Source organism: Rosa chinensis, chromosome 3 (assembly GCF_002994745.2).
Source record: "Rosa chinensis cultivar Old Blush chromosome 3, RchiOBHm-V2, whole genome shotgun sequence".
NCBI lineage: Eukaryota > Viridiplantae > Streptophyta > Magnoliopsida > Rosales > Rosaceae > Rosa > Rosa chinensis.
Window position 1 is genome coordinate 27,254,464 of NC_037090.1, and position 71,488 is coordinate 27,325,951.

The following is a 71,488-nucleotide window of genomic DNA, read 5'->3' on the forward strand; positions in this document are numbered from 1 at the left end:
TCTAAACTTTCCAAGGAGTTACAAGAAAGATTTAGTTTTTGAAGAGAATCCAAAATCCAAATCCAATTGGGTATCTGTCCTTGAATCTGGTTGTCTGAGAGGTCCAAGTCGGTTAAATGGGATTGATTTCTCAAGAAGTCTGGGAATGTTGTCAACTTGTTAGAAGCTAATCCCAAATAATCAAGCTGAAGGAAGGAATATGAGGAATGGATATCTTGAAGCTTGTTGGAACGAAGGTCCAGAGAAGATAAAGCAGAAGTGGAATTTGGAAGAGGAGCTTCAAGACTTGCCAAGGAGTTGCCAGAAAGATCAAGGGAGAGAGGAGATTTGAGACTCAATATCCAATTAGGTATCTCGCCTTGAATCTGATTGTTTGAAAGGTCCAAGAAGTAGAATAATATGGACTGATTTCTCAAGAAAGGGAAGCCATTGAAGTTGTTTGAAGAAAGTTGGAGAGACGTAAGCCCTTGAAGATTGAAGATAGATGTTGGTATTTGTCCTTCCAAATTGTTGTTTTCCAAATCAAGGGTGTCAAGCAAGTGTGAAGAGGTATTGGAAAATTCAGGGACTTGACCCGAGAACCGATTGTGGGATAGTGTTAATCTTTCCAGTTTGGGAAGAGAAACAACAGATGAAGGAATAGTCCCATAGAGTTGATTATTGCTCAAATCGAGGGTTTCTAGATTAACAAGGGTTTCCCAGTGAATAGAACTAATGGGACTATTAAATATGTTCCCTGACATGTCCAGGTAAGCCAATTGTGTGAGGTTTTCAATCGACTTGGGAACTGATCCAGTGAAATTGCATTTTGAAATATCTATGCTTGACAACATTTTAAGATTTCCAATAGAGTTGGGTAGGTCACCTGAAAAACTTACCCCATCTACAATTAAGGATCGAAGAGACCCATTGTTTGGAAATTCTGGAAATGAACCATTAAGATCAAAATTTTCAAAAAGGTGAATGGTTTGCAGGGAAGGTATCTGAAAGATCTCTTTAGGGAATGTTCCGAGCAAGTTAGAATTATAAAGACTCAAGTAAGTCAAGTTTGAAAAATTGGCAAAGACTCTTGGAACCGGAGCATAGAAGGAGTTGGATGACAAGTCAATCTCATACAGAGATTGAAGCTTTGCAAGGGACTCACAAATAGGGCCTGAAAGATCACCTTCAGAAAAGCTCAACACCCTCAGCTTCGGAAGTGAAGATGATATGGCTTCGCACCAGTCACTCCCCAGTCCTCGCATCCATACTAAATCAAGATATAACTCTGTAAGCTCTGTGAGATTTTGAATTAGCATGCTTAAATTTGGGTTCTCAACTTCTAAAGAGTGGTAGCCATTTCTAGAGAGATCAAGAGTTATCAGCCTAGTTAAGCGTGAAATCTCAATGGGAATAACCCCAGAAAAAGAAGCATCACGTAAATTCAGATACCTCAACTCTGTAAGCTTTCCGATTGCAGGTGGAATTGAGGAGCTTCTGAAGTCATTATCAGCCAAATTGAGGCTCTGAAGATGTTGAAGTTGAAAGAGACTGCTTGAATTGTCAATGTAGCATGAGATAGACTCGTTGCTGATATCAAGACCAACAACACTCCCATTAGTGCTGCAAGTTACACCGAGCCAAGAACAGCATTCGGTACTCGAATTCCATGTGATAAGCTTGGAGGATTTGGAGGAATCAAATAGTACAAGACTTTGTTTGAAATGGAGCAATGATTGTCTATGGGCTTCAATACAGTTGCTGTGAACTGTGGGGATGAGTTTAGTAACAGTGGTAGTGAATAAGAAAAGGAAGAAATAGAGGAACAAAGTTGGCATGTTTTAAGCAAAATTTTAGACGCAGGCACAAATGTACTGTGGGAAAGTGATAATTGGGAACTGGTAATGGTTGTGGACTGGTGGTTGCTTTATAAGGTCATGAAATTGGAAAATGAGTCCATAATCTCTGTGACCAGCTTGACTTTCAAGTCCTCTCCTTTCTATCCATTGGCAACTTCCAAGAAAAATGAAACGGTAGGAAAGTGGAACTATTGTTGTTCCGTGACTATAACTTTCAAGTCGTCTCTTTAAAATTGACGACAAGAAAACACGTCCTATATATTGCTTTCAAAAAGATATGGAACGGACCGCAATGACTTTTAAAAGCTGGAATTGGAAAGATAGAGATCTATACTAATTGGCTTGACTTCAAGTCTCTTGCTTTCTATTCATACTGATGGATCTATTATTTTACCCTATACTTTTGGAATGGAAGATGATTGGAAGGTGATATGACAAGGTAACAGTGTTGTTTTTGAGGAAAAGAAAAAGAAAAAGTGTTCTTGTGATCACACGACAAAGTCTAGTAACAGTGTTGTTTTTGAGGAAAAAAAGAAAAGAAAAAGTGTTCTCGTGATCACACGATGAAGTGTATATATGAGTGCTGAACTTTAATTGCTTAATTCATATCGATAACTTTAATTTGCTTTAACACAATAGAGTAGGTCAATAGAAAACTTTTGTATTTAAATACTGTTTCTTTAATTTGGTTGATTTCTTGTTGGCTTGACTGGACTTGGAAGTTTCTTCACTGGAATGCATTGCACATTTGCACATAGGAAAGTGAGGATTGCTTTGTTTTGTTCACTAATAACAAAATTTATTAGTGAAGTGAGGCGGCCGCCTTAGACCACAGTCCTCCTTAGGTCTTTGAGGAGGACCTAATGTTTCTCTGTATATAATTGACCTAAGGAGGACCTAATGTTTCTCTGTATATAATTTTATTTATTTATTGAATTCACAATTTTTGTGAAATTTAGTATTATGTTGCATTCCACGTTAGCTAGCCGTACAACCACACTTTTCTTTTCCCAGCAGCTAAGGTACTCACACATGGGTGTTTCACCCCCATTCACTACTGGATTTTTTCTTTGCTATTGGCTTCTGTCCCATTTCAGTGGCTTTGTTCCCTTCCCGGTTTGAGTCTCTCTGGTGGAGAAGAGAGAGTCAATGTGTAGTATTGGTTCATTTCTCTCATTCCCTTTAACTTTGGTTTTGACTGGATCTGCCTTTTAGGATTGTTCTGGAAACGGTTATTCGGTACTCATCACCTCGATTTAGCACTTCTCGCATCCTCTTGGCTTTTGGAAGCGGCGGTGGCGGCGACTGCAGCGGTTGTTCGGAAGAGTGTGGGTGGCGGCGGCTGTGTTAGTATTGTAGGAGTTGATGTTTTATTTAAGGATTAAATACTTGTTACTCGTCAAACTTTTCCCTGAAAAACAGTTTAGTCCCTCGCCTTTCAAATTAAACTGGATAGTCCTTATTCTTTCTAATTCTCACACAATAGGTCCAAAACAGGTCTAAAATGACTACTCTGCCCCCAAGATCCTTTTTTTATTTTTGTCTCTCTCTTTTTCTAATTTTTCTCTCTTTTTTATTTATTTTTTTCTGCTTCTCTCTCTCTCTCTCCCCTCCTCCTCCTTTCTTCGTTCTTCTCTGCTATTTTTTTTTTCACGAGCCCAACTAGTTTAGCTTCTTTCTTCGTTCTTCTCTGCTCTTCCACGAGCCCAACAACTTTCATACCTGCAAGAATGTCCAATTCCAAACAAAAAGGCCGGAAAACAGCCCAAGTTAAAGGATTTCCGGCGAGCTACTGTTCACCTTCGAATTTCTCCTCTACCGGTCGATTCAAGCTGCAATAAGCATACCCACAAGATCAGTGTTCTTCCAACAACAAGATTCACCAAGGTTTCCAGCCGAAAAATTACCGGAAACTAAAAACCCAACCAAGAAATCGAAAATTTTCGGTTTTTCTCTCCTTTTCGATTTGCTTCAATCCAAGCCTAATCACCTAAAATCCTTACCAGAGATGGAGGAGGAGGAAGAGAGGAAGCTTCGATGGCCGGCGACGAGTCCAACTGCGGTGATTTCGCCGGAATTTGGGTCCAGTTCGAGGAGAAGAGAAAAGAAAGGGGGAGGGGGCTGGAGGTGAATTTGGGTATGGGGTTACTCTTGGATTTGGGAGTGTGAAGTTGGAGAGGTGGAGGAATTTTGTGGGGAGGATTGGCTCTAGATTAAATTAAATTGGAATATGGAGTAGAGTAAGAAGGGGAAAAAAAATAGCAGAGAAGAACGAAGAACGAAGAAAGAAGGAGGAGAGAGAGAGAGACAAGCAGAAAAAAATAAATAAAAAAAGAGAGAAAAATTAGAAAAAGAGAGAGAAAAAAAATAAAAAAAGGATATTGGGGGTAGAATAGTCATTTTAAACCTGTTTTGGACCTGTTTTGTGAGAATTAGAAAGAATAAGGACTATCCAGTTTAATTTGAAAGGCGAAGGACTAAACTGTTTTTCAAGAAAAAGTTTGAGGAGTAACAAGTATTTAATCCTTTATTTAATTTTTGGGGTTATACTCTCTTGCCCTATCCATGTGAATTATGGTTGAGTTGTAATTTTCCTTATTGGGTTTATTTATACTTAGGCCTTGTTTTGGGCACCTTCCATTGAGTTTACTCCCATTAGTAATTATTAATGAAGCTTCACTAATATCCAAAAAAAAAAAAGGTACACACCATCTCTATCCATCATTTATTTCACTTTTTTGCTTTCCTCACAAATCTCATGAGATTTGTCCTTTGACCAACTTGACTTGAAGTCTTTCCCCTCTATCTGCAACGAGCTGGAAAACTAGGTGGAAGGAAAGGGAAAAGGGGACTCCAAATAAAAGTTGAGCACTATTGGTCAATTTCTAGGAAATAACCATGAATGTAGTTTTTGCTCGCTCTTTTTTTTTTTTTTTGAAGATAATAGGTCAGCCATTTCATTAATATTCAGCAAGTAGTACAAAAACGAAACACTCCTATGAGGTCGACAGAAAGAATCGTTCCTTAGAACCTCCTGAAATCCTATTCTACAGGAATAAAACCCCAACAAATCCCGAGTACACCCACCTTTTAGGAAGTCCACGCACTTTTATTCTTACAAAAACCTAGAAACCTCGAAGCAGACATAAAATGGTTTCAACTAAGGCTCCGGTTTTTGCAACCCAGAACAAAATTAAATTAAACTAATCCTAGAAGGTGACACGTCACCTTCCAGCTCTCCCTCCATAACAGGGAGCTCCTTCACAACCTCATCTTCCCCCATCTGCATAGTCCCCAGCTCCTCCCCAGTGGCAGTATCCAACGCTTCACTGGAGGAATCAAAATTCAAAACTTTCCCTCTACGCTTATACTTACGTATCTTCTTCACTTCTTGTTCATCTGCATTCTTAATCTTATTTTTGCTTCCCTTAGGACGTCCACCTTTCTTCTTCTTTGGTGAGACCAGAAGCTTGCCATTCTTGTGTTGGACAATCAAAGAGACATTCTCCCCAACCTCCAGCTTCGACTCTGGGAAAGTTAAGTACTTCTTCCCAAGGTGATCCAAATAAAATGCAGCCTTTCTCTTTCTCCCAGCCGGGATCAATTGCATGGATGAAAATTCCATTCTTAAACCCTCGTTACCTGTCGCAGATAACCTAGGGATCAAAGTTGCAGACTCCGAGGCGATCTCCTGCGAAGCAACCAGCATTGGAGCCCTCAGCTGCAAGTTCCCCATGGTATGGATCACCGGTTCCAAAACCCTGGGTATTCCAGACAACATGGAGGGCATGAACTCGACAGTTGTCGACGATGCATGGTCGTCCTTCCCACCAGCTACCACCATGGCACCTTGTCCAACAGACCCCGACCCAACCTCCAGATCGGCGTTGCTCAAACTCAGAGACTTGTCCTTCAAGAAAAGACCAGTCTCTGTCCCCGAGGTCAATGATAACCCGACCATGGCTACTACAGACGGCCCAGCGTGGATTTCCTCCTTCTCTCGGATTAAGAGCTTGTCACAACCAGTGGCATCATGAATGAAAAGTCCACAGTCCCGGCAAAAACCCTTAACCTTCTCGAAGATAAAAGTTAACTCCGGTTTCACCACCGGTGAGAACTCAAACACCTTCCAGACCCGGATCCGACGCCGAACATCAAACACCACCTTGATGCGCTATTCTTCTTCTTTCCTCCTCAAAGCATTTTGATCCACTCGAACCATCATCCCCAAAGAGGCACCCACCATGGCCAGCGCCGTCTTGTTCCTCAGAGCAAAAGGAAGCCCCTTCACAGCCACCCAGGCCTCCAACAGAGTTAGAGGCACCTCCTCCACCCGACTGAGGCCATCATATTCTCCCACCACCAGCATAGTATTCCGATAAAACCAGGGACCTCCACGCAAGATCCGGTTGCGCACACCCTCATTCTCAAATTGGAACACAAAGGGCTCCCCTGCATCCTGAATGGTCAGCCCTGATCTGATATTCCAGATCGTGGAAATAGTACCCTTGAAGCCGGGCAACCTTGCTTTCGGTGCCAACAAACGGCCCACCATGTACCAGTTCCCATCCTGAAACGCTGCAGCCCCTGCAACCCCTAACGCCACGAGGCTCGAATCCATCTGTAGCCCTGCTTCCTCAGCCTCAACACGGATGTCAGCCATCGAACAAAGATGAGATCGAAAGGAGAGAAGTGAGATTTGGAATTTTTATCAGTGAAGAAGCCTACACCGAGAAACCCTAGCAGAGACGGCTAGGTCTTTTTAGTTTTAACCACTAGTCTTGCTAAGGTCACTTGCGATTTTAAAAACCAAAATCTTCTTTAGCTTTTTTGCTCGCTCTCTGTGCTACCATCTCCAATCACTTTCATCATTCTTACTCTCTTAGATATTACATGTTTTGTCTTATATGCCAAGTTGTAACCTCATCTGAGGCCAACTTCATATCACAACAACCATGAGAATACCTCTTCGGTGTTATTAACCAAAAGTTAACATCTATGTAGTTTCAATCGCCTCAATTATTATATTAATTATCTTTTTTTTTTTTTGGAACACAGAATCATTTCACTTTGCCATCTCTGAGGAATTCGGAATTACAAGCTTTCAACTCTAAACAGCCTGTTTGGAAAGTGTGTTGATTTACTTTTCGAGTATGAATACAGTTCCCCTACTTAGATACTCGCTAAGTTGAATCATCACAATACTAGAAGAAATTATCACATTTCTTCTAAAATGTATACTTCCTCTAATTTCCGGACACACAAGTAGCATATGGAGTACAAGTCACCAAGTTTTATAGATCATCCACAAGCAGAAAATAACTGTAATCAGGATTGATAAAATTTTTGCCCTAGTGAAGCTAACCTTGTATACAGTAAAAACAAGAGAGCATTGACAGTGAACATAACAGAGTAGAACGGTAAAGTGCGTAAAACACCAATATTTATGTCCACAGTAACCCACTTAGAACAAGTTTTCTGCCATGTAATGCAACTCAAATGTTTTACAGTATCAAGGCTCGATAAAGCCTTCACAAAGACTTTGCCTGAACTGATCAATTGATACAACACTACAGTACAATTTATAGACTACCACCACGTAGTGCAAGCACTAAATGAAGGATAGAGCCACCCTCAATGTTGTAGTCTTTTGCAGTTTTGTTTCTCTAAGCTGCTTGCCAGCATAAATCAGCCTGTGGACATTTCAAAATCATTAGATGCTGATCTGTTGAAAATTGGCCAGTAGCATAAACACGTGAAGCTATTAACAAAGACAAGAATAATAATGCAGCAATAGTGCTGATTAATTAATAAGACTTTATTCTAGCAAGTCTTCTGAAGCTATTAAACACAAAATGCAGGTAATATCCCAAAACAGTTGTCAAGGTAATGTGCATATACACCAATTTGGCAATTTCATGGTACCCAAGATTCAAATCATACGGAGCACCTAATAGTCCCAAACAGGAACAGAATCAAAGTCAACCATAACTCGACCAACCTTCAGTGGACAAGATAATCTTGGCCACTGAACAAATCCAAGTTCTATGGAAAACCAAACACTAAATGCAGTCAATGCTGATACAACTTCCAATACTGGTGAAAGACAACCAAACACTAACCATTGCATTACTCACTGCCTCATTTGAAACAAAAGCTCAAAGTATGGAACAGATCAATCATTTTTCTTCCTTTTCAATTCATCGAAATTCCACAGTCCATGAAAAGGAAACCCACTCAAGTTGTTTGAAGAAAGTATAAGTTTAAAGAAATCAAGCATTGGAAGAGTAAATATAGACACGGGTATTGATCCTTCCAAATTGTTGCTACTCAAATCAAGATCTCTTGAAAATTGGCCAGTACCATAATCACGTGAAGCTATTAACTAGGACAAGAATAATAATGCAGCAATCATGCTGCTTAATAAGACTTTATTCTAGCAAGTCTTCTTAAGCTATTAAAATCAAAATGCAGGTGATATCCCAAAACAGTGGTCAAGTTAATGTGCATACACATCGATGATATAAGGCATGAAAATTAACTAAACTAAGAGTTCAATTTAAAAAGATCTAATGCATACTGAAACCAGATAAAAGTACAAAACTAGACATAACTCAAGTTCAAGTTACTTACTACTTTAGATAGATTGAATATAAGAAGAAAGAGAAACAAGTACCTTTGTTGCACTGGAGGAATTCCCTCTTTCTCCTCAACCATTTCCTTGATTCAGTCACTGACGATGGATTAGTAGTACCTAGGTCTGTGTTACAATGTTACAATGGATGCAAAATGGACAACACCAAGTCACCCCACCATATTAAGGTGGACTCCAATTAATGTCAATAGTCTATCAAACATACCAAAAACCAACATGTATTGCGTTATCACAAAATGATAACATTTTTGTAGTAGGGTTGTGTGTAAATAATCTCTTGAGTTTGTCAGAATACACTGCAATTGATATTAGATGAGTAAAAGTTACAGAGTGATAGAACAGAATACTATTATGCCACTTGAAATGAATCTATGATCTATCCTCCGTCTATCCATGCCATCTGAATTAATGCTTGGATACCATCATTCAATAATAGCTAGATGGACTACTTTACTCTTGACACTAGAATAGAAAGGTAAAACCAGAAGTTTCTGATATAAAAGCATGAAGGTAGAGGTACTAGATGCAACTGTCTGTCCGAGAAACTTCGACCAGTGGGAATCCATGACCCTCCCTAAAGGTATTAGTGAAACTGTCTGAGGCGCTCTGATCATTGAGTAGGAACATACATGGAAGTCCCTATTTCAACATAAGAGATGCACCAGTGTCCTCCAACGATTCAAGGGACTCCTCCAGAAGTGCCTGTGCTTCTTCTCTCCTCCTAAACAAGAGAGCCAAACAATGGTCATAAAATATTTGTGACATTAATCCACAAGGCAGTTTAATTGTTAACAGCACAGTCCCAGTCACAGTCCCAGTCGTTTAAAATATTTTATAATCACTTCCCAAACAACAGGAAAACATTCAAATCAATATTGCAACAAAAAAAATTTCAATCTGTCAGTGGCTCCATATCTTGACAGGAAAACTTTCAAGAAAAAAGTTTGTTAAAGAAACATGTGACCTGTTGGCACCAACTCAAATGACACCTTGAGATCAATAAGCAAAGTTCTGAAGTAAGGCAGGTTGAAACAGACTCTGGGGAACAAAAATAAGTCTTTGCAAAGAGGATTTATCACACCACCAGCTACAAGTAAACCTTAAAGCAAACAAGAAACAAATAGGCATATTTGAATACCTCTCAGCCTCGTAAAGGCTAGAAAAACTAGGTTAATAAGTTGGAGATGTGGATAAACATTTCCTAAATATTGCTACTTCTCTTCCCTTTACATTGAATAGTTCCTGCCAAGAATTTTCTATATATGTTACATATTTGTATTCAAATCAGCCTCGTAACACAAGTGAAGATTCCCAACATAGTATCAGTATCCTAGCTTACCAGAGAATAGTCTTATTAGCTTTTGTATTAAAAATACTAATTACCTAATTCCACTAACCCTAAGGAGAAACTGCTATGTAGGTGATTGAATCAAGATGTTCAAATCAGTTCCTACGTATCAAAGGTGGTTTTTAACAAACACTAAACTTGTCCACTGCATGTACAGTAAAGCTTTTGTCTTAATAAAGATTCTTTCTTCTCAAACAAAACAATAAAACAAAGTAAAGAATGAAAGAAAAAGAGAACGATTAAACTAGCCTGGAGGTAGACGTAGAGTTTGGACCAAACACAAATAGAGATATCCTTAAACAGATTTTACTTTATTTTATATATTTTTAATTTTTTTACTTACACCTCGAATTTTGTGAAAATGTATGTTACAAAAATTTATGATCCGAATCCAAAGCGTGACACCTCAACGTAAGCTTTTGAATGAATTTTAGATCCTTAATGTGAGTCCATTGTTAGGCACCTTCAATGATTGTTTCGCTGTTGACCATTGAAAGACGTTGTTTAGCAAGTTGGGGTGATCAAGTTTTTAGAATTTAGTTTGTTGACACCTTTTTATTTTTCTTTAAATAACTAATGAGGGGATATTATGCAATATTGTTAGGCACCTCTTTAAATACTGGAAATTATTCTATGCACCGACGATGCAAGTGACCCAACCCTTATAAAATAATCTCAACCCTTGATATTTATTATCAACTTTATTTTTAATAAACAAAAAGTGTATTTAATGCAATCTAACTATTTATTTGTGTTGGTGCAAGTGCACGGCGGTGGTCTGAATAGTCCCTCCTTTAAATACTGGTCTAGTATTTTGTGATGAATTTACACAAGAAGGTTTGGCCGTCAAATGTCACTTTGGCCTCTGTAATCGAGGTTAAGCTTGATTAAAGATAAGCAAATTATTTTTCTAGAATATGGAGCGTCTCTGTATATCGTGCCTCCGTGATGCGAGCTGGTTTGGCGAGGAGTTGATGCCGCACGAGCACTTGGACTTGGCCAGTCACATATTGACAGTGTTAAATCAGGGGATAATAAAGGTTCGTGTTCTTTCATTTCTTTTGATGCTTGGTCTTGGTTCCAAGTTGGCCTTAATTAGGAGAAGAGCCATCTACTATCTATTCTCTGTTTTTTTTTTTTGGCAATGAGTGACAGCAGAGGAGCAATCTCTACTATCTATAGATATTACTAAGCTTGATGACAACATGCTAATTTCTCCAAAGCTAAGCTCGGTTGCGCAATTCTCAGCACCACTTCCTTCACTATCTACCTCTCTGTGGAGTGAAGTAGCAGAGACACTATAGCACTGACCAGCACCCCAGGTGTCGGAGGAAGAAACAACACGCACGGAGCAACAGTCCCGGTGTCGAAGCAAGAAACAGCACGCAGGGGCAAAATCGACTTTTCATCCATGCCGGCTCGGCTAGAGCCATCACTGTTCATAAGCCGATGAACAGTGCGTTGAGAATTAGTATATAGTAAATAAATGTGAGTCCATTGTTAGGCAGCTTCAATGATCGTTTCGTTGTTGGCCATTGAAAGTCGTTGTTTAGCTAGTTGGGGTGATCAAGTTTTCAGAATTTAGTTTGTTGACAACTTTTTATTTTTCTTTAAATAACTAACGAGGGGATATTATGCAATATTGATTTCTCTGAAGCAGTCTGAGAGGAGTTTCAGTGTTATGTAGATGGGTATTTCTTATTGGTCTAGTATTTTGTGATAAGTTTACAAGGGAAGGTTTGGCCGACAAATGTCACTTTCACCTCTGTAATCGAGGTTAAGCTTGATTAAAGATAAGCAAATTATTTTTCTAGAAAATGGAGCTTGTCTTTATATCGTGCCACGGTGAATCGGTGATGCGAGCTGGTTTGGCTAGGAGTTGATGCCGCACGAGCACTTGGACTTGGCCGGTCACATATTGACAGTGTTAAATCAGGCTAGGGGATAAGAAAGGAAGAGGGATTGACGTGTTCTTTCATTTCTTTTGATGCTTTGTCTTGGTTCTAGGTTGGTGTTACTTAGGAGAAGAGCCATCTACTGTCCATTCTCTCATTTCTTTAATTCTCTTTGTAATACTGATTTGAATCTGACTATCTGAGTAGTTTTTCTCTCCATTTGATTTGAATATACAAATGAATTCATAAGCAGAAGGGCACAAGACTATTGATAACAAGACAGAATCCATGGAGGTAGTCATTGACTTACAATACACAACTGTTCGCTCAAAAATCGTCTCGGCCGCGTGTCACTTGGCCGAGGTCTTCTTTTGCTTACACGTGTCCTTCTAGAGTGGTGACGTGTGCGCGGGCGTGCCAACTCGCGGCCGGTAGGCCAAGCGAGGTTTTGTTATAGATTGTAGATCTTGCGCTGATCTGACTTCTGATCAGTTGATTGTGGGCCGAGGAAGGATCGATCTCGGCCGCGGGGTTCTCTCTGCCTTAAATGCAAGGACTTTAGCACAGATCGGCCTTATCTGACCGCAGTGCTGTGTAACTCGGTGATTGAGGTGAAAGTGAAGTGATGATGATTCTTTTTGTGATTTTGTATTTTGTATAAAGAAAATAACGTAAAGTAAACGACAGAAAATAAAAGTGCAGGTAAAGACAAAGTAAAGTGCAGGAATGTAAAGGTGCAGCAAATAAAGTGCAGGAAGATAAACTGGTTGAATGTAAAGTAAAGTGCAGGAAAGATAAATACCAGTAAAGAAAGCGATAAGATAAACACGTAAAGATTGATAAGTGTTGCTGAAATGTTGAAATGTGTTGAGATAAAATTTGTGTAATCGCGTAGAGCGTTTGGTCGAGGACCTGTAACAATGAATCTTATGATCCTTTTTATAGTGAAGCTAAACCACTGAATGAAGGAAAAGAAACAATCTAAGCCTTTACAGTTAAGACCGCATTGATTACAAATAGTGGAAATTATTCTATGCACCGACGGTGTAAGTGACCCAACTCTTATAAAATAATCTCAACCCTTAATATTTATTATCAACTTTATTTTTAATAAACAAAAAGTGTATTTAATGCAATCTAACCATTCATTTATGTTGGTGCAAGTGCACGGCGGTGCTCTGAATAATCTCTCTACAAATAGAACAATATTCATGTTTGTGATATCGTTATCAATGATTAATTCTATCATGAGCAATCAATCAGGTCTTGTAACTGATGATTGGCAATAACACCTCCTGATGCTCATTCAAGTTAATTGGCCCAAACTTCAGTAACGTTTCTCCTGACAATCAACCTCTTTGATGTGCTGCGGCTAATTAGCCGCGGTCATTCATTATGACTTGTGAGTCATTTGATTTCTTCTGATTTAATAACGGCTCTCTGTACACGTTATCTTTGGTCATAAACTTGAAAATAAACATTTAATGTGCTGCGGCTAATTGAAAATCAACTTTGTAAATCTTTAATGTGCCGCGGCTAATTAAGAATCAACTTTGTAAATCTTTAATGTGTCGGGCCCACCTATCTGCCACGTGAGCCTTGCCAAATATAGGTTCAAACAACAACAAGGCAGATATGTTAACAAATTGTATTAATTAATGGCTTGTTTACTTGGTTTACATGTTGCTGGTGCAGATCATCATCAATATAATACATATCCTTTTCAGTTCAGATCTTATCGATCTCGTTTAGTTTAATTTACGGAGCCTTGCAATTATTATATCACAGTACTCATTACCTAATTCAACAATATACATTAAATTTGGTGCCGAATTATCTGGTCCTCCCAAAAAACTAACAAAGCTTTACACTTGTAGCTTTTAATACACAATCAACGAATCACTCTTTTTCACCTTTTCTAGAACATATTCCTCATCGTCAAAAAAGAACACATTTCTACTTTACTCTTTTTCAATGAAAGTCATTTTTTATCAACAAAAAAGGCCAATACAAATGTATAAAATGACAGAATTACCCACCCTCAGCTCAATACATTCCCTTTTGGAAAAGAAAATGAAAAGGGCAGTTACAGTCAATTTAACAGAATTGATGCCAAAAGCTGTTCTGTTGGTTCAAATCAAACCCCATCAGTACCCCTTGGCGGCTTTTGCATTGACGTTGACCCACGTCTCTTCCAAATTTTGTGTCTATATATATATATAGCTTCCAAATCTAGAAAATTATTCAAGAAGTGATTTTTATATTCTGGGTTTTGCTGGAAACCCAGAAGAGCAACAGCTGCTGCTTCAATTTGGGTACTTGTCTCTTTCAAAATCTCAGCTTTCCCATTGAATTATTCTTCTGTGGGTTCATTCTCTTGGTTCTACTCTGTTTCATGATTCCTGGTTCTTTCTTTGCAGAATTTGACATTTCAGATCTGGTAAGAGGGTCAGTCAATGCTCTCTGATTGCTGCAACTCATTTTACTGAGGTAATGTCCTTTTGTGGGAAGCAGAAAATGTTTGATCAGTGTAGAGCTGATAGAATTTTGGTGTATACATACTTGGAACTGTTGTTGAGATTTTACCACAGCAACGCATTAGAAGTTTTGAAGGTGTTTTCTGAATTGTTTTGATTACAAACGAGTGGTGGTTTTTGTTAATTTTGTGTAATCAGTGGGTTTCCAGGTGGAACTTTTTTCTAGTTCTGTGTGGAGTTTAAACTTGTTTGCTATTTGCTTTCTTTGCTGCTCTTTGTTTAGTAAGGTTTTCCTGCTAATTCTTGTATCATACATACATTCTTTTTTGATGTTGCGGGGGAGTGGGGATTTGAACTTGGGACCTTATCGAACATAATGGATGAGAAATACCACTAGACTTATAGTGACTTAGTAGTATTTCCTGTAAATATTGTTTACTCCAATTGATTTACATATGTTAATTTTCTGCACACATTATCTTAATAGTTTGATGATAGAATTCTAAAGAAAGTTGTTTGATTATAATTTATCTTATCCTTTAAAGAATGGTGGTTGATATGATTATCAAAAAGGAGAAGGTAAAAGGAATGGTGCTTGATATGATTCATTTGCGTAGGTTCTCTTTGACTTATGTTATATGGCTTTGTCATAGACTGAAGTGTTAATTTTTCAGGTGCATATAGAGGGGCTCAGGGTCAAGAAGATGGAGATATAGTTGTGGGTATCTCTCTGAAGAGTTTTTTGAGATAATGTTTTCTATTCTGAAATGGAAATGCTCATGGTCTATGATAGCGGCAATTGCTTCTATTGTGGGATTGGTTTCACTAATGTTGGCTTCAATAGTCCATCTGTTCTTCTTTCCATTAGTTCCTTCTTTCGAGTACTTTAGTCAAACTCAGAACTCTTGTGTCCCATTCAATGCTTCCACTGAAGCAATTACGGATCATTTTAGGGGAAATTTAGAACCTCCTATTGACTTAGAAAATCAATTTCCAGCTGACTTGCACAAGGCAGTTGTTTTTCGTGGAGCACCATGGAAGGCAGAGATTGGCCGGTGGCTTGCTGGTTGTGGCTCAATTTCTAATGAAGTCAACATTGTGGAGGTAATAAGAACAACCTTTTACATGATGTAACATACTTTTTTTTTTTTCTGAATGAGTGAAGTAGATTTCTTATAATGGAGTTAATTCATGTACGGAAGGAATAAAGAAAATTAGAAACATAGAGATGAATACCTTGCAAGTTTGAATCAGGAGGTGGGAAGAGAAGTGGGGGTGAATGGGTGTTTACTCAGTTAATCTGTGAAACCAGATGACACAAAATTTTTATTATTATTCTTCTATTTTTATAAGCCCTTGGAGATATGTCAGGTGAATATCAATTTTTATGGGAAGAGTATTCATGTTAACTAATTGTTCTGTTGGCAGTTAATAGGTGGGAGTGGCTGCAAAAATGACTGCAGTGGTCGAGGTGTTTGTAATCGTGAATTGGGACAATGTCGGTGCTTTCATGGATATAGTGGTCAGTATAGTTTCATCTTCTTTCTTTCGGTGTAATTAAATTAATACAAAACTTCAAATAATTAGGAGCAATCAGAAGTGGGTATGATGCCCAATTAGTCATCTCTGGAAACAAACCGAGTTTATACCATAATGGTATTAGTTTCTGCTATGTACTTTTATAAACAGCCAACTAATATGTCAGCTACTTGCCAATCTTTCTAGCTTCTCCTTGGTTATATTTTGTAACCATACTACCACAGCAGGTAGCAGGCATAGTGAGAAACTTGGTTTGCATTATAATATGACGAGTACAGCAGTAGCAAGCAGTCGTATGTTGAGCACATGGTTTGCATGGTTTAGTATCTATTAGGAAAGTTTGATAGCTTTCTTTTTCTTTTTTGTCGTGAAATTTTCTGATACCTTTACTTAAGTTGTTTTTAATTTTTTAATTGTTACTTTTGCCCCCTCTACTGAGTGTTTAAAAGTATAGCTTTATATTCTAGAAAGTAATTAGGTGTCATAGGCTCATAGCCATTCATGTTGTTTGGCTGGAGTTATTGGGTCATATTGCATCACAATGAAAGAAACCTTTTGTCATTGCATCACTTTCGTAGAGTTACTACATGCTCTAAAGGGTATGGCTTCTTCTATTTGTTTCTAAACATGTCTGTTCTTTTACTGCAGAAAACCAAATAAAGTAGCTGTTGTCTGATGAAACATATTCTCTAAATACAAAATGTGTTAATTTTACAGGGGAAGGATGCTCTGAGACACTGCAGCTAGAATGCAACTACCCTGGATCACCGGAGCAACCATATGGGAGATGGGTCGTCTCAATTTGCTCGGCTCATTGTGACACAAAAAGAGCAATGTGCTTCTGTGGGGAAGGCACAAAATACCCAAATCGACCTGTGGCAGAGGCATGTGGCTTTCAAGTGAAGTAAGTTCATCAGATACTAAATAGGGTTTCATCAACAATAAATAAATTATTAAAGTACTCCGCAAACCTCTAACATCTGTTTTAGGCCACCCTCTGAACCTGGCGCACCTAAGCTGACTGACTGGGCAAAAGATGACCTGGATAATGTTCTTACAACAAATAGTAGCAAACCCGGATGGTGCAATGTCGATCCTGCTGAAGCATATGCTCTCAAGGTTCAATTCAAACAGGAATGTGATTGCAAATATGATTGTCTCTCAGGGCAGTTCTGTGAAGTGCCTGTGCAATGTACTTGCATTAATCAGTGCTCCGGACACGGATATTGCCATGGTGGATTTTGTCGGGTAATAGAGTTGGTCCTTTTTCATGAATGTTTCCTTGGTTTACGTTTTAAGGAGGAAAATTCTTGTCATCATGTTATCACTTATTCATAGCTGTTGAGGTTCAGCCATTTCAGGAGAAAGATGCCATCAACATACTAAATCATAAGAATTCTAAGCTTCTAATAAACAGAATTCCAAAACATCTTCAGGGAGTGATTCTAAGCATAGGAAAAGTTGATTCAGTTGTTGAGAGGCGTAGGAAGATGTGACTGGAATGTAGAAAACAAGCACTAAGACAAAGCATAAACTAATTATATTTATTTTGGTATATCAAAATTTTATTGGAGATTTAAGAAAATGGCTTGGCTAATAATTTTACATAAACCATCTCTTTTCCATAGTGAAAATCCTGAATAAACTTATATCCTTTAGTGCATCGATTCATTCTTTTGCCTGAAATCCTTTTAGATAGATTACAAATATAGTTCACGATCAACCAGGTACTGTCATAATACTTTTAGTGTTATGCTAGTTTTCTTGTTTGATATGTTAGTTCCTGTTTTATATAATGTACCTTTATTGAAACATATATCAGTCTGTTTGTCTTTCTATCCAAGATTTATTTGGTAGAAAAATTTAGTTTCTTTGTCAATATCTACTGCCTGAAATGACTTTTATTTCCAGTGTAACAATGGCTGGTATGGAATAGATTGCAGTATTCCATCTGTGGCGTCTTCTGTTCGAGAGTGGCCTCAGTGGCTTCGGCCTGCTCAGGTTGACATTCCCGATAGTTCACAGCTGACAGGGAAAGTTGTCAACCTCAATGCTACGGTTAAAAAAAAGAGGCCCCTTATCTATGTCTATGATTTACCCCCAGATTTCAACAGCCTACTTCTTGAGGTCAGGATTAGCTTCAGTTGGGATTATGTGACTAATTCTAAGAAAAAGTTTCTTATTTTCTCACTTTATTGTTCTAGGGGCGTCACTTTAAGTTCGAGTGTGTAAACAGAATCTATAATGACCTAAATTCCACCGTGTGGACAGATATGCTCTATGGTGCCCAGGTATTATTTGAATTCAAACTTATAGTTAACATCTGACAAAAGAAAATCTGGTAGTCATCTTGTTAAACTGGAAGATGCTTAGGATTATTTATCGAGCTTGTTGCTTCTTTGCAGATGGCACTTTATGAAAGTATGTTAGCTAGTCCATATCGTACATTAAATGGTGAAGAAGCAGATTTCTTCTTTGTTCCTGTTCTTGATTCATGCATTATAACTCGGGCTGATGATGCTCCTCACTTGAGTATGCAGGTATGCTTAGTGACTTTTAAAATATTTGAGATATTGCAGTTTTACATTTGTTTTTCAATTCATTGCCCTTTCCAATGGGCTTTGTTGAATTATGTATTCGGTGTTTGAAACTCATAGGAACATAAGGGATTGAGGAGCTCTCTCACTCTGGAATATTATAGGAAGGCTTATGATCACATTGTTGAACAGTACCCATTCTGGAACCGCTCATCTGGAAGAGACCATATTTGGGTAATGTGAATGAGAGAATCACTTAGAGTGTCAAAAATTGAACAAAATAAGAGTTTCTTGTCTTTTCCTGGTTAGATTGCTTTGTAAAGTATATCTGCTAATGATGTCCGCCTCTATATCTGAAGGCAGTTTTTTTCATGGGATGAAGGTGCTTGCTATGCTCCAAAGGAGATATGGAACAGCATGATGTTGGTTCACTGGGGTAACACAAACTCGAAACATAAGCACTCAACAACAGCCTATTGGGCTGACAACTGGAATGACATTTCTTCTAATAAGAGGGGCAACCATCCCTGCTTTGACCCTGATAAAGATCTTGTGCTTCCTGCATGGAAAAGCCCCGATGTCAACTCTTTGAGCTCAAAACTTTGGGCCAGGTAGATATCCGATCGAGAGCATTCAATAATAACTTTTTTGTTCTGTTTTGTAATGCTGTTTCTTTAATCGATATGCCCTAATCCACAGAACAAAATGGAACTGTTCATTACTTTCTTTTCAGGCCCCATGAGATGCGGAAAACCCTGTTCTACTTCAATGGAAATCTGGGACCAGCTTACCCAAAGGGAAGGCCTGAAACTTCGTAAGTTAACTAAAGAGTATGAAATCCTGTTTGTGGTGGGTTACTTATTATTATTGTTATTTTTTTATTTTTTATTATTATTATTATTATTATTTTTTTTTTGTGTGTGTGTGGCAAGAATGTACCATGTATCTTCCATTCCTTCCCGTTTTCTGTAATAGAAATCTGTGGCAGTATTAGAAATTCAGTTTCCTGGGCAGCTACTGATACAGATTTATGTATTGCACAATCTACATATAATCAGACTAACTGATTTCTTTATTTATGTAGCTATAGCATGGGTATTAGACAAAAATTAGCAGAAGAATTTGGGTCAAGCGCTAACAAGGAAGGGAAACTTGGAAAACAACATGCAGAAGATGTGATTGTTACTCCACTACGGTCTGAAAATTATCATGAGGATTTAGCCAGTTCCACTTTCTGCGGGGTATTTCCTGGAGATGGTTGGAGTGGTCGTATGGAAGACAGTATTTTGCAAGGATGCATTCCTGTTGTCATTCAGGTACTGTGATTCATATCTTCTTTCTTCACTATCTTATCAGAGTCTTGAAACATTTGTCATTAATCGCAAGATGCTTGCCAATCAGTCACTGTTGACATCTTGTAATGAGATTGCATATGCAATTTTATTCTTTAAATTCTCATAGTTATAAAGGTAGTTGAGCTTTCCTCAGTCCATTTCATTTAACTGGGATGCTTCCAAACCATCGAATTACTATAAATTCTATTCATGTTTTCTCTACTGTTTCCTCATGTCTAGGATGGGATTTTCTTGCCATATGAAAATGTTCTCAACTATGAGAGTTTTGCTGTTCGGATACGTGAAGATGAAATTCCAAACCTTATAAATATTCTTCGGGTAATTACTGTTTTTTTTTTTTAACTGGTATGTAGAAGCTTTTGATTGGAAGTTGCTAGCATTTTAGTTGACTGAATTTTGGAATTGTAATTCCTGTAGGCATTTAATGAGACTGAAATAAAGTTCAGGCTAGCAAATGTGCAGAAAATCTGGCAGAGGTTTTTGTATCGTGATTCTATTTTGCTCGAAGCAGAGAGGCAAAAAACTGGTTTTGGCCATATGGATGATTGGGCAGTTCAGTTCTCACAATTAATTGAAGATGATGTCTTTCAAACATTTGTACAGGTAAATATCTTCCTGTTACAGATGTTTCATCTTCAATTTTATTTCCATTTCACAATTCATCTTTTGTTAAGCAGTGCTGGATTGGTTGAAAATTATTGCATGTCTTCATGTATTGCTCAACAGAATTTTTTTTTTCATTACAAATACTACAATGCTAGCATTGTTGCAAGGTTGAATTTATATAGAAGGTGGCATGAATTGGTTTCCATCTTTTGGTTGAAAAATACACAAGTACATGTTTTTGCTCATGGAAAAAAGAAGAAGAAGATATTCTGGCAATAAGCTTAGCAAGCCTTATTCTTTCTTTTAACCAGGAAAGTCTAATTTAAAAGTTGGACATAAATTTTAAAATATGATGTCTTTGCCTGCTGCAAAGGTTAAATTATGTGACCATGATCGACATTGACTCATTGAGCATATGGAAGTTCAGGGAAAATTCAAAATTTAAGCAGAAGTTTAGCATTATGTGATCATAATAAGAATTGAACTATGTGACCATAAGATGTAAATCTGCTTATCACTTACTTGTTTTCATTCACCTTAATCAGGTTTTGCATTACAAGTTACATAATGACCCTTGGAGGCAACATGTTCATGTAAAAAAGGAGTTCGGGTTACCTCGAGAGTGTTTGATCAACAGGAACTGAACAAATGTGTTTTACTGCTAAACCAAGTTGAAAGATATAGCTGCATCATAAGGGCCACCAGGTAACAGAAAGCAAAGCTAATGAACAGTTGTGTTGAAACGAGAACCTCAACAGTCAGATAGGATTTGAAGGCCAGATATATGAAAGTATACTACACCTCTGCCAATTTTGTAAACCAAAGCTTTGAACTTTAGGCGTGGAGTATTTGTTCAAATGAAATGATGACCTCAGTTTTTCTTTTTATTAATTGTTCTTATTTACTGTTAACAGTGAGTGTGACTTAACTAGCCGACTTCGAACTTTATTCCCCACTCTCTCTTACCACTTGAGCAACCCAAGGGCGACTAGTTGACTAGTTAACCATCTTATCAGCAGAGCGCTAGAGACAAAGATATATACTGTACATACTATCTATATACTGTACATACTATCTTATTATTTGTGGTTGGTGTTGTCCTAGGAACGTTATAGTACAAGATATTTACCCATTTGTGCCATGACACCATGGGTATCTTTTTTGAAGGTTGTGGGATTAGGGGAGTGGTAGCGTTAGCTTCTGGACTATACCTACTAAAAGGGGACCAGAAAATAGGAGTAGTCCCAGAAGAAGAATCTATCTCCGCTGGTGCTTTCTTTAGTGAGCAACTCTACTAATTGAAGCACATTTTACATATCATGTTCCCCATGAAACTTGCATCAAAGCGCTTATTGCAAAAGGTTTCCTAAAGTACCGTTAGTTCTTCATTAATTTGCAAAGGTTTTGTGTTGAGTCGGAAAAATATGGAACGCATAATGGATCATTTGGCGCATGAGAGGAGCAAGGCACAATTCAGTGTCGAGGAGATGAAGATCATCTGGGCTGGTTCTCTCCATGCCTTCCAAGTCTCTGATCGGATCGCTCGACTTGTGGCCAGCGATCCAGGCTTTAGAAAGGACAACAGAGCTGTGCTAAGCAGGAAGGAGTTGTTTAAAAGTGCTCTGAGAAAAGCAGCTTATGTGTGGAAAAGGATCAATGAGCTTGCACTTTCTGAAGAAGAGGCATCATGGTTGAGGTTCTATGTTGATGAATTAGCATATGCTTATATTCATTGGGGAATGTTTGTGCCTGCTATTAAAGGGTCTGCTACTGAGGAGCAGCAACAAAAGTGGTTACCTTTGGCAAACAACATGCAGATAATCGGTACTTATGCACAAACTGAACTTGGTCATGGCTCCAATGTTAGAGGCCTTGAGACAACCGCGACTTTTGACCAGGAGACAGATGAGTTCATCATCCATAGTCCTACACTGACCTCAAGCAAATGGTGGCCTGGTGGACTGGGAAAGGTTGCTACACATGCTGTTGTTTATGCTCGGCTTATTACGGATGGCCAAGATTATGGAGTTCATGGTTTCCTTGTCCAAATTCGGAGCTTGGATGATCACTTTCCTCTTCCAGGTGTTACAGTTGGTGATATTGGGATGAAATTTGGAAGTGGAGCATTCAATTCCATTGACAATGGTTTCCTTAGATTCAATCATGTGCGCATTCCAAGGAATCAAATGTTGATGAAGGTCTCAAGGGTCACAAGACAAGGAAAGTATGTAGAATCCAACGTTCCGAAGCAGCTGCTTTATGGAGCTATGGTTTATGTCAGACAAATCATTGTAGCTGATGCTTCCATTGCTTTGTCAAGAGCAGTATGTATTGCTACCAGGTACAGTGCTGTTCGTCGACAATTTGGTCCTCCACATGAGGATGAAAATGGTAAAGGTGTTGAGACACAGGTAATTGATTACAAGACTCAGCAAAGTAGACTCTTCCCTTTACTGGCTTCTGCCTATGCTTTCAGATTTGTTGGCGAGTGGTTGAAATGGCTATACACAGATTTGATCCAAAAGTTGGAAGCAAACGATTTCTCTACACTGCCCGAGGCGCATGCCTGCACTGCTGGTTTAAAGTCCTTGACTACTTCCGCTGCTGCTGATGGCATCAAAGAATGTTGGAAGCTATGTGGTGGCCATGGTTACTTGTCTAGCAGCGGACTTCCTGAGTTATATGCTGCTTTTGTCCCTGCTTGTACTTATGAAGGAGATAACATTGTACTGCTTCTACAGGTTTCAAGGTTTCTCATGAAGACCATTTCTCAGTTGCAGACTGGGAAGAAGCCTATTGGAACAACAGCTTATATGGCGCATGTGGAGCATTTGATCCAATGTCGCTGTACGGTTCAAAAAGCTGAGGATTGGTTGAACCCAAGTGTAATACTTGAGGCATTTGAAGCAAGGGCTATAAGATTGTCGGTTGCTTGTGCCGAAAATCTCACCAAGTTTGCCACTCCATTACAAGGCTTTTCAGAACTCTCACCTGATTTAGTTGAAGCTGCAGTTGCTCATTGCCAACTAATTGTGGTTTCCAAGTTCATTGAAAAACTGCAGCAAAACATTGAAGGAAATGGAGTGAAACAACAATTGGAGACCCTCTGCAACATTTACTGTTTGAATCTTATTCACAAACATCTGGGTGATTTTCTGTCCACTGGAAGCATCAGTCCCAAGCAAGCTTCACTTGCCAGTGATCAACTCAGGAGTCGGTATTCCAAGCTTCGTTCCAATGTTATTGCCCTTGTTGATGCATTTAATTACACAGATCATTTCCTTGGCTCAGTTCTTGGGCGCTATGACGGTAATGTGTATCCAAAGCTCTATGAGGAAGCATGGAAAGATCCGCTCAATGACTCTATTGTACCTGATGGGTATCATGAATACATCCAGCCTTTGCTGAAGCAACAGCTCCAAAATGCAAGGCTTTGAAGGTATCAATATCATACTACAATAATTCAGACTAAAATAAAATAAAATGTCATCCTACAATAAATGGTTTCTTTGAATTTTGATGATTTATATGAGCCTATGAGCCTATCCTTGTAATATGAGTAAAAAGTTTGGTCGATCATTGTGTCTCATTCTAAATAAGTGCGGTTAATGTGAGTCATGATTCGTACTTTTCTATTGTATATTCTGTAATTTTTTTTTTTAGAAGAATAGATAATTTAACTACTTATCTATAACCAAATCACCATACATCATTTTTTTTCTTGGACCAAGTACATATGAACCAAGGTACTGAACAAACTGACTAGAACCCTTCATTGTAAATAGGTTTAGCTTGCTTATTCAAAGGAAACAAACGAGCCTACTAGATGACTAAAGCCCTGATTTGAGCGTTTTTAATTTGCCTATCGCGTAACAATCAACACGGTCATCAAAGATGGGAAGTATTAATGTCACGGTTTATCGTACCTTCGGGATTACAAACTTTCTAAGAATCCTATGGTTCTAGATCACCCAAAATCACTTGTGCAAACAAGTAAAAATAGAAAAATGGTTAAACAAGGCATCGAGCCTCATTTAAGCTCGACTTTGCATCACACAAAGTCACATAGACAGCCTTGCACCAAACAAGGCTTAGATAGGGCCATGAAACACAATGCTCATGCCCACATGGAATTACAAATAAATGGTAGTGGGAATGTCACGATATTTTTGAATTTTTCAAAATTGATAAATAAGCTAACTAACTACGACATAAAAATAAGATAGATCGAATGATGGAATGCATTGCATCAAAGGTCACCATAGAATTCAAGGTCTTCTACACAAATCCAAAATCATACGGAATGACGATGATTAAGTCAAAAGATGCTTCAAATTTTTTGTAGTATTTCCATTTAGCATTAAGAGGTTGAAAAAAGCTAAATTAATTGTCATAAAATAGTAGCCAAACCTCTAAGCAAAAAGAAGAAGAAGAAGTTCTGCTATTATTCAGGATGTTCTCTACGAGGATATTTGTCATTCTTCTTATGTAGCTCGGGGCTCAGGTTTTATGTCATTCCCGATGCAAAATTATAATATAATAAATAGAACCAGGTATGAGGCTGAGTCTCCCACCTAAGCTGGGTTCCAAACCCCTTTCAAAAAATAAAAAATAAAAATAAAAAAAAGAGGAAAGAATTCTTAGGTTTTGGCTATCTTATACTAGTCTCAAACCATATGCCTTGTTAGGGCCATAAGTTCTCAAAATTAAATACTTTACGTTTCGACAATCAATTGGAGGCTTGGGTAAGGAATGATCATGTACCTGGAGGATCATGTACCCGGAGGTTCATATACCCGCTGGCTCATCGGAGGGTTGGGTGACGTTGACTCCTCGGGGTCTTGGGTGAGGGGTGTCCTACATGTACCTATGTACCCGGTGACTCGTGGTACCCGTAAATGACCCTTGGTATTCGTACATGCCTCTTGCTCAAGGTCAGAGGTGTCTTGCGCTTACATGATTGGTGGTTCCCGTAATGACCCTTGCTCAAGGTCGGAGGTTCTTGCCCAAACCTAGGGGCCCTCCTTCTAGCGCCAATGTTTCTGTGTGAGAATACGGAACAGGAACTAAGTATGGATCATGATGGGGGGAGAGAGAGAGAGAGAGAGAGAGAGAGAGAGAGAGAGAGAGAGAGAGAGAGAGAGAGAGAGAGAGAGAGAGAGAGAGAGAGAGAGAGAGAGAGAGAGAGACAAGCATGTATAGTGGTTCACCTAGCCTCAAGGTCCACTTAGAGAGAGAGACAAGCATGTATAGTGGTTCACCTAGCCTCAAGGTCCACTTAGAGATTCCACTAGTAGTGAGGCCAAGTAGCCTTTGGTAGTGATACAAGTTGGGGATCATGGATCCCATCCTCCTCTAAGAAGGGGAGGACTTCCTTTTATAGCTAAAGGAAGTCCCCATCTAGTTTACATTTTCGATGTGTGACATAATACACATATTTGCTTCCCTTGAAGCCTCTTGGAGATCATGGGAGGGTGGCCTCCCTACGAGGTACCGGCTGACCTCCACCAGAGCGAGGTAGCTCGGGTGTCACACTACCGGATGCATGTCATAGGCGGGACTAACCATGTCGCGGGGCCCACCTATGAGGTCGTTGCTTATGCTTGGCGGTATGTGGTATAAGTGATATCAACAATGGTTGATCCTTAATTATAGAAATTCCATGTGATTAATTCATTATAGAATTATCAGGGAGAACGGGGTAGGATCAGAGTTTAAGGATGACAACTAAATTTTTCAAGCCATAATTAGTCGAGTTTACCTTAACTTGATCTTGACATGAAACAAAAGGAGCAAGAATGGAAGTTAATTCAAGGATTGGAGAGGAGAAAGTTAGGTGAGCATAGCTTGCATGGAACTATATATATCCAAGCTTAAGGTCTTGCATGGTGAGCCAGGTTACTGAATGCGCCGCTAGTGATGGAAGCAGATATCTCGACTTCCTGATTGCATCCGAACTATATCCAAACTTTCTCTTATTTACACACAGCCGACAATTTAAATTCATAATTTAACCGTTCAAAAGTTACATCAATCATTACGGGTTCAGATACAAATATTTTCCGTACTTTTTTTTTTTTTTTTGAAATAAAGAGTTCATACCAAAAGTATGACCCTAATTCATAGATTAGAATAGTACAAAAAATGGACTATTCTGTTTGGACAATGATAGCACAGAGTAGTTTATGCTAGCAAAAACACATCGCCACATAGGCACTATATTCTACCTAACTTAAAACGCCGAGCACGCATTTGTGGTACGTTGAAGCTAAGACTTCTACAAAGGCTCATAGAGAAACTTACACTAACATAAACATTATTCTAAATAGAGCCAAACTAAACAACTAGAGTCTCCTTCCCTAACAAGAAGGAACTATCAACAACTAAATAATAAGCAAAAAAAAAAAAACCCAATGAACATTCTAGACGCAAGAAGATCAAGCCCAAAAATTAACATCAGCACTCCAGGCCCAAGAAACCCATCTAGGGAAAACCCTAGCTGCACCTTAGGCAGCCACCAAAACAACCATACCTCCATCAAAGATACCAATTTCGGCCGGCCCATCAATCCAACTAGCCCTGACCTACTCTCCAGCCACTACGCCGCCACTGTTGTCCCCGAGAAATAGAAGGTCCAGACACGACCTTCCCCACAGATCCCCAATGTTAAGTCATCCATCACCACAGCAACCGCCTTACCACTAGCCTCTATCACAGCCGGCCTGCCTCATTGGCCTCTATCAACGCATCGCCCACTAGACGACATCGCATCTTTATCAAAGCTAGAAAGAATCCCGCCAACACCAGCCAATCGAGACCGAGCCAAAACCCCTGGAGGCCATATAGACACGACCGTCCCACCATCATAAGCCCAAAAGGGCAAGCACTCACTAGGAGGAACATGAAGCTCTTGTAAGGATAGAACTGCAGCAGGGGATTGAATAGACCCAATCGAAAATTGAACCAATATTAGGCATAACAGCCAAATCAAGCACATACAGTGAGAGACAACTGAGCCTGGCAATCCAATCGGGGCAGCGAATAGTCCCGCCATTATGCCCAATGCCTCTAATCGATGTCGCTAGGGTTACAAGAGGGAGAGGCAGCAGAGCTCTTGTCATCCTATCTTTTGCTTTTGAGGTTGGACCCTATTAAATATCATACTACATTAACTAACAAATGATTAATTTGGGTTGTGTTCAAGTAAATCCCTATTTGTATGTCTGACCCAAACTCTAGGTTACTTGACCTTGACCTAGTGGTAATAGAGTTTTAATTAGAGAGAATCTCGGAGAATATCTTAGAGATATTCATTCATTGTATGATTACCTTTCCTTGTACAATTCAGATTTTATGCATTGTAATCCTCTATATAAAGAGGCCCCTATTATCAATGAGAAACACACAACAATTTTCTCTCAATTCTCGTTTCCCTAAAACACGTTATTAGCACGAAACCCTAACCCTGAAACAAATAGCCAAACCCTGATTCAAGAAGCTAAAAACCTTAAATCCGAATACAAAACCTTGAACCCTTTTCTACCTCCATCTCACACCTTGAAGCACTCGATCCCAGGAGTCCAAAACCGGCGGCGCCACCCCAAGAACCGGCCGGAAACCTACCGAACCGGCCACCGGAAGCTGCATACAACCCGCAGCAAATATTCCACATGTTCACCATCTTCCGGACATCCAATTTTCACCAAAATTTTTCAACAGACACCCCTCAATCTAATGATTCAGGAACCAGAAGAAATCTCACAAAAACCGGCCAAAAACTAGCTGAACCGGCAGACTGAAATTTTGTCAGAAAACCCGACAGAAGGAAGAGAGAGAAAAAAAAAAAAAAAAAAAAGGAGGAAGGAGGAGCCCAAGCCGCAGCCTAAGCCGACCCAAGCAGCGGCCCACTAACACAGCCATGTCAGCAGTTGAACCCACACCACGTCAGCATTGGACCCTACACCACAGTCAGCAACCACGTCAGCATATCTACCACATTAGCATCCGGTCAACTCCGGTCAACCACCGCCGACGATTTTTTCCAGCCAACTTCCGACGACTTTTCTTGTCAGTTTTCCGACCACTTTCCTGCCACTTTTCGAGGTATTTTTTACTAAAAGTTTCCGTTTTTGAAGTTTTATTTCTTTTCTCTTCTTTTTCTCGGGGACATGCAACCTCCCTTCTTCTACCCCCCTTTCTTCATCATAGGGGAGACGAAATTAAGCAGAACTGTGGGGGTTTGTGCTTACTCCAAGCTTGGAGCTTGTAGAGTCCTCCAAACTTAAAGTTAGTTGAGATAAAACGATCGACCACAAACATCATTGTTTTGATCAAATCCAACCTCTCTTGGAATAGAATTTCTTGGAAGCGACTACGCTCGGAAATTCCTAATTTCTTGGAAGCGACTACGCTCAGAAATTTTATTTGTTTTCATGGTAGCATTTTTCGCTCCGAAACTAACCCTAATTTCTTGTTCTCTTTCAGGATGAGTAACCTGAATAAATTAGACTTTGCTCCATTGGGAACAACTGGCTCTGAATATCACAGGTGGGTTCGTGATGTCCACTAGCATCTCAAGGCCGATGGAATCCTGGATACGATTCTCGATCCTAGCTAGGACGTGCTAACTGTTGAGCAAGCTCAAGCTTTGGAAGCAAATAGAGCAGCCTTAGAGGCAAATAAGGCGAAAGCCATCATCCTAATGACTCGCCATATGGATGATTCGCTCCATTACGAGTGTATGAATGAAGAAGACCCTAGAAGCCTGTAGGTCTCACTCGAAGAAAGATTTGGCAACGTCTGTGACTCCCTGCTTTCTGACCTAGAAGTGAGATGGCATAGCCTCCGCTTCTGTGATTTCAAGTCAGTTTTTGACTACAACTCGGAAGCACTTCGTAAATCCTTAATGGAATTATGTGGTAAAGATCCTTGTGAAGAACTATAATTCGAGATCCGTGGAAATAGAGCATATTCCGGAATCCAATTATAGTCGCGCCCCTAAGAGAAGGCTCCAAGAGCGAAACCCTAACCTTAGGGATACTTTTGGACGTTCTGGTCCATATAATCACTCTACGCCAAAATAGGCTAACACGGAACCAAAGAGGTCAACGTAGAAAGAGAGAGGGAGGCAACGCCTCTAGCCATGTTGGTGGCGCCACCAACACTAAGAGCCATCTAAATGACTCTTTCAAAGCGCCTCAATCAATGGAGTTTGAGCGAAGAGATGTATGTTCTCAATGTGGAGTATCCGGTCATTAGGCACACATTTATAGAGCTCGTGAAGAAATTGCCACCGCCTACAAAGCATATTGTGAAGCAAGAGAAGCTCACGATGTGGAACAAGAAGATCAAAAAGATGATCTAGAGTGAAGGGTTGAAGACTAAAAATTTGGCTGGGATCAATAGATCGTCAATTTTGTTTAAGTCTTTATTTTTCCAAGAGATGTAATAGGCAATTGCCATATATTTTTGTAGTAAATGCCAATGGTTTAGTTTTTTTTCAAAGTAGGCTCATCCAAAGTAAGTGTGATGTCTAGGAAGGTTATGAGATTAGTGGTACTTAAGCGAGCCTTGCTCCACCGACATCTCTCTACTCACCTAGTCATATTTATTTTGAAATTACCGAAAGAAGTCAAACGACTACCTTTATTTTGCATTAGCTAGCATTTGGATTAGATTCTCCTAATGGTTAAGAGACAATGGTGTATTCCGATGGCTTATGAATAAAATTTTGAGTTCTTTTCATTATGACTCAATTTTGATTCTGAGCATATTACTTTGTGACTACGATGGCTGGGTCATCAGTATTAATTCAAGGACATGGAATAGCCCAAGTTCCCCTTGCCAAAAGGCACCTTAATTACTATCGCAAAAATCCTCTACGCTCTTAGGGAAAATCGCACCTATGAATAACCAACGGATTCCATGCGAAAAAGCATGTAGAAAACGGAAATGAGTTCCTTTGCAATACCTCTAATGATTACGAACAAAGGCGCATCTTAGAGAAGTTTATGTGTCTCTCTAGTGGAATCTATGTCACTATCCGAGCTATTAAATCCAATAAAAGTTATGAGAGAAGATCTCTTGGATTTAGACACATATTGGCTTTGTCACGATAGGATAGGTCATCCTGGTCATGATATGATGATCCGTCTACTAAATACTTCACATGGACATCCTTTCTCTCGAGCGAAATGAAGCATAAATCAAAAGTTGATTCTTGGACTAAGTGTGACCGACGCTGCTGCCTAGGTCACTGCCTCAGTCCACCACCAGCCTAGGGCTGGCGTAGTCCCTATCCATGACCCCATGAATGGCGTCCATCATGGTGATGGCACCCCAAGTGATGCTGCAATCACCAACTTTCTTCAAATAGCGTTTCAGACGCTCAGGCCTAACCAAAATTCTCATTGGTTGCTTCTAAAGCCTCACGCTCGTTTTACAAAACCCGATCCTTAGGGAAATTAGGACAGAGACCGTCCTATGCAAAGGATATGAAAATACTCATTATGTTCTTACATAGAATCCGTGGGGATTATGTGGACTAGTTCAACCAACTTGCGGACGTTTAAATATCTCATGATATTGGTTGACACGCAAACACGCTGGTCACGTGTTGTGCCATTGTCCACTTGTAAATGCTGCTTATGCTACACTCGTAGCACATATCATACAACAATGGACTCACTCCCCGGATCATCCTATTCAGTCAATTGGATTTGACATTGCTAGAGAGTTTACATCGAAGACTTTTGATGGTTATTGCATTGGGACTGATGTTGGACATCATATTCCCATGAACACACCCAAATGGTTTAGCAGAAACGACTACGATGGTAGTTCGGACAATGGTAATGCGCACCAATTTCCTTACGTCCGCTTAGGGTGATGCAATATCGCATGCAGCTACGCTACTTCATCTACGACCTACCGCCACTCAATCTATCTCTGCGTTTACAGCTAGTGACAGGATACGAGTATCGTACTTACGCACATTTGAGTGAGCCATTTATGTGCCAATTGCGCCGCCATAGCTCACAATGACAGGTCCTTACAGACGAATAAGCAACTACGTTGGACTTGAGACTCCAACAATCGTCCGCCACTTAATGCCCTTGCAAGGCGATCTCCGTACCGCTAGATTTGCTGGTTGTCACTTTAATGAGACAATTTTCCCGTCGTTAGGGGAGATAAGAACACGGATGTTCAACAGGAACGACAGGAATTGTCGTGGCCTGTCCCCACTATGTCTCATCTTGATCCCTGTTAAAGTGACGAGATCACACAAATATGCTGCAAACATGCCTGCAATGATGGACGTCCCTACGAGAGGACGTAATGTCACCCTACACGGAGGTAGGCATGGCGTCAATGCCAAAAAGAGTGGCACTCTGGCGTTATAGGCCATGGCCCCAGCTAGGATGCGTGGGAGGCCTGTGGGTTCGAAGGATACTTTGGCACATTCCAATCCTTTGATCATCAAGACTCAAAATCCGTTTCATGAGAATCTTCTGGATTATGGTTATCGTTAGGGGACGCCTCAACGTCAGAACCTATTCCTGAGAATATAGAGCTCTATGAAAATTACACTAGTGTACATGAGACTTGGGATAGAAACTCCATCATAATTGATGATGTAGTCACGCATTTCGTTGCGCATGAGTTTTTTGAGTCCGATGATATCGAACCACTCTCCGTTGATGAATGAATACCAACGTAGAGAGATTTGGCCTAAATGGAAAGATACGATCCAGGTTAAGATAGATTCTCTAAAGAAGAGGAAGGTTTCCGAGCTAGTGATGTCAACACCTCCTAACATAAAACCTATTGACTAATGGGTCTTCGTTAGAAAGCGTAATGAGAAAAAAAGATGGAAATCTGGCCTTATAGTGCAAGGCTTCTCACAAAACGCCCTGGAATCGACTACGATGAGTCATATTCTCTTGTAATGGATGTCATTACACTCCACTGCCCTGTTAGTTTGGTAGTTTTCGAATAACTGAACATGCAGCTTTCAAATGTGGTCACTACGTATCTCGATGGGGATCTAGATACGGAATATACATGAAGGTTCATGATGAACTTCATTTACCCAAGTCAAGTGGCTCTAGACCACGGAGCGCGTTTTACAAAGAGGTTGAAACGCTCACTAAAGTGACTACTTGATTTGGAAGGGATATACCCATGCGTTTTTATAACAAGTTTCGAATTCTATCGCAATTCATGTTGAACATGATATTCATTGGAAGCCCTTAAAGAGTTAAGGGAAACCGCTAAACACTTGAAATCCGAGTTTGAGATGAAGGATTCTAGGAGAACAAGATTATGTCTCGTTTTGGAACTTGAGCATCGTGTTGATAGATGCTTAGGCGTTTTGACAAGGTCAAGCCTTCAAGCACCCCCATGATCGCACGTAGTCTTGATCCTGAAAATGACCCTTTTCGTCCGAAGGATGATGGCGAAGATGTGCTAGAGGCGGAAGTGCCCTACATAAGTACAATAGGCGTATTATTGTACTTAGCTCAATGCACAAGACCAAACATCTCATTTGCAATGAACTTGTTAGCTAAAGTATTGCTTTGCGCCAACGCGACGCCATTGGATTGGTGTAAAATATATCTTTCGATTCTTGAGATGTATGATTGATATGGGCTTGTTCCATCTCTACAGAGAGACGATGGATTAGGACCCATCACACACTAGGAACGCTGCCAACACTGGCCTGCGTCCACTATCCCCACCCCAAACGATAAGCGTTTTGGAAGGTTTTGCTGATATTGGGTATCTCTCTGACCCACACAAAGGTCATTCCCAATTCCCAAATTGGTTAAGTGTTCACCATGGGTAGAGGCCATGATATCTTGGAGGTCTATAGAACAGACCCTAGTCGCTATATCTTCGAACAATGCAGAGATCATTGCTCTTCACGAAGTGGTTCGTGAATGTGTATGGATTGGATCCATAATTACGCATGTTCGAAAAATTGTGATTTGAAGTCTACCACAGATGAGCCTATGAGCATTTAGGGTAATGCTGCTTGTTTTGAACAAATGAAACAATGCTACATCAAAAGCGACAACACCAAGGATAATCAGCAACGACAAACTCTCCTCAAGATCAAAGTGAACTAGGTCCAATCTGAGGACAGTGTGGCAGACTTGCTCACTAAGTCATTGTCTAAATTCCACTTTTGAGAAACGTGTTGGTAACATCATTTACGGAAGTTATCCGAACTCCCATAACCGTAGTCATCGAGGGGAGATGTCTATGCGTATGGTCTGGAAACGTGAAGGGTGTGTTGTGCTCTTTTCCCCCTTCGACCGAGGTTATTTTTGTCCCACTGGGTTTTTGTTACTCTGCAAGCTTTTTAGCTAGGCAACGAGAGAAGCACCGCGTTTGGGCGACACAAGGAGGAGTGTTCAAGTAAATCTCTATTTGTGTGTCTGGCCCAAACTCTAGGTTACTTGACATAGCTAGTGGTAATAGGGTTTTAATTAGAGAGAATCTCGAAAAATATCTTAGAGATATCCATTCATTGTATGATGACCTTTCCTTGTACAATTCAGATTCTATGCATTGTAATCATCTATATAAAGAAACCCCTATTATCAATGCATTGTACAATTCATAGCAATTTTCTCTCAAGTGTCGTTTCCCTAAAACAGGTTGAACCGTTGTCTAACCATTTATAAGTAAAAAAAAAGAAAAAAAAAAAGAAATTATGGTTAGTGAAAAAAAAAATGAGAATTTCACAAATGGTTATTCAACTATGACTCATTCGACACTTTAGTCACTCAATTTTTAAATATATCACTTTGGTCACTCAACTATTATTTTGTCAATCACTTTAGTCAGCACAGTGACATTTTATCTCACTTTAATCTCTTCTCCCAATCAATCCAATTCATACTTCTCAATTTTTCACAATTGATCGGATGAAAATATCATTCATATTATGGCAAATAATTTTTTTTTAATGAAAAAAATTAACCGGAAAGGTTCCCCCCTCTCTCCCTCCCTCCCTCCTCTAACACGTTTGCTTGCTCCCAATTTGACTCCTGGACTTGCGTTGGGCATTCAGGAAGCCGAGATATCTGCCTCCATCACTAGCGGCGCGTCCAGGAACTTGGATACTGCTCAAAAGAGAGGCTCCGCCATTCTCAATTTGAAGTGCGTCGATGCTCAGGTTACTACTCTACTGTTGTTTCCACCACTTCATTACATGCTTTTCTTGATTACCCTTTTTGCTTCTTCTGAGTACAGACAGGACTCATGGGCAAGACTCTTCTTGAGTTCCAGTCTACCAAAACAGAAAACAGTAATGCTCTTCCTCTTCCTCCTCACAAGGTGAACATTCTGTGTCTCCCCCACTTACAACCGCAGTTTGTGTTTCTCGTGAAATACTAACTTCCCTGTTTCTTGTACATTGAAGTTTGGCACTCATGATGTGGTTGTTCTAAGACCAAATAAGGCTGATTTGGGCTCACCTGCTCTTGGACAAGGCGTAGTTTACCGGTTAAAGGTAAATTCTGACTATGATATGTGAAATTGGAGATTTTTTCCCCTTTTGGTCCTGATATATGCATTTTTACTGGGGTTTGATTGAACAGGACTCATCAATCACGGTTGCTTTTGATGACGTTCCTGAAGACGGATTAAATAGTCCCCTACGGCTAGAAAAACTCACAAATGAAGTATGATATCTCAAATCTCGAATTTTAAAATTTTTGAGTTTCTTGATCAATTTTCTTTTCCAGAGTTTTTGAAGCATCACATGTTTTTGAAGGCCATAATTTGGTTATATTGGTGATAGGAACTATATTGGTCATTCATGTAAATATGATTTGAAAGTTATATTCTACCACTACTAATGCTTTCTTTGGTCCATGGTGTGTGCATTGTTTTTCAATCATCTCTTTCTTATGCCATCGTCCAAGATTATATGCTTTGGTAAAGAATTCTAGTAATATTTGTGTTGTCTCAGGTGACATATCGTAGGATGAAGGACGCCTTGATACAATTGAGTAAAGGTGTGCACAAGGGTCCTGCTTCTGATTTAATTTCTGTCTTGTTTGGAGAGAGGGCACCAACCGTGGCCAAGAAGGAAGTCACATTCTCCCCATTTAACAAAAACCTTGATCACTCTCAGGTCCTTAAGCCTAATATTTCTATTTCCTTGTGTCTTGTTTTAGGATTTTTCAAGATATGCCACATATGATGTCTTCATGCGTAATTTTAAGTTGATTGGAATACATTCTGCTAATGTAATTCCTCTAAATCTTCAGCTTTATAAAATGAACAACAAATAAAAATACACATTACGTACCTATGGTTCTTTGAAGTTACTCATTTATTGGTGCAACTAAATAAATGAACAAACATACAGATATACTGATAAATAATTTTTAAAATTTATTACTATGACAGATAAGTAACTTTATCTGGGGACTTTGGGATATTATATCAGTTTTTCATGTACTATTAACAATGAGGGTCTCGAAATACATGAATTGTTATTATAAAGTTCTGATATCATTTCTGTTAAATAAAATCCCCCTAGGATATTGTAGGTGCGATTACTCTAAAAGATTAAATTGTTTTTGGTTGCGTACTTTTGAATATTAGTTGATCACTATAGTATCATATCTATTTTTGTTGTTCTGTGTATGTGTCTGCCAATTTTTTGTATGAGCATCTGAATCCATATTGCTTTATCATATATGTATACCACAGGGTTAATCTTAATTCTTGTTTCCCTAAAGCACCTTACCTTTTTATTTTCCTTTGATCTTTTCTTTTCTTATCTCTTCTCCACAGAAAGATGCCATTTCAAAGGCTCTGTCATCCAAGAATGTATTTTTGCTGCATGGGCCTCCTGGAACAGGCATAACCACAACTGTGGTGGAAATTATATTGCAAGAAGTCAAACGTGGATCAAAGATCCTTGCATGTGCTGCTTCCAATATTGCTGTTGACAACATTGTTGAGCGACTGGCACGCCAAAGGTATTTCACTGCCTATATATTTGAGGAATTCCTCTTCTATCAAAATTTGAGCTCTATCAAAATAAATAGAAGGTGCTAAATCAGAGCACTATGTAATCCTTTCGCTGGCCTTCACTTCCTTTCGTTTATTTGTTCACATTTTTTTCAGTGTTTCTCTATTGTTAATTTTGGATACTGCATACTAACTTCAAAGTTCAGGTTTTTATTTGTAATAAGGAACCAAGTTTGATTTTGATATAGGCCACTTTATAGCACCCCGTTTTGTAGTATCTTACTGTTGTTATAGTTCTTTTGGATTAGAAACCATTTTTAGCATCCCTTTTCTTTTTTTATTTTGAAAAAAAAAAAAAATTGTTGAGATGGTCTTTGAAGTATAGTGAGATAGTCAGGGAGGCTTCTTGTCCCTCATCCAGATTGCGGTTGGTGCCACTAGGTTAGGTGAGTTGAAATAAATAGACTAGTAGGATTATGGGCTTTGAAGAACTTTCTTTTTTAATTTTTAATAACATAACTTAAACAAATAACTGTGCATTGAACACTTTGAACTTCCTTTAATTGTTACAGTTGAGTCGACCAATGATATAGTTGGTAGCTGATGTGAACTTTCAGCTTGTATTGTTCTCTAACCTGCCATGTTAATGTAAATAAAATGGCACAATCTGAATATTCAGCTCTGAATATTCAGCTGATGAGTAGTAATGGTCCTGCCAATTGTACGTACCAAATTGTATTGTGATCGTCGGATTAACTTGTGCTATCTACTAATAATTCAAGTTGGCTATAGAGGATGCTCTCTCATATTCGGTTTGTCACCGTTTGTGTATGGCGTGTGAAAAACACTAATGAATCATTTGTGGTAGGTGTTGTCCTAGGTACGTTATAGTGCAAGATATTTAGCCAGTTGTGCCATGACAGCCATGTCCTAGGTATCTTCTTTGAAGGTTGTTGTGGGATTAGGGGAGTGGTAGGGTTAGCTTCTGGACTATACCTACTAAAAGGGGACCAGAAAATAAGAGAAGTCCCAGAAGAAGAATCTATCTCCGCTGGTGCTTTCTTTAGTGAGCACCTCTACTAATTGAAGCACATTTTACATATCATGTTCCCCATGAAACTTGCATCAAAGCGCTTATTGCAAAAGGTTTCCTAAAGTACCGATAGTTCTTCATTAATTTGCAAAGGTTTTGTGTTGAGTCGGAAAAATATGGAACGCATAATGGATCATTTGGCGCATGAGAGGAGCAAGGCACAATTCAGTGTCGAGGAGATGAAGATCATCTGGGCTGGTTCTCTCCATGCCTTCCAAGTCTCTGATCGGATCGCTCGACTTGTGGCCAGCGATCCAGGCTTTAGAAAGGACAACAGAGCTGTGCTAAGCAGGAAGGAGTTGTTTAAAAGTGCTCTGAGAAAAGCAGCTTATGTGTGGAAAAGGATCAATGAGCTTGCACTTTCTGAAGAAGAGGCATCATGGTTGAGGTTCTATGTTGATGAATTAGCATATGCTTATATTCATTGGTCAATTTTTGTGCCTGCTATTAAGGGGTCTGCTACTGAGGAGCAGCAACAAAAGTGGTTACCTTTGGCAAACAACATGCAGATAATCGGTACTTATGCACAAACTGAACTTGGTCATGGCTCCAATGTTAGAGGCCTTGAGACAACCGCGACTTTTGACCAGGAGACAGATGAGTTCATCATCCATAGTCCTACACTGACCTCAAGCAAATGGTGGCCTGGTGGACTGGGAAAGGTTGCTACACATGCTGTTGTTTATGCTCGGCTTATTACGGATGGCCAAGATTATGGAGTTCATGGTTTCCTTGTCCAAATTCGGAGCTTGGATGATCACTTTCCTCTTCCAGGTGTTACAGTTGGTGATATTGGGATGAAATTTGGAAGTGGAGCATTCAATTCCATTGACAATGGTTTCCTTAGATTCAATCATGTGCGCATTCCAAGGAATCAAATGCTGATGAGGGTCTCACAAGTCACTAGACAAGGAAAGTATGTAGAATCCAACGTTCCAAAGCAGCTAATTTATGGAGCTATGCTTTATGCGAGACAAACCATCGTAGCTGATGCTTCCATCGCTTTGTCAAGAGCAGTATGTATTGCTACCAGGTACAGTGCTGTTCGTCGACAATTTGGTCGTCCACATGAGGATCAAAATGGTAATGGTGTTGAGACACAGGTCATTGATTACAACACTCAGCAAAGTAGACTCTTCCCTTTGCTGGCTTCTGCCTATGCTTTCAGATTTGTTGGCGAGTGGTTGAAATGGCTATACACAGATTTGATCCAAAAGTTGGAAGCAAACGATTTCTCTACACTGGCCGAGGCGCATGCCTGCACTGCTGGTTTGAAGTCCTTGACTTCTTCCACTGCTGCTGATGGCATCGAAGAATGTCGGAAGCTATGTGGTGGCCATGGTTACTTGTCTAGCAGTGGACTTCCTGAGTTATATGCTGCTTTTGTCCCTGCTTGTACTTATGAAGGAGATAACATTGTACTGCTTCTACAGGTTTCAAGGTTTCTCATGAAGACCATTTCTCAGTTGCAGACTGGGAAAAAGTCTATTGGAACAACAGCTTATATGGGACATGTGGAGCATTTGATCCAATGTCACTGTAAGGTTCAAAAAGCTGAGGATTGGTTGAACCCTAGTGTAATACTTGAGGCATTTGAAGCAAGGGCTATTAGATTGTCGGTTGCTTGTGCCGAAAATCTCACCAAGTTTGCCACTCCATTACAAGGCTTTTCAGAACTCTCACCTGATTTAGTTGAAGCTGCAGTTGCTCATTGCCAACTAATTGTGGTTTCCAAGTTCATTGAGAAGCTGCAGCAAAACATTGAAGGAAATGGAGTGAAACAACAATTGGAGACCCTCTGCAACATTTACTGTTTGAATCTTATTCACAAACATCTGGGTGATTTTCTGTCCACTAGAAGCATCAGTCCCAAGCAAGCTTCACTTGCCAGTGATCAACTCAGGAGTCTCTATTCCAAGCTTCGTCCCAATGTTATTGCCCTTGTTGATGCATTTAATTACACAGATCATTTCCTTGGCTCAGTTCTTGGGCGTTATGACGGTAATGTGTATCCAAAGCTCTATGAGGAAGCATGCAAAGATCCGCTCAATGATTCTATTGTACCTGATGGGTATCATGAATACATCCAGCCTGTGCTGAAGCAACAGCTCCAAAATGCAAGGCTTTGAAGGTATCAATATCATACTACAATAATTCAGACTAAAAATAAATAAATAAATAAAATGTCATACTACAATAAATGGTTTCTTTAAAGTTTGATGATTTCTATGGGCCTATGAGCCTATCCTTGTAATATGAGTAAAAAGTTTGGTCGATCATTTTGTCTTATTCTAAATAAGTGCGGTTAGCGTGAGTTAAGAGTTGTACTTTTCTACAATATATATTCTATAATACTCGGTGATACTTTTTTTTTTAGAAGAATAGATAATTTAATTACTTGTCTATAACCAAATTGCCATATATTTTTTTTTTCTTGGACCAAGTGCATATGAACCAAGGTACTGAACAAACTGACTAGAACCCTTCATTGTAAATAGGTTTAGCTTGCTTATTCAAAAGAAACAAACGAACCTACTAGATGACTAAAGCCCTGATTTGAGCGTTTTTAATTTGTCTATCGTGTAACAATCAACACGGTCATCAAAGATAGGAAGTATTTATGTCCCAGTTTATCGCCAACTAAGAATCCTATGGTTCTATGTCACCCAAAATCAATTGCACAAACAAGTAAAAATACAAAAATGGTTAAACAAGGCACCGAGCCTTATTTAATTAAGCTCGACTCTGCATCACACAAAGTCATATAGACAGCCTTGCACCAAACAAGGATTAGATAGGGCCATGAAACACAAAAAAAGATTGTAGTGCTCATTGCCCACATGGAATTACAAATAAATGGTAGTGGGAATGTCACGATATTTTTGGATTTTTCAAAATTGATAAATAAACTAACTAACTACGACATAAAAATAAGATAGATAGAATGATGGGATGCATCGCATCAAGGGTCACCATGGAATTCAAGGTCTTCCACACAAATCCAAAATCATATGGAATGACGATGATTAATTCAAAAGATGCTTCAAATTTTTTGTAGTATTTCCATTTAGCATTAAGAGGTCGAAAAAAGCCAAATTGATTGTCATAAAATAGTAGCCAAACCTCTGAGCAAAAAGAAGAAGTTCCTCCTGCTATTATTCAGGACGTTCTCTACGAGGATATTTGTCATTCTTCTTATGTAGCTCGGGGTTCAAGTTTTATGTCCCCCCCCCCCCCCCTCCCAATGCAAAATTATAATATAATAAATAGAACCGGGCATGAGGCTAAGAAATCTTAGGTTTTGGCTATCCTATACTAGTCTCAAACCCTATGCCTTGTTAGGGCCATAAGTTCTCAAAATTAAATGCTTTACGTTTCGACAATCAATTGTAACACACTCTAGCAACCATAATTACCACAAATAAAAGGTCGAAAAGAGTACTTGTGATAACAATTACCCTACCCAACAATTTCAAATACTATTCCGACAATCAAGGGTAATAGTACTCAAAATTGGGTGATTCGAGAACCACAATTTAAAGAAATCCAAAGGGAAATAGAGATATGCAATGGGGAAATTTCACCATACTCATGCTATAATTTAAATTGAAATATAAATTCTCCACTTTAATGTTCCAATTCCAACACACCAAACATAGACTAAGAAGGGGAATCCTAAACCATACATCTAGAGTGAAGAAATTAAAGCAAGAGTACACAAAGCATATGAATAAACATCAATTTTATTAATTCCTCATTAAAATCATACAAACTAAAACTTGGGTTTCAAAACCCTAAAACTATGAAAGGACACACACAAATCTATATCAATACACATCAAACAACACCATAAGCAATAAATACGAGAGAGAAAGAAAAGGGAAAGAGAGGAGAAATCCATGAAGGTGAAGGCAAAGCTTGTCACTAGCTATTGCCATAGTTTCATGGCTTCTCTTGCTACCAATATGAAGGCATGGTGTAGTGATAGTGGCCTAGATACCATAGCTGTGTGAGCCTCCTCCTTGTACAAGCTCACATGTGAAGAATAGGGGATAAAGAATAGGAGAGGAGGTGAGAAGGAAAAGAACTCCCAAATTCGGCCAAAAGGCCTAGGGTGGTGAAAATGGGTCTTAAGCTTGTGAAATGTGTGTGCAAAGGTGCTTAAATACCCTCTTGGGTTCTGGGGTCAAGATTGGACTTATACCCTAGATTCAAGGGCTCAAAAACAAGGAGAAAATGGATATAATGAAAAAACTAAAACAACCTAATAATAATGTAGAGAATTAGAAGTTTAGAAAACATATTGGAAAATATAAAGAAAACTGTAGGGTAAAAGTGTAAGTGATTGTGAATAGGCCTCATCAAAAAGCCCGCGAATCAAGTGAGCCGATGGAGGCCCGCCGGCCCTGAGGGCTAAAAGTCCGGCCCGGCCGATTAAAAAGCCCACATCGGTGGGTAGTGGGCGGGCCCGCCAAAAGCCCTCAAAAACCTGGCCTCGCCCGTAGGCCAGGCCCGTAAAAGCCAGTAAAATATTTTATATATATATGTGTGTGTGTGTGTTTATATATATATATATATATATATATATATATATATATATATATATACATACATATATATATATATATAGTCCGTCTCAGGTGCGGACGTCCGTACCGAGCGGACGGTACGGATTTCCTGTTTTCGACCACTTTCTGGCCACATTTTTACATCTTAACCGTTCAGTTTTTAGGTCCTAGTGTATAGATCACCTCTGCAAAATTTCAGCCAATTTGGTGATCGTTAAGGCATCCAAAACTGCAATTTACCATTATAAATACGAACGGTTCTGGTTCGACAGATTCGGTCCGTTCATGTAAAATGCAGTTTTGGATGCCTTAACCATCACCAAATTGGCTGAAATTTTGTAGAGATGATCTATACACTAGGACCTAAAAACTGAACGGTTAAGATGTAAAAATGTGGCCGGAAAGTAGTCGAAAACAGGAAATCCGTACCGAAAATTCTGTACGGACGTCCGCACCTGAGAAAATTCCTATATATATATATATATATATATATAGATTTATATTTGTGTGTGTGTTTATATATATATATATAGATATATATTTGTGTGTGTTTATATATATATATATAAACACACACACACACACACATATAGATATATATTTTTGTGTGTGTTTATATATATATATATATATATATATATATATATATAAAAGTTTGCTCAGGTGCGGATATCCGCACCGAAGAAAAAGGTGCTGATTTCCAGTTTTGACCCACTTTCCGATCACATTTTTACATCTTAGCCGTTCAGTTTTTATATCCTAATGTATAGATCATCTCTGCAAAATTTCAGCCAATTTGATGATCGTTAAGGCATCCAAAATTGCAATTTACACGAACGGACAGAATCTGTCGAACCAGAACCGTTCGTATTTATAATGGTAAATTGCAGTTTTGGATGCCTTAACGATCACCAAATTGACTGAAATTTTGTAGAGGTGATCTATACATTATGACCTAAAAACTGAACGGCTAAGATGTGAAAATGTGATCGGAAAGTGGGTCAAAACCGGAAATCCGCACTGGAGAAGCGCTGTATATATATATATATATATATATATATATATATATATATATATATATTGTGTGAGTGTGTGTGTGTGTGTGGAAGTTCTTATACTTCTATATAGAATATGTGCATTAGTGCATATATATATATATATATATATATATATATTCTACATATCAGTTGATCAATTCGATCGGATTCGAAAATATGGTGAAATTGACTAAATTTTTTACCACACTCATAATTTATTGTAATAAACTCATCCAACGGTCGGTTTTTCCATTTTCTTTGAATTGATAGGGGTTGCTCTTTGGAGTGTATGATATATAAATATAGGTTTATAAGAGTAACTAAGTTTGACCTAGTTGATCGAATTCGAAACGAGAACCAAATTGGCTGAATTTTCCACAACCACCATAAAACATTACAAAATCTCCATCAAGCGGTTGGTTTCTCCGAATTCATTTTTCACTTCATGGTTGCTTTAGAATGAACCTCAACAATTTAAATGCAATGTATAAGTCATACAACTTTAGGAGGAAAATTGGTATAGGCCAATGTGTTTGTAATTAATTTTTATTTTTTTTATCTTATGTCCACGCACATCCATCGATGGAATATTTACAAACGTGATGTGAAAAATAAGCACGTTTCCCGGTCGTCATGCCATCGGTCAACTACGAAGACATACAAGTGACGACGGTTGACCAATTCGATCGGATTCGAAAATATGGTGAAATTGGCTAAATTTTTTACCACACTCATAATTTATTGTAATAATGTCATCCAACGGTCCATTTTTCCATTTTCTTTGAATTGATAGGGGTTGCTCTTTGGAGTGTATGATATATAGATATAGTTTTATAAGAGTAACTAAATTTGACCTAGTTGATCGAATTCGAAACGAGAATCAAATTAGCTGAATTTTTTACAATGACCATAAAATATTACAATCTCTCAATCGAGCGGTTGATTTCTCTAAATTCATTTTCCACTTCATGGTTGCTTTAGAATGAACCTCAACAATTTAAATGCAATATACAAGTCATACAACTTTAGGAGGCAAATTTATATAGGCCAACATCTTTGTAATTAAAATTGAAATTTTTATCTTATGTCCACGCACATCCATCGATGAAATATTTACAGACGTGATGTGAAAAAATAAGCACGTTTCGCGGTCATCATGTCATCGGTCAACCAAGAAAACATACAAGTGATGACTGTTGACCAATTCGATCGGATTCGAAAATATGGTGAAATTGGCTAAATTTTTTACCACACTCTAATTTATTGTACTAATCTCATCCAACGGTCCATTTTTCCATTTTCTTTGAATTGATAAGGGTTGCTCTTTGGAGTGTATGATATATAGATATAGGTTTATAAGAGTAACTAAATTTGACCTAATTGATCGAATTCGAAACGAGAATCAAATTAGCTGAATTTTTTACAATCACCATAAAACATTACAATCTCTCAATCAAGCGGTTGATTTCTCTAAATTCATTTTCCACTTCATGGTTGCTTTAGAATGAACCTCAACAATTTAAATGCAATGTACAAGTCATACTACTTTAGGAGGCAAATTGATATAGGCCAACATCTTTGCAATTAAAATTGAAATTTTTATCTTATGTCCACGCACATCCATCAATGGAATATTTACAGACATGATGTGAAAAAAAAAAAGCACGTTTCGCAGTCGTCATGCCATCGGTCAACCAAGAAAATATACAAGTTACGACGGTTGACCAATTCAATCGGATTCGAAAATATAAGGAAATTGGCTAAATTTTTTACCGCACTCATAATTTATTATAATAATCTCATCCAACGGTCGGTTTTCCCATTTTCTTTAAGTTGATAAAGGTTTCTCTTTGGAGTGTATGATATATAAATATAAGTTTATAAAAAATATTATCTTTAAAGATTTATTTGTAAATAAAGCCCGCAAGGCCCGCCCCGAAAAAGCCAGCAAGGCTTAGCCCGGCTAGGCCCGGCCCGCTACTATTTAAAAATAGAGTAAGGCCCGGCCCTGCCCGGCCCGTTGATGAGGCCTAATTGTGAATACAAATAAATATCTCCATCCACATGTATGATGTGTGTGAGGTGTGTGGTTCATTAATGATTATTGTCATTACATCCATTTTGAATTTAAAATTTAAAATTTGAATACAAAGATGTAATACAAATGAGATTAGGTCTTCACTTGTGTGCTTCTTTGGTCTTGGGCCTTGGACTTCTTGTTAATGGATTGGGTTGACTTGGTTGACCCGATGGTCAACTTGTTGACTTTTTGTCCTTTAGTTTGAAGTTGATTTTTTGCTCAAAATCATCCTTTCTTTTGTCTTTTCCCCCTCTTGATCATACAATTGAAGAAAACAAAGTATACTACGAAATAATGCTTGAGTATTCGCTAATTTCAAGGTGATTAGGCTAGAAACGCACGTAAATTGTGCGTAGATCAAGCCCTAACAAAACTAAACCTCATAATAGTGATTTTAGTTGACTAGAGGACTCAATAGTTGTAGAACTAGAAAATCTAAGAATTAAGCAGACAAATAGCAAAAAGTCCATTTAATAGGTTAAAAAATAAAAAATAATAAAAAACTTGTTTAAGTAAATCCGAATTGTGTCTAACCCAAACTCTAGGTTACTTGACCTAGTGGTAATAGGATTTTAATTAGACAGAATCTCGGAGAATATCTTATAAATATCCATTCATTGTATGACTACCTTTCCTTGTACGGTTCAGATTCTATGCATTGTAATCCTCTATATAAAGATGCCCCTATTATCAATGAGAAATACACAGCAATTCTCTCTCAAATATCGTTTCCCTAAAACATGTTATCAGCACGAAGCCCTAACCCTGAAACCCTAAAATCGTAGCCTTCAAAACCTAGCAACTACCGTCCTCCACCTAGAAGTTAAAGATCCCAGGAGTCCAGAACCGCCGGCGGCATCACCAGAATAGGCCGGCAAGGCACCAAACCGGCCTCCAGAAGATAATCAGGTTTCCTGCCCGGTTCACCACCTTCCAGACAGCCACTTACCGTAATAGTTGACGACCGTCTATAACCTAAACCTGGAAACCAGGAACAGGAGACAAATCGTCCAGAACCGGCTGGAAATTAACTGAACCGGCCACCGGAACAGCAGCAGACCCCTGAACCGCCTCTTCCAGCACCCTCGACAGCACCTGCGCGCAGACCCTCAGCAGGACCTCGACAGAGCCTCGGCAGCCCCCGCGCGCATCTGTCAACAGCACCAGCGCAGGCCCTCAGCAGCACCTGGCAGCACTCGGCAACACCCCTTGGCAGCTTCTCGGCAGCCCGGTAGCTCCGGCCAGCACCGACCACCGCCTGCCACCAACTTTTCCGGCAACCCTTTTTTTCAGCAACTTTTCTGGTACATCTCCGGCAACCTTTTTCGGTCGACTTTTCCAAGGTAATTTTTACTAAAAGTTCCCGTTTTTGAGTTCTTATTTCAATTTCTCTTCTTTTTCTCGGGGACTTGCAACCTCCCTTCTTCTACCCCCCTTTTTTCATCATAGGGGAGACCAAATTAAGCCGAACTGTGGGGGTTCGTGCTCACTCCAAGCTTGGAGCTTGTAGAGTCCTCCAAAATTAGAGTTTGTTAAGATAAAACTATCGACCACAAACATCATTATTTCGATCTAATCCAACCCCTCTTGGAATCGAATTTCTTGGAAGCGACTACGCTCAGAAATTTTTATTGTTTTCGTGGTAGCATTTTCGCTCCGAAACTAACCATAATCTTTTGTTGTTTTTCAGGATGAGTAACCTGAACAAGTTGAGCTTCAATCCACTAGAGACAATAGGCGCATGATACCACAAGTGGGTCCGTGATGCGCGCCAGCATCTTAAGGCTGATGGGATCCTAAGTACGATCCAAGAGCTAAGTCAGAACGTGCTTACTCCTCAACAAGCTACCGCTTTTGAAGCAAATAGAGCTACAAGAGAGGCCAATGAAGCTAAAGCCACAATTCTCATGACAAGGCACATGAATGACGCGCTCCAGAATGAGTACCTCAATGAAGAAGACCCCAGAAAACTATGGGTAGAACTAGAGCAGCGTTTTGGCAACATTCGTCACTCCCTGCTTCCTGATTTAGAAGTGAGATGGCATAGCCTCCGCTTTTGTGATTTCAAGTCTGTACTTGACTACAATTTGGAAGCACTTCGTATCAAGTCTTTAATGAAATTTTGTGGGCAGAAAATCACTGATACGATGTTGATCGAGAAGACTCTCTCTACCTTCCCCATCTCTGCGTTGATGATAGCTAAGAACTATCAGATTGATGTCAATGTTGGATGCATCACAAGATTTCATGAGTTTATTGGTGCCATGAACGTAGCGGAAAAGCACGACAACATACTTGTGAAGAACTATAACTCTAGACCCGTGGGAGAAAAGCCAATTCCGGAGTCTAATTATAGTCGCGCCCCTAAGGGAGGGCGCCAGGAGCGAAACCCTAATGAAAGGGATTATTCTAGACGTTCTGGTCCATATTCTCGCCCCAAAGAGGAAGGAAACCGCCAAGATAGGCGTGCACGGAACCGCAGAGGTCAACGTGTGAAGAGAGAGAGAGAGAGAGAGAGGCAGAGCCTCCGGCTATGGTGGCGGCGCCACCAAGGATCATAGCTGTCCCCAACGCGCTCTAGCCGCGCCTCGATCAAGGGAGCCTGACCATGATGATGCTTGTCTTCGGTGTGGAGCGTCCGGACATTGGGCTAAAGCATGTAATGCACCCAAGAATGTTGCTAACGCGTACAAGACATATCGTGAAGCAAGGGAAGCAAATTACATGGAGTAAGAAGATCAAGATGACGATCTCGCTTTAAGGGTTGAAGACTTCAAAGGCCAAGATCCAGAGACTGACGATTTTGATTAAGTCTTTTTATTTTCCAAGAGATGTAATAGGCAATTAATTACCACATATTTTTGTAGTAGATGTCAATGGTTTAGTCTTTCTTCAAAGTAGGCTCTTCCAAAGTAAATGTGATGTCTATGAGGGTTCTGAGATTAGTGGTACTTAAGCGAGCCTTGCTCCACCGACATCTCTCAACTCACCTGGTCACATTTATTTTGGAGTTACCGAAGGAAGTTAGACGACTACCATTGTCTTGCATTAGCTAAGCATTTTGGATTAGATTTTCTTTGGTCAAAGAGACAATGATGTAACTCCGTTGGCTTATGAATAAAATTTCGAGTTCTTTTCATTATAACTCAATTTTGATTCTGAGCATATTATTTTGTGACTACGATGGCTGGGCCATCAGTATTAATTCAAGGACATGCAATAGTCCAAGTTCCACTTGCCAAATGGCACCTTAATTACTGTCACAGAAACTCTCTATGCTCCTAGGGCCAATCGCACCTATGAATAACCAACGGATTTCATGCAAAAACGCATGTAGAGAACGGAAATGAGTTCCTTTGCAATACCTCTAACAATTGCGAACAAATGCGCATCTTAGAGAAGTTTATGTGTCTCTCTAGTGAACCCTATTTCACTATTTCAGCTATTAAATCCAATAAAGTCATGAGAGAAGATCTCTTGGATTTAGACACATACTGGCTTTGTCACGACAGGATAGGTCATCCTGGTCATGATATGATGATCTGTCTACCAAAGACTTCACATGGACATCCTTCCCTTCGAGCGAAACGAAGCATGAATCAAAAGTTGATTTCTGGACTAAGTGTGACCGCACCGCTGCCTCCGGAGCCGCCGCCATCCACCACCAGCCTAGGGTTGGCATAGTCCTTATCCATGATGCCATGGATATCGTACATCATGGTGATGACGCCCCAGGTGATGCTACAATCACCAACATGGCTTCAAATAGCGTTTCAGAAGCTCAGGCCCAACCAAAAACCTCATTGGTTGCTTCTAAAGCCTCTCGCTCGTTTACAAAGCCTGTTCATTAGGGAAATTAGGACTGAGACCTTCCTATGCAAAGGATATGAAAATACTCTTTCTATTCTTACATAGAATTCATGGGGATTCTGTGGACTGATTCAACCAACCTGCGGACGGTTAAATATCTCATGATGTTGGTTGACACGCAAATACGTTGGTCACGTGTTATGCCATTGTCCACTTGTAATGTTGCTTACGCTACACTCCTAGCACATATCATATGACAACGGGCTCACTTCCCGAATCATCTTATTCAGTCAATTGAATTTAACTATGCTAGAGAGTTTACATCGAAGACTTTCGATGGTGATTGCAATGCGACTAATGTTGGACATCATTTTCTCATGTACACACCCAAATGGTCTCGCGAAAACGACTATGATGGTTGTCAAGACATTGTTAATGCGCACCAATCTCCTTATATCTGCTTGAGGTGATGCAATATCGCATGCAGCTATGCTAATTCGTCTACGACTCACCGTCAATCAATCTACCTTTGCGTTACAGTTAGTGACTGGGTACAAGTATCGTACTTACGTATCTTTGAGTGTGCCATTTGCGCCGCCACAATGCTCTATGATGGGTCTTTACAGACGAATGGGCAACTACGTTGAATTTGAGATTCCAACAATCGTCCGCCACTTAATGCCCTTGCTAGGCGATCTCCTTACTGCTAGATTTACGGATGTCACTTTGATGAGACAGTCTTCCAGTCGTTAGGGGGAGATAAGAACACAGATGTTCAGCAGGAACGACAAGAATTGTCGTGGTCTGTCCTTACTATGTCTCATCTCGATCCCTACTAAAGTGACGAGATCACACATATCTGTTGCAAACATGCCTACAAGGATGGACGTCCCTACGAGAGGACGTAGCACCACCCTACACGGAGGTAGGCATGGCGCCAACGCTAAAGAAAGTGGTACTCTGGTTTTACAGGACATGGCCCCAGCTATGATGCATGGGAGGCCCGTGGGTTCGAATGATACTTTGGCACAACCCAATCTTTAGATCATCGACACTCAAAATCAGTCTCATGAGTATCTTCCGGATCATGGTTATCGTTGGGGGACGCCTCAACATCAGAACCTATTCCTGAGAATATAAAGCTCTATGAAACTTACTCTAGTGTACACGAGACGTGGGATAGAAACTCCATCATAGTTGATGATGTAGTTGCGCATTTCGTTGTGCATGAGTTTGTTGAGTCCGATGATATCGAACCACGCTCCGTTGATGAATGAATACCAACGTAGAGAAATTTGGCCTAAATAGAAAGATGCGATCCAGGTTAAGTTGAATTCTCTAACGAAGAGGAAGGTTTTTGAGCCAGTGATGCCAACACCTCCTAACATAAAACATATTGACTAATGGGTCTTCGTTAGAAAGCGTGATGAGAAAAAGATATGGCAATCTCGCCTTATGGTGTAAGGCTTCTCACAAAACTCTCTGGAATCGACTACGATGAGACATATTCTCTCATAATGGATGTCATTGCACTCCACTACCCTGTCAGTTTGGTAGTTTCGAAATAACTGATCATGTAGTTTACGAATGTGGTCACTACGTATCTCTATGGGGATCTAGAAACGGAATATACATGAAGGTTCATGGTAAACTTCATTTACCCAAGTCAAGTGGCTCTAGACCACAGAGCGCATTTACAATAAGATTGAAACACTCACTAAAGTGACTACTTGATTAGGAAGGGATATGCCAGCGCGTTTCCATAACAAGTTTCGGATTCTATCGAGGTTCATGTTGGACATGATCTTCTTTAGAAGCCCTTAAAGAGTTAAGGGAAACCGCTGAACACTTGAAATCCGAATTTGAGATGAAGAATTTTGGGAGAACACGATTATGTCTCGGTTTGAAACTTGAGCATCGTGTTGATAGATGCTTAGGCATTTTTCCAGGTCAAAACCTTAAGCACCCCATGATCGTCAGTAGTCTTGATCCTGAAAATGACCCTCTTCGTTTGAAGGATGATGACGAAGATGTGCTAGAGGCAGAAGTACCTTATTTGAGTATAATAGGCGCATTATTGTACTTAGCTCAATGCACAAGACCGGACATCTCATTTGCAGTGAACTTGTTAGCTGTTAATGCTTAAGTTCAGCGGTAGCTAAACCTTTGTTAACGCTGGTTCAATAGGCGGACCGCTACCTATGATACTCAGAGTTTCCGCTACCTGTCAAATGAAATACAGAGGGTGTCAGAGGGAAACCATACTGGGCGGTCTTCACTTCTCCGATGCCTAAGTTAGTCAATGTATTTGTGTTGACAAAGTAACAGTAGGTAAGTATTAATTGCGTAATCAATGAGGAGAGAAGAGAGAACCTTTTATAGTGAAGAATGAGCTGATCTTCTTCATATTTTCGATGTGGGACTGACATGCTTCAGTCCCCAGCTTCTGGAGCTTCTGATGCTGTCTTGGCGCGGCGCGTGGCAGCACGTCAGCGGTGATCTGGGAGCTAGCCGGGGCTCACGCGGTAGCCTGCTTGGCTGTGTTCCCGCAGGTCACTCCTTTGGCAGGAGTTGGTACCGCTAACGGTAGCATGAGCCTGGCTCATTATAGCTAATTATGATTGCAAATGCCTATATAAGTACAAGTCCCCCAAGTCCCCAGTCAAGGAGGGCAATCTTAGTTAGGGAGTTGCCTAGCGATTCGAAGCGTTGCTTCCGCCAGTCTTGCAAAAGCATAATTAGCGTCAGTGTGTTGTCAACCATGGACTTATTGAGCTAACGCTTTATACCCTTCCGGGTGGGCCCCTGCTAGGCCCCCTAGGAGTCCCCCACTCCCTGGCTAAGATAGACCTCCGTTTGGCAGGTGTATTGTTTGTTGAGGGAGCTGCGCTGAGTAGAGAGTGTTGGGTAGCGAACCCAATCTTTGATACCCAAGTGGCGGGGATCCAGGTGCCTAATCAGGGCCTTCGGAAAGTGTTGACGCGTCCCCGTACCTGTCTCGGAGGACCATGTTTTGACTGCAACGCCACGTTGCGGTCGTTGTCAAAGTGAGGCGTTGCCTCCGGAATTGCAGCTGGCGGAAGTCCCTCTGCCCATGATAAGGGGCCGGCAATGTCGCGAGGACCTGCCTGGCGGTAGCCTGGTGCATGGCGTTGCGGTCAGCGGTGACCGTCTTCCCAGGTGTTGAGGAAGTCTCGCTAGCGGTGTTGCGCTTAACTTAGACTATCTCGCTTACTGGGTAGAAAGGGAGAAGTTTCGCTAGCGGAGTTGCGCTTAGCGGAGACTATCTCGCTTGCAAGGTGGAAATGGAGAAGTGCCGCTAGCGGAGTTGCGCTTAGAGGAGACTATCTCGCTTGCAAGGTGAAAGGGAGAAGTTACGCTAGCAGAGTTGCGCTTAGTGGAGACTATCTCGCTTGCAAGGTGGAAAGGGAGAAGTTCTGTTACCAGAGTTGCGCTTAACGGAGACTCTCTCGCTTGCAAGGTGGAAAGGGAGAAGTTCCGCTAGCGGAGTTATGCTTAGCGAAGATTATATCGCTTGCAAGGTGGAAAGGGAGAAGTTCCGCTAGCTGAGTTGCGCTTAGCGGAGACTATCTCGCTTGCAAGGTGAAAGGGAGAAGTTCCGCTAGCAGAGTTGCGCTTAGCGGAGACTATCTCGCTGAGTGCTTCGATGATTGGCAATTTTCCTTCTCGATGGTTACCTTGGACAGACGCTTCGTGTGATGGGGCTAACACGTGGCCTACATGTATTGGGTTAGCGTGTGCTATAACGTCTCTTCAGCACGCCCGTCGCCTCGCCATTAATGCAGATAATTATTGATTTTGTAACCGAGGCGTCGCCTCGGTTAATCCGGAGAGTAAGTACGTTTGTGAGGCACGTGTACGGTTGTGGTGCGATGTCATTTTTCAGCGGACGACCTAGATTAGTTTGACGTTGACATAAAAGAGAGGGAAACCTTGTGTTTTGGCACTTCGTACTTTTTACCTTGTGTCGTCATCTTCAAGCTTCGCCCTGCGTTCCGAAAAAAGGATTGCCTGGATTCCATGAAGATATCTAGTCTTTTGAAGCACGAAGAGCTTCTGTGGTGGATAGAAGCGCCCTTGCCTGCACCCAAGTTATCAGCTTCGAGGTTGGTGCTCTGAATCTCATCCCTGTTTTATTGGATTTTTGCTTTTAATTTTGTCGGTTTCTGGGTTTTTTCCGATTTGGGGTACTGTGTTCCTCCCCGATGTGTTCTGAGGGTGTAAAGCGAGTTTTGGGGATGGGTTTTGGTGTTTGGTAGAGAGTTGGGGTTTGGGGGTTTGCTGGATGGTCGAATCTGGGTTTTTGAGTATATGGGTACTTTCTGTTCTTGTTTTGGTGTTTTCTGGGCAAGTGTTCTTAATGCTCCTGGATGTAACTGATAAAGGGATAGCTTAGATCCTGTGCAAACTTACTGGTTTGAGTTTTAGGGTTTTGGGATGGCTAGCGTCATAGAGATTTCAAGCGGTGAGGATACCGGGTCTGACGAGTCGCTCAACGTGGCGGATAGGATTTTTATTGACTCGTTGAGTCCGTCTGCCCCTGCAGGAACCTCCTTGTCCGAACCGCTAGACATTGCACCGCTACAGACCATACCTTGGGAAGTTGCCATGGGTCGTGCTGGTAGTCCTGAGAGTTCTAGCGCAGGAGAGGATGTCGCTACTCGCAAAAGGCAGGAGGATAGGCTGGCGAGTAATAGCGCAGCTAGCGGCTCCGCTGATGGGGTGAGAGAGGCTGGCGGGGAAGAGGTTGAATCGGCCTGGGTTCTCCGTGACGGTACCGCTGTTAACTAGGCGGGAGGGCCGATGACGGTGGCTGCCGTCAACCGTGTGAAGCGGGTGTTCCGCCTACCAGGCGTTGTGAAACTGCAACCGCCGCTGAAGGATGAGAGAGCGTCGTTCCTGCCAGCGGATCTTTCGCCAGGGAGTGACACTCCCACTGCTGCCAAACCTTCAGATTTTGGTTTGCGAATTTGGCATCGCTTTTGGGCAGATTTTCCCTAATATGTGGCGGTTGCTAATGGCACTCAACTTACTTGCAGTGAACTTGTTAGCTAAGGTATAGCTTTGTGCCAACGCGATGCCATTAGACTGGTGTAAAAGATATCCTTCGGTACTTGAGATGTACGATTAATATGGGCTTGTTCTATCCCTACAGAAAGACGATGGATTCGGACCCATCATACACCCGGAATGCCGCCAACATTGGCCTGCGTCCACTATCCCCACCCCAAAATGATAAGCGTTTTGGAAGGTTTTGCTAATGTTGGGTATCTCTCTGACCCACATAAAAGTCTTCCCAAACTGGTTAAGTGTTCTCCATGGGTAAAGACTGTGATATCTTGGAGGTCTACAGAATAGACCCTAGTCGCTATATCTTCGGACAATGCAGAGATTATTGCTCATCACGAAGTGGTTCGTGAATGTATATGGATTGGATCCATAATTACGCATGTTCGAACAATTGTAGTTTGAAGTCTACCACAGATGACCCTACTAGCGTATAGGATAATGCTGCTCATTTTGAACAAATGAAGCAAGGCTACGTCAAAAGCGACAACACCAAGGATAATCAGTAACAACAGACTTTCCTCAAGATCAAAGTGAACTAGGTTTGATCTGAGGATAGTATGGCAGACTTGCTCACTAAGTCATTGCCTAAATTCCACATCCAAGAAACGTGTTAGTGGCATCGTTTGAGGACATTATCCTAACTCCAATGACCGTTGTCATCAGGGAGAGATGCAGACATCAGGGGGAGGTGTCTATGGTCTCGAAACGTGAAAGGTGTGTTGTGTTCTTTTTTCCCTTCGACTGAGGTTATTTTTGTCCCACTGGGTTTTTGTTACTCGGCAAGGTTTTTAATGAGGCAACAAGAGAAGCACCGCATTTGGGCAACACAAGGGGGAGTGTTTAAGTAAATCTGAATTGTGTCTAGCCCAAACTTTAGGTTACTTGACCTAGTGGTAATAGGGTTTTCATTACAGAGAATCTTGGAGAATATCTTAGAAATATTCATTCATTGTATGATTAGCTTTCCTTATATATAAAGAGGCCCCTCTTATCAATGAGAAATACACAGCAATTCTCTCTCAAATATCGTTTCCCTAAAACAAAACTAAAATTAATTCCCCCCTACTCTTAGAGCTACGGCAAGTCATACAACCATCAGCAGAAGAATAAGTAAGACGCAGATTTTTAGAACCCTAACATTCTTGTTCTTGTTGCTAAGAGGTCTTCCAACTTTCCGCTTCAAAATAACCCCCAACTTCGAAGCCTTACAAGACTCCTCAAGACCCAAAGCTTTAGTCTCTAAAGTAAGGCAACGCCTCCTAAAATTGTCTTGAATTTCTTGGGCGAAGGGGAACTTCCACTATTGCATCCCCTTTTCTTGGAGGGCAAGGTCATTGCCTGCAACCTGCACCACAATGCTCTTTTTCGCTTTAGCAGTAACCATCACTGCTAACTCAGCCCGGTCTACCTCCTCCACTAGTGTTGCCTCCACAGTGCAGTCTCCTCTACCAACTCAGCTGCCTCTACCAGTGCCGTACCAGAAACTGCCTGACCCTAATCCTCTTGCGCAATCAATGCAGAACCATTATGCTCTCTCTCCAAGCGTCTAATAACAATCTACCTCTTCCCTTTTAATGAAAGAGGAGACTGCATCTGCATGAAGAAAGAGGCAGAGGGGTTGCACAGTATTTTCATCGAGAAAGCAAAAGATCCTCCTGGTTGTATTAAAATTGGCATGCCTGCAAACCTCAGAACTGTACCAGGCGCAATCTGTGGCTCAGTGCACTTTACCCCTACGTGCATAATCAATCCGCACTACAAGCATCATCTCACTAGATATTCATACTTGAATTTCAGAAGAGGTTCAACCCTTGCAGCTAAAAAAATCCTCCATCTCACATAATAGGTTTTGAAATATCATGGATGAAAAGAATACTAACCACCCATTTCCGAAATTGCTTCTTATCATACTCCACAAAAGCCTCCCTAGATATTCCCTATTAGTGTAAAGTTCTCAAGCTCTTTAAAAGCCAGAGGAATCTCAAGGATAATAACCTAGAATTTGACGTGCTACATCTGAATTTCAGATAGAGGTTGAACACCATCATATCCAAGCAAACAGAAGCCTTATCAAAGCTCCAAGGACCAACACCCCCCCCCCCCCCCCCCCCCCCCCCCGCCCTTTTTTTAGAACTTTGTTCTGGTCTTGATGATTGTCAAAAGAAAAGAGAAATATGTCTGTAGTCCTCTCTCGAACCCTAAAATCTTTCTCAACCATCCAAGTCCTAAGAAAGTGAGTCTTGAAAGTTACTGGATCAACAAGTCGACATGTTAAGGGTTTGCCAAGGAGATAAGATCAGGAAGAACTACGAATAAGACTTCCCCAAGCTTTTCGAGATCAAGAGCACCACCACCCGCAGCTAAAGTGAGGCAGGTAGCACAACTAGCAATAATCGAGTCTATGGAAGCCAGGGAAGATAGAAGAAAAAAAAAATCAGGGTTGCAGGCATTGAGGCTGCAGCAGTTGAGTGAGAAAAAAAACTCTCTTAGGGCTTATCTTTTTTGTTTTTTCGAAACCTCATGTTTTGCTGCTAAAACCATATATAATTATAATATATGGTTATTGGTATAAACTTTATTATATTTATTACTTGTCATATGTCGTACTAATGTTGTATAAAGAATATAATAGTTTGAAGGAGAATGAAATTTATACTCCCTAATTTGTAATCCGCACTCATCTATTTTTTAGTTGAAATTCTTACAAAAATACAATATTTACTAAAAATAAAACGCATAGTATGGATTACAAAATGGGCACTACAAATTTCACTCCCCTATTCTGAATTCTCTAAACAACAGCATTATTTTTTACTTGGTATCCAAAGTAGGTCGATCTCCAATCACATTTTCATGGACCCGAATTAAGGTTTCTTGAATTCACCATCAGAAGCCAAGTCATCAATGTGAGACTTGTGTATGTTACTTGAATGACCAAGTCGCCAATGTATTATCAATTAAGCCACCATATGTTTTTATCTCTTATAAAGCCACTAAAATATAAGAAATATCAATATTTATAAAAATGTCCCCGCACTTTAACTTTTCATTAATTTAAAAAGGGATTTTGTCCATTTACCCCATTTTTTGGGATTTTTTTCTCACTAACCCCATTAAGTTTTTTTAATTCCCTTTTACCCAATACACTCTAAGGGAGTCTTCCCTAATACCCCATTAAGATTTTTTTTTTGTGTTTAATTTTTTTTTAATACCATTTTACCCCTCACCCCTTTGTTACTTAGAGAAAGAGAGAGAAAATGGAAGAGAGAGAAACCATAGGAGACTTCGCCGGAGCCCGTCACCGGCCGCCGGAATCCGGTCACCGGTCTCCGTATTCCGGTCACCGGTCGCCGGATTCCGATCACCGGCCGCCGCCCACCGGATTTGTCTGAAAACCTCTATTGCCCTCCAATAGAGGGGCAATAGAGGTCTATTGCCCCCCAATAGAGTGGCAATAGATGTCTATTGCCCCTCAATAAATGTCTATTGCCCCTCAATAGACGTCTATTGGGGGCAATAGACGTCTATCAACCATGTATTGCTCCCCAATAGACGTCTATTGCCCCCTAATAGAACTTTCGGTAGCAGGAATGAAAACTAATTTTTCTAAGATTAGACAAATAAAACTTTGATTAAAGAAAAAAATGAGGTAATTACATCAATTCAAAACATATATTACCCCCCAATAGACGTCTATTGCCCCCTAATAGAACTTTCGGTAGCCGGAATAAGAACTAATTTTTCTAAGATTAGACAAATAAAACTTTGATTAAAGAAAAAAAAGAGGTAATTACATCAATTCAAAACATATATTGCCCCCCCATAGACGTCTATTGCCCCCAATAGACATTCAAAATTTATTTTCTTTCCTTTTGTCCCGTTACTTAAAAAAAAAAAAAAAAAAAATCTGATTTGGGCACCCAAGTTCAAGAGCTGTGTTTCTCGCCGGTGGTCCGACCGGAGCTTTTACCAGAGAGGTAGCTTCGAGCAGAGCTACTTCGTCGCCTTCAGGTAGCTTCGACTGGATGATTTGTGCCTAGACCTGGATGCACTCCCTCGAGTACTTGGCTGGGATCATCTGCTCGGTGACGTTGCGGAGGTCAGTCATCGCTGCATCTCATCCTGCAACCGGCCACCACGAATTGGGCAAACCCGTCGGCCCTCTGAAATCAACCTGGAAGAGCCAGGGTCGTCGCCTTCTGTCCACACCTCTGATCCGCCCTTCTACCTTGAGCACGATCAGACCCGGGTCTTGATCACCCGACCCCCAACCTGAATAGTCCCTAGCATTGTAAATCTTGAATAGTCCTTATTAAAGTCCGGCGGGGATAATCTGCTCGGTGATGTTGCGGAGGTCAGTCACCGCTTTGGTCGTTGCTATGATCGTCGAGGTCGACTCCAATTTGGACCAGCGCCGGAGTCGGAGGGGAGAGAGAGCCTGGGTCGTGCGCCGGAGCCGGAGCCGGAGGGGAGAGAGAGCTTGGAGGAAAGGGAGACGGCCTGGGTCCAGCGCCGGAGCCGGAGCCAGAGGGGAGAGAAAGCCTGGGTCGTGCGCCGGAGCCGGAGGTCAGTAGGGAGAGAGGGAGGGGCAGAGAGAGATCGGGATGAGAGAGAGATTGGGGCTGAGTGGGTGTGGTTGTAATTGTTTAATTGGGTTGAGGGTAAAATGGTTATTTTCTATTAAATTGTGTATGTGGGAATAAAAATATGTTGCTGGTGTAAGTAGGATAACTTTAGCTTATTTTGGGGCTTTTGATCAAGATCCCATTTAAAAATTACCACTACATCCAAACAACTATTGTCATTAACCAAATAACCAAAAACTATTGTTAGTGAATTGAAAAGCCAATATCATTCTTCATGAAATTTACTATTATTCGTTGAAAAAGTTACTACCCCACACTGAAAAGTTATTGGCATTTTTCGAAAAGCTATTATCGACGAACCTTAAAGCTAACTATAGCAAATTACTTATAAATATTTTTTATTATATTATCAATTAAGCCACAGTATATTTTTATCATTAAGTGTCAACGAATGACAATAACTTTTCTAAAAATGACAGTAGCTTTTTGATTTGTAATATTAACTTTTTGGTTATTCGACAGTAGCTCTTTTGTTCGTTGGCAGTAGTTTTTCAATTGATGTCATTAGCTGTTTTGACATAGTGACATTTTCATAAATAATGAAAATTAAAAATGTAGTGGCATTTGTATAATATTTCTTATATTTTGGTGACTTTATGAGGGATAAACAGATTAGATGGCCCAAAGATAAATATAATTAGTAAAAATGGCACATTATATATCGTTGGCCCTTATTATTATTTAAAAAAATTGACACATGCCAGAGCATATATTAAGAGACCAGTATTTATTATGTATACCATATATTTAAATGTAGGACTAAATTCAGTTTCCCCCCCCCCCCTAACTTTGGGGCAAACATCAGTTTGGTCCATGATCTTTTTCTTTAATCATGATCATCCCTGCCCTTTCAAATTCCATCAATCAGGTCCAAATTTCAAAATCGCCTCCATTTGTGACGTCAACTTGGCACCGACATGAGGACCCACTTTTCAGATTTTCAACCCACAGGAAGGGCAAAATGGACATTTCCTCCTTCCTAAGAGTTCGATCTTCTTCCTCGTTCGACCTTCTTCCTCCGACGAGTCAGCCCAGACCTCCTCTCCTTCTCCAATCCCTCCAATCCATCGAGCTGCTCTACCTCACTCTTCAAAACCCTAAATCCACCCCAATTCCAAACCTAATATCACAATCCAATTCAACCAAATTTTCCAAAACCAATCAACCAAAAACACAATCCAATTTTGACAATTTAATGTATATACATCACAATCAGTTCATCACTGCAATTTCATAATCTCCTTCTCCCATCATCATCTTCCTCTTCACCATTGCCTCTTAGCTACAGCTGCAAACTCATCAACTACACTACACGCTACAATACAAAACCCATAATCAAATCAAATTCAAAGTAACAAGAGCACAAATTACCTCACTCCATCAAAATTATAGCACCAACTTCCTTCATCTTCACCACAATCGACTCTGCCTCCTCCTTCGCAACCCCTTTCTTCAAAATCTAGCCCCAACGCCAAAAACATCCCCACCTCCCTAATCACTTTAATCTTCGCCGCTGCATCAAAATAATCAAGCTTCACATCAAACGTTGTCTTCTCCTTCTTCTCCTCTGCCTTCCCCGTGCTTGCACCGCCGCCCTTATCAGAGCCCCGGAGCCCACCGACATCATCATCATTATTGTCAGCATTATCCCCAATTTCTCTCTCAGGACCTCCGTCTGCGATATCCAAGAAAGGGGTCCGTCTTTTCTCTGGCACGGCGGTGGTATGACTGGCGGCGAAATGGGATCTTGATTAGAGATTAGGGTTCTGGGGGAGGATTTGGAATTGAGAAGAAGACGAAATCAGAGTATGTGGCCTGGAATTGATGGAATAAGGGAGTTTTATCGGTGTAAATTTCTGAGGTCTAGAAGCAGAGTCGAGGAAGAAAGGGAATAGAAATCTGGAAGAGGAAGAAAGAAAGAGAAAAAACAAATCTGAAGTAGGGGTAGTTTGGACTTTTTGTCCGAATCAAGGGTCAAAGTGTGAAAGCCGGGCTCTCATGTCAGTGTCAAGTCAGCATGTGACGTCACAAATAGAGGCTATTTTGAAATTTGGACCTGATTGATGGAATTTGAAAGTGCAAGGATGATCATGATTAAAAAAAAAAGATCATGGACCAAACTGATGTTTGCCCCAAAGTTGGAGGGGGCAAACTGAATTTTGTCCTCAAATATATATTTAGCACAACCTCTACAATTCCAAGAGGCAAATCCTTATGGGGAGGTACTAGCAATAGAGTGGTCCAAGTTATCAACAGAATATTAGTAAGATTAAGTTCATTAATAATATCATTCAAAACTTCTATTCCATGCTTGCTTGGCTATAGAAGTTAGGGGTAGCTGAAGTAGACTGCTCCACCTTATCTAGAACTAGTTCATAATGTTCGTTATCATTCTCATTTCCTTGCATGGTATGGTATTGAGCATCAGGGGCGGAGACAGTTCAGGACGAGTGGGGGCCACTGCCCGTAATGAGATTATGACACTTGGCTCACAAGTATATGATTTGCCCCCATCAGCCAGCAATGTTAACAATATATATATATATATAGGGCCCTTCCACTAAGGGATCTCATAGCCCAGAGAACACCAAAAACGTCTCAAATGGCTTATGTTTGTTCTTTAATCTAAATTATGTAAGCTTGCTAGCATCAAACATCTACAAGCTAGAATGGAATAGAAAACTATTCATTACGGAGTAACTCATGTAAAGCTTTCTAATTGAATCACAATCAAGCAAATGCAAACACATCTGTAAACCCAATCATGAATTTCCAAATAATGGAGTTGTGCCCAGAAACTGATCTCATAAATTAGAAGAATCCTTTATCTGAGAAACTGATGCCCAGAAAATAGAGATGTCATGCATCTAAGAAATTGATGCCCATAAAATCCTTGATTTTGTAATCGAAGATTAAAACTCCAAAAGGGAGGTCTTGTATCTGAGAAACAGAGATTAGGAGAGAAGTTCAAGGGAGGACTTGTATCTGAGAAACAGAGATTAGGAGAGAAGTCTAGAGGAGATCAGTAAACTACCAACCCAAAAGAAAAAAGAAAATCTTCTATGTCGAGCTTCATCAGTGAGATGCAACCATGAAAACTTAATGGCCGGTGAAGGACTAAAATTTGAGATGAGTTTGCTTTTTTCTTCGGTCCGCCTTGAGAAAAAGACCAGATCGAACCAGCCACCCTGCACGAGTTCGACTGGTTCTGGATCCTTCAAGAGGGATAGAGAAGATGATATCGATGGGACCCACATAATAATCTTTGAAAATTAAGGTGGACTTGTTGAAATTTCAGCAACCAATCAATGACTGACACGTGTTTGATCCGCATTTTTCAAGTTCGCGGACGTCCGCCCCTGATCCTTGCTGTATGTATATATATATGTCCGCCCCTGATCCTTGCTGTATATATATATATATATATACATATATATATATGTATATATATATATATGTCCGCCCCTGATCCTTGCTGTATATATATACATATATGTATATATATATACATATATATATATAGGGCCCTTCCACTAAGGGATCCCTTTTTTTTGTTTTTTCAGGGATAGAGTATTAGACCAACTTTTCGAACACATTTCGGCATCTCAACCGTTCATCTTTTAGGTCCTAATGTGTAGATCATTTCTGCAAATTTTCAGCCAAAACGGTGATCGTTAAGATATCAAACTAGCTTAAATCAACGGACGAACTAAATCTGTCAAACTTGAACCGTTCATACTTACAATCTTAAACTGCCATTTTGAATGTCTTAACGATAATCAATTTGGCTGAAAATTTACATAAGTGATTTACACATTAGGACATAAAAACTGAACGGTTGAGATGTAAAAATATGATCGAAAAGTTGGTCTAATGCTCTATCCCTCGAAAAGACCAAAAAAGGGATCCCTTACTATAAGGGATATATATATATATATATATATATATATATGTATATTGTGTTCCCACAATGGCACAATTCAAAGCCCACAAATATGATGGCTGGACTAAACCGTCTCATATCAATAGGTCCATAAAACAACAGACAAACCAAGAAAAAGGGGAGCATGAAGCTTCTGCACTCCATTCAGCATATATAATCAAACTCAACTACCAAAGCCAGCACTCAAAGTCAATAACCAACTGATATTGCTGGCTTGCTAGTTGCTGTGATGACTTCGTTTCTAAAACCCCAGATATCAATATCTCTTTGTTGATCCGTCAAGCATCTATGATAACAAAATTCATATGGAATTTTAGTTATCTATTGACTATTGTCTGATTGTGACTCAGGTTGATTAATTTGTTTGTTTATTTTTTACTGTTTTTCTTCTCCTCTGTGGCTCTATTCTTGTATATTTCCTATTGACTTATTGAGAACAGTGTGAATTGATGACTTGATGTTCTATCATGTATTCATGTTATGATGTTAATAGTATAATTTGATTGCTCTGTTTTTGGGTTGAAAGATCTGTTATGCGAAATCGAATGGGAGATCAGTGGTTGAATGATAGCTTAACGGTATACCTTGAGAAAGATATATTCAGTGTCATTGACAATGAGCCTATAATTCAACGATTCCAAAACATGGCTTCTCGTCGAGGACAGCTATAGATGACTTGAGCAGTATTGTTTTTATTTTGTTAGGAAATATTGATTGTCTTTTGTGCTAGGAAATAGCTCGAGTCTTTTTTTATAATGCGAATCATTTTTGTGTATTATATGCACTGATTGCAAATACAAGGGATGTATTTTGGTTCATTAATGGTCTATTTTGGTGTTTAGTTAAATTTTTTAGCCCCCACATACACATATATATATTCCTCCCTCCGCCACTGTTGAGCATTATGGTTGATCCTTAATTACATAAATTCCCTGTGATTAATTCATTATAGAATTATCAAGGATAACGGGGTAGGATCAGAGTTCAAGGATGAGAACTAAATTTTTCAAGCTGTAATTAGTCGAGTTTACCTTAACTTGATCTTGACATGAAACAAAAGGAGCAAGAATGGAAGTTAATTAAGGGATTGGAGAGGAGAAAGTTAGGTGAGCATAGCTTGCATCGAACTATATATATCCAAACTTAAGGTCTTGCATGGTGAGCCAGGTTCCTAAACTCGCCGCTAGTGATGGAAGCAGATATCTCGACTTCCTGATTGCATCCGAACTATATCCAAACTTTCTCTTATTTACACACAGCCAACAATCTAAATTCATAATTCAACTGTTCAAAAGTTACATCAATCATTACTGGTTCAGATACAAATATTGTTTGTACTTTTTTTTTTTGCAATAAAGAGTTCATACCAAAAGTATGACCCTAATTCATAGATTAGAATAGTACAAAAACAATGATAGCACAGAGTAGTTTATGCTAACAAAAACACCTCGCCTCATAGGCAATATATTCTACCTAACTTAAAACGCCGAGCACGCAATTGTGGTACGTTGAAGCTAAGTACTTCTACAAAAAGCTCATAGAGACACTTACACTAACATAAACATTATTCTAAATAGAGCCAAACGAAACAACTAGAGTCTCCTTCCCTAACGAGAAGGAACTATCAACAACTAAATAATAAGCAAAAAAAAAAACCCAATGAACATTCTGGACCCAAGAAGATCAAGCCCAAAAATTAACATCAGCACTCCAGGCCCAAGTAACAGCCCAAGAAGCCCATCTAGGGAAAACCCTAGCTGCACCTTAGGCAGCCACCAAAACAACCATACCACCATTAGAGATACCAATTCTGGCCGGCCCATCAATCCACCTAACATAGTCGTCGGCCACCACGCCACCACTGTCATCCCCGAGAAATAGAAGGTCCATAAACGACCTTCCCCACAAATCCCAAATGTTAAGTCATCCACCACCGCAGCAACCGCCGCACCAATAGCCTCTATCACAGCCGGCCTGCCTCAGTGGCCTCTGTCAGCACATCGCCCACCAGACGACATCACATATCTATCAAAGCTAGAAAGAATCCCGCTAACACCAGCCCATCGAGACCAAGCCAAAACCCCGGGAGGCCATATCGACACGACAGTCCCACCATCATAAGCCCAAGAGGGTAAGCACTCACTAGGAGGAACATGAAGCTCTTGTAAGGATAGAACTGCAGCAGGGGATCGAATAGATCCAATCGAAAATTGAACCAATGTTAGGCATAACAGCCAAATCAAGCACATACAGTGAGAGACAACGCCAGGATGAGCCTGGCAATCTGACCGGGGCAGGCAAATAGTGCCTCCATCATGCCCAACGCCTCTAATCGACGTCGCTAGGGTTACAAGAAGGAGAGGCAGCAGAGCTCTAGTCATCGTATCTTTTGCTTTTGAGGTCGGACCCTATTAAATATCATACTACATTAACTAACAAATGATTAATTTCAGTTGAACCGTTGTCTAACCATTTACAAGTAAAAAAAAAAAAAAAAAACAAGAGAGAGAAATTATGGTTAGTGAAAAAAGAATGGAGAATTTCACAAATGGTCATTTAACTATGACTCATTCGACACTTTGGTCACTCAATTTTCAAATATATCACTTTGGTTACTCAACTATTATTTTGTCAATCACTTTAGTCACCAAAGTGGCATTTTATCTCACTTTAATCTCTTCTTCCAATCATTCCAATTCACATTTCTCAATTTTTCACAAGTGATCGGATGAAAATATCTTTCATATTGTGGCAAATAAATTTCTTTTAATGAAAAAAATTAACGGAGTGATTAAAGTGAATAACAGAATTACAGTTGGGTGATCAAAGTAACATATTTAAAAAGTGAGTGACTATTTGTGATATTGTCAAAACGAAGAATAAAAAAATTGTTTCCTAAACGCAGCGTCGGAGGCGCTCACCAACAAAGAGTCTCCAAATTCTTGTAATCGAAAGAAGCATCAACAGTGAAGAAGAAACAAACAAACAAAGAGCTGCAATGGATGGAGGGAAGACAAAGCCGCAATCCCAGTCCATCACTCTCGAACAGTTCATCTCCATCACTTCCCCTCTCATCGACTTGGAAAAGGTTCCCCCCATCTCTCTCTCTCTCCCTTCCCTCTAACACTGCCTTTCTTTTCTTTGCTTGCTCTCAATTTGACTCCTCTGGACTTGCGTTGGGCATTCAGGAAGCCGAGATATCTGCCTCCATCACTAGCGGCGCGTCCAGGAACTTGGATACTGCTCAAAAGAGAGGCTCCGCCATTCTCAATTTGAAGTGCGTCGATGCTCAGGTTACTACTCTACTGTTGTTTGTTTCCACCACTTCATTACATGCTTTTCTTGATTACCCTTTTTGCTTCTTCTGACTACAGACAGGACTCATGGGCAAGACTCTTCTTGAGTTCCAGTCTACCAAAACAGAAAACAGTAATGCTCTTCCTCTTCCTCCTCACAAGGTGAACATTCCGTGTCTCCCCACTTACAAGCGCAGTTTGTGTTTCTCGTGAAATACTAACTTCCCTGTTTCTTGTACATTGAAGTTTGGCACTCATGATGTGGTTGTTCTAAGACCAAATAAGGCTGATTTGGGCTCATCTGCTCTTGGACAAGGCGTAGTTTACCGGTTAAAGGTAAATTCTAACTATAGAATGTGAAGTTGGAGATTTTTCCGTTTTTGGTCCTGATATATGCATTTTTACTGGGGTTTGATTGAACAGGACTCATCAATCACGGTTGCTTTTGATGACGTTCCTGAAGACGGATTAAATAGTCCCCTACGGCTAGAGAAACTCACAAATGAAGTATGATATCTCAAATCTCGAATTTTTAAATTTTTGAGTTTCTTGATCAATTTTCTTTTCCAGAGTTTTTGAAGCATCACATGTTTTTGAAGGCCATAATTTGGTTATATTGGTGATAGGAACCATATTGGTCATTGACGTGAATATGCATTGTTTTTCAATCATCTCTTTCTTATGCCGTCGTCCAAGATTTTATTCTTTGGTAAAGAATTCTAGTAATATTTGTGTTGTCTCAGGTGACATATCGTAGGATGAAGGACGCCTTGATACAATTGAGTAAAGGTGTGCACAAGGGTCCTGCTTCTGATTTAATTCCTGTCTTGTTTGGAGAGAGGGCACCAACCGTGGCTAAGAAGGAAGTCACATTCTCCCCATTTAACAAAAACCTTGATCACTCTCAGGTCCTTAAGCCTAATATTTCTATTTCCTTGTGTCTTGTTTTAGGATTTTTCAAGATATGCCACTTATGATGTCATCATGCGTAATTTTAAGTTGATTGGAATACATTCTGCTAATGTAATTCCTCTAAATCTTCAGCTTTATAAAATGAACAACAAATACAAATACACATTACATACCTATGGTTCTTTGAAGTTACTCATTTATTGGTGCAACTAAATAAATGAACAAACATACAGATATACTGATAAATAATTTTTAAAATTTATTACTATGACAGATAAGTAACTTTATCTGAGGACTTTGGGATATTATATCAGTTTTTCATGTACTATTAACAATGAGGGTCTCGAAATACATGAATTGTTATTATAAAGTTCTGATATCATTTCTGTTAAATAAAATCCCCTAGGATATTGTAGGTGCGATTACTCTAAAAGATTAAATTGTTTTTGGTTGCGTACTTTTGAATATTAGTTGATCACTATAGTATCATATCTATTTTTGTTGTTCTGTGTATGTGTCTGCCAATTTTTTGTATGAGCATCTGAATCCATATTGCTTTATCATATATGTATACCACAGGGTTAATCTTAATTCTTGTTTCCCTAAAGCACCTTACCTTTTTATTTTCCTTTGATCTTTTCTTTTCTTATCTCTTCTCCACAGAAAGATGCCATTTCAAAGGCTCTGTCATCCAAGAATGTATTTTTGCTGCATGGGCCTCCTGGAACAGGCAAAACCACAACTGTGGTGGAAATTATATTGCAAGAAGTCAAACGTGGATCAAAGATCCTTGCATGTGCTGCTTCCAATATTGCTGTTGACAACATTGTTGAGCGACTGGCACGCCAAAGGTATTTCACTGCCTATATATTTGAGGAATTCCTCTTCTATCAAAATTTGAGCTCTATCAAAATAAATAGAAGGTGCTAAATCAGAGCACTATGTAATCCTTTCGCTGGCCTTCACTTCCTTTCGTTTATTTGTTCACATTTTTTTCAGTGTTTCTCTATTGTTAATTTTGGATACTGCATACTAACTTCAAAGTTCAGGTTTTTATTTGTAATAAGGAACCAAGTTTGATTTTGATATAGGCCACTTTATAGCACCCCGTTTTGTAGTATCTTACTGTTGTTATAGTTCTTTTGGATTAGAAACCATTTTTAGCATCCCTTTTCTTTTTTATTTTGAATATATATATATATATATATAGTGTTGAGATGGTTGTCGAAGTATAGTCAGATAGTCAGGGAGGCTTCTTGTCCCTCACCCAGATTGCGGTTGGTGCCACTAGGTTAGGTGAGTTGAAATAAATAGACTAGTAGGTTTATGGGCTTTGAAGAACTTTCTTTTTTAATTTTTAATAACATAACTTAAACAAATAACTGTGCATTGAACACTTTGAACTTCCTTTAATTGTTATAGTTGAGTTGACCAATGATATAGTTGGTAGCTGATGTGAACTTTCAGCTTGTATTGTTCTCTAACCTGCCATGTTAATGTAAATAAAATGGCACAATCTGAATATTCAGCTGATGAGTAGTAATTGTCCTGCCAATTGTACCAAATTGTATTGTGATCATCGGATTAACTTGTGCTATCTACTAATAATTCAAGTTGGCTATAGAGGATGCTCTCTCATAGTTGGTTTGTTCTTATCTGCTTTCTCTTCAAGTTGATAATAATTCAGTAATGGCACTCATTACTTATTACTATTTACAGAGTAAAGTTAGTGAGATTGGGACATCCTGCCCGTTTACTACCTCAAGTACTGGAGAGTGCACTGGATGCACAGGTATGTGAATTCTGTAACTATGTTGGAAAAATTCTGGTCTTTGTGAAATCGAACTTCTATAATTTCACCCCATTAGCACGATTATTTCATGTCTATATTCGAGCATTCTGCATCATTACTGTTCTCTTTACTCTACGTGCCATGGACATTTGTATAAGCATATGAAGTTTCACAGTCTTCATTTGCACCTCATTATAGTACACATGCGTGTACACACACAAAGAGGGAGGGAGGGAGGGTTTATTACTTAAGGATGTAAAACTGCCCTCCATAATCGTAGAGCTAAAATCTAGGCCTTAATCCCTAGAAGAGTGAAAAACAAAGGTTGCTGAAGGAGCCTTGGGTGGAGAGAAGGGCCACTTGAGTGGCCTCAACTAGCTTGAATGGAAAGACCTTGCAGCACTGGATCTTGTTTGAAAAGTGGATTCTATATGTACAATAGAACACGTATATGTATGAACTTATGCTTCCTGGTTATCGGGAATTTGGTTCCCTTTGGTGTATCTAACAAGATACTTAAAAGACATTGATTCTGCTATTCTTAATTCCATTATACCTTTCTGTGATGTCTTTTACTACTACTAATGAAATTAACTTGGATGCGCAGTTGATCTGAACCATCCATTTTGTTTAGTTCCCCTTAAAGCATGATTCCTGTAAAAGTTCAACCAAAAACCATTCAGTCCCATAAATGTCATCGAATAGAAAATCAAACATTATGGTCTGATAACTGACAAGTCATGTGCTAAAATGTGTAAAATTGGACGGTTTTAGGTCACTGGATCAGGGTGGATCTTCTTTAAATGAGGGGGCATACTTTCATCTAATTACTTGCTTACTTTGCTCTCAGGTCTTGCGAGGAGATAACAGTGCTCTGGCAAATGACATTCGAAAGGAAATGAAGGTAATTTTTGATAACTAAAAGCCTAAATGAGTATGCATATGCAGTTTCCAAAAAAGTTAAAAGTTCTTTTTTTATCATCATACTTTATGAAACTAACATTGGTATGGCATACCTTACTTGTGAATGAACTTCCACATTGCATTATTGCAGGCATTGAATGGAAAGCTGTTAAGAACCAAAGACAAAAACACTAGGAGGGAAATCCAGAAAGAGCTTAGGATTCTTTCCAAGGAAGAGCGTAAAAGGCAGCAGCTTGCTGTGACAGATGTAATAAAAAATGCAGATGTGGTGTTGACAACTTTGACTGGGGCATCGTCTCGCAAGCTGGACCACACATCATTTGACTTGGTAATTATTGATGAAGCTGCCCAGGCACTTGAGATAGCATGCTGGATAGCACTGCTAAAGGTAATGGACTTGTACACAGGCATATACATAATCACCAAACCTTGCATATTCATTTCCATAAAACGGCAGTTCATGACATATGCATGCAAAGAACTAATGCATGTGTTGGCCTTTGTGGTCTTAAAAGAAACATTTGGTGTTCTTTTAGCATGTTGATTAATTGAGGACAAAAGATTTGCGGACAAGCAGATGTATAAGACTTAAATCACTGCAGTATTAAATCAATCTGCGTATCCTACAGTTGCAAGAAGTATATATGTATAATTTTTAGTGAAAATTTCATACCAACAAAGTCAAATTGTAGGTTTAGGCATGTAGAGCTTTTACTCGCACTCCAAAACCCACTTAAATATATCTGGTTCATTGTTTTAGGGTTCCAGATGTATACTTGCAGGCGACCATCTTCAGCTTCCTCCAACCATCCAGAGTGCTGAAGCTGAGAAGAAAGGTTTAGGAAGAACCCTTTTTGAACGCCTTGCGGACATATATGGAAATGAAGTGGTATCGATGCTGACTGTTCAGTACCGCATGCATGAGCGTATCATGGATTGGTCGTCAAAGGAGCTTTACAATAGTAAGGTGCTGAGACCATGTCTGGATGTTGGCTTTCTGAGTAAATTTATAGTCAAATCACCGACAATGAACTTCTACCATGGTTGGAAAAAAAAAAAAAAAAATCATTAGATTTGACTGCATTATATGCTTTGGCGTCTCTGCAGGTTAAAGCACATCCAAGTGTTGCTGCACATATGCTTTTGGATCTCGAGGATGTAAAGAAGACCTCTTCAACAGAATCAACCCTTCTTCTAATTGATATAGCTGGGTATGCAGTTCATTGTTGTCATATACTGACTGTACTGTATTTTATAAGAACAAACCCTTTAATACCTATGTCTTAAGGCAGCAAGGTGGCAATTCGACTTTTCTTTTTTTACCCTCAAATAGTGCTGCATACAGACACAACTGAAGACACAGACATGGCATGAGATGATATGTGATATCTGAGATGAGCACAACCTATTTATTAAAACATCAGAACATGAGTTATACATGTACTTTTATTCTGAAAGGGTTATTTTATCAATCAAATGAGAGGGAAAAAAATTGTCTGAAAGCTGATAAAAGATACAAACATGACACCAAATTTGCTTCTTGTATTGGAATCTCATGCCTATGGCATAGTATAACGTTATCACCAAGTTTTCAAATTGTCAACCCTACTAACAACAGATGATGTTTTATGAATAATCTTAGTGAGTGTTGCCATTTATTGCTAATAAAGAGTCGTTTTGAATGTCTTGAGGAACAAAATGAGTGAATTATGCCCACATGGTTTCAGAGAGCTTCTTAATATGTACTAAACAAGAAGTGATTTATTCATAATATATATGACTTATTAGCACTGATCTGCTTCAGGTGTGACATGGAAGAAAAGAAGGATGAAGAGGAAAGTACTATGAATGAGGGTGAAGCTGATGTTGCTATTGCCCATGCAAAGAGACTCATTCAAAGTGGTGTCCAGGCTTCTGATATTGGAATTATCACCCCTTATGCTGCACAGGTATCAAATACTTCTGAATACAGTGAAGACTTGCAATAGCTCCAGGGTGTTTACATTATGCAAATACTATAGTAGGATAGATGTTTCTTTTCTCTTTACTA

General features: G+C 39.7%; 6 protein-coding genes across 7 annotated transcripts in view; 5 read left to right on the top strand and 1 right to left on the bottom strand.

The window, feature by feature from the left end:
* Positions 1-1,817, bottom strand: part of LOC112191801 (receptor-like protein 7) — a 3,291-nt gene extending 1,474 nt beyond the window's left edge. The window contains exon 1 of the mRNA XM_040517020.1: positions 1-1,817. This exon is cut by the window's left edge and continues 1,474 nt beyond it. Within this exon, the coding sequence (XP_040372954.1) occupies positions 1-1,817 (1,817 nt within the window).
* Positions 1,818-13,925: 12,108 nt separating this feature from the next.
* On the top strand, positions 13,926-21,137 carry LOC112192297. The gene is made up of 16 exons (XM_024331955.2): positions 13,926-14,051; positions 14,157-14,226; positions 14,888-15,317; positions 15,642-15,735; positions 16,470-16,656; positions 16,742-17,000; positions 17,664-17,879; positions 17,957-18,043; positions 18,158-18,292; positions 18,410-18,523; positions 18,653-18,900; positions 19,023-19,103; positions 19,374-19,605; positions 19,864-19,962; positions 20,062-20,247; positions 20,796-21,137. Exons 3-16 carry the CDS (start codon positions 14,964-14,966, stop codon positions 20,892-20,894), a joined length of 2,391 nt encoding a protein of 796 aa, XP_024187723.1. The 5' UTR covers positions 13,926-14,051; positions 14,157-14,226; positions 14,888-14,963; the 3' UTR covers positions 20,895-21,137.
* A 202-nt stretch (positions 21,138-21,339) lies between these two features.
* Positions 21,340-23,829, top strand: LOC112192298 (peroxisomal acyl-coenzyme A oxidase 1). Its single transcript, XM_024331956.2, has one exon. It carries the CDS (start codon positions 21,675-21,677, stop codon positions 23,685-23,687), a length of 2,013 nt encoding a protein of 670 aa, XP_024187724.1. The 5' UTR covers positions 21,340-21,674; the 3' UTR covers positions 23,688-23,829.
* A 10,396-nt stretch (positions 23,830-34,225) lies between these two features.
* LOC112194373 (DNA-binding protein SMUBP-2) lies at positions 34,226-36,525 on the top strand. The gene is made up of 6 exons (XM_024334620.2): positions 34,226-34,435; positions 34,513-34,596; positions 34,682-34,771; positions 34,860-34,943; positions 35,234-35,398; positions 36,067-36,525. Exons 1-6 carry the CDS (start codon positions 34,226-34,228, stop codon positions 36,331-36,333), a joined length of 900 nt encoding a protein of 299 aa, XP_024190388.2. The 3' UTR covers positions 36,334-36,525.
* Positions 36,121-39,665, top strand: LOC112191485 (peroxisomal acyl-coenzyme A oxidase 1). Its single transcript, XM_024330834.2, has 2 exons — positions 36,121-36,254; positions 37,433-39,665. Exon 2 carries the CDS (start codon positions 37,456-37,458, stop codon positions 39,466-39,468), a length of 2,013 nt encoding a protein of 670 aa, XP_024186602.1. The 5' UTR covers positions 36,121-36,254; positions 37,433-37,455; the 3' UTR covers positions 39,469-39,665.
* A 25,766-nt stretch (positions 39,666-65,431) lies between these two features.
* The window catches only part of LOC112195409 (DNA-binding protein SMUBP-2), a 6,726-nt gene continuing 669 nt past the window's right edge, over positions 65,432-71,488 (top strand). The window contains exons 1-13 of one of the 2 annotated variants that reach the window (XR_002934506.2): positions 65,432-65,602; positions 65,703-65,807; positions 65,889-65,972; positions 66,057-66,146; positions 66,234-66,317; positions 66,554-66,718; positions 67,386-67,573; positions 68,442-68,514; positions 69,365-69,418; positions 69,569-69,826; positions 70,199-70,405; positions 70,546-70,649; positions 71,243-71,387. Coding sequence is in view for 1 of the 2 variants with exons in the window: in XM_024335841.2 (XP_024191609.1) it covers positions 65,513-65,602; positions 65,703-65,807; positions 65,889-65,972; positions 66,057-66,146; positions 66,234-66,317; positions 66,554-66,718; positions 67,386-67,573; positions 68,442-68,514; positions 69,365-69,418; positions 69,569-69,826; positions 70,199-70,405; positions 70,546-70,649; positions 71,243-71,387 (1,647 nt within the window). In the remaining variant the exon portion in view is untranslated. The remainder of the gene's footprint in view (positions 65,603-65,702; positions 65,808-65,888; positions 65,973-66,056; positions 66,147-66,233; positions 66,318-66,553; positions 66,719-67,385; positions 67,574-68,441; positions 68,515-69,364; positions 69,419-69,568; positions 69,827-70,198; positions 70,406-70,545; positions 70,650-71,242; positions 71,388-71,488) is intronic. The other variant, XM_024335841.2, reaches the window with a different exon arrangement.

Coding starts and splice junctions, on each gene's coding strand:
- LOC112192297 (XM_024331955.2), top strand. CDS start 14,964: ATGTTTTCTATTCTGAAATGGAAATGCTCATGGTCTATGATAGCGGCA. Junction 15,318..15,641: donor ATGAAGTCAACATTGTGGAG/GTAATAAGAACA, acceptor TTCTGTTGGCAG/TTAATAGGTGGGAGTGGCTG. Junction 18,901..19,022: donor AGCTCAAAACTTTGGGCCAG/GTAGATATCCGA, acceptor CTTTCTTTTCAG/GCCCCATGAGATGCGGAAAA.
- LOC112192298 (XM_024331956.2), top strand. CDS start 21,675: ATGGAACGCATAATGGATCATTTGGCGCATGAGAGGAGCAAGGCACAA.
- LOC112194373 (XM_024334620.2), top strand. CDS start 34,226: ATGAAAAAAATTAACCGGAAAGGTTCCCCCCTCTCTCCCTCCCTCCCT. Junction 34,436..34,512: donor TGAAGTGCGTCGATGCTCAG/GTTACTACTCTA, acceptor TTCTGAGTACAG/ACAGGACTCATGGGCAAGAC. Junction 34,772..34,859: donor GCGTAGTTTACCGGTTAAAG/GTAAATTCTGAC, acceptor TTGATTGAACAG/GACTCATCAATCACGGTTGC.
- LOC112191485 (XM_024330834.2), top strand. CDS start 37,456: ATGGAACGCATAATGGATCATTTGGCGCATGAGAGGAGCAAGGCACAA.